Raw genomic sequence first — 72089 nt, 5'->3', positions numbered from 1 at the left:
AGGACAGGAAATTCACGGGGGGAGAAACAGACTGAAAACTCTGATCTCTTAAGAATTTGTTCACAGTTCTTTCCATCTGAGAAACGTTCTATTCTATGAGTACTTCCTGAGGGCCTAACATATGGATGGCTGTGTGCTGAGTTTGATGGAGCATGCAAAGATGAATCTTCACGCAAACTGCTCACATCATGGGAGGAGCAATACCATATGAAGAGATTTGCTAACACCCAATATAAAGTAGTGTGTGCAACATAATTTCAACATAAGTTCTACTACATTCTTTGAGAACTGGCAAAGTTTAAAACGTGGCCAGCAAGTTTAAAAACATGACCTATGACCTGATAATGCTGCTGCTGTTATTGGCGCAGTTAAAACATAAAAAGTCAGTATTCTATGCTTTTATAAAGGCCATTTTTGACTATAGATTATTGAGCCTTTTTTATGTTCTAAAAATGGTTCCTGTTTTACTTTATGTATTGACCTTAAAATACACGAAAGGTCTAATTATGAGTCAATCCATAGAATAATTTTTATATTCCTCTGATATATTTCCATTGAAAAATTATTCTAGCAAAACAATTATAAAAAAACTCTTAAAATGAGGTACTACTGCTTAAATTCAAGCACAGTGCAGTATAGTGTTTCTAACTAACAGTTAAATCAGTAATATGATATACTCTAAAGTCTTTAGGCTACAAAATATTAAATTAAAACAATATTTCATAATTAAATGAGAATCAATAAGAGAAAATATTTAACTACACATTTGCATTTGAAATGAATCAATTCAGGTTGCATTTTGCATATTAGTTCTACTATAATTTGGTTTTCACATTGTTCATGAAAAGTCTCTTCTGGAAAATAAACTAGGGAAGAAAGCTTAAAAATTAACTTTATTAGTGAAAGTGAAGAAAATTAAATGTATGCCAAGAAGTTTAGAAATTATTTGGAGATGTCATTTGTGTTATTGGTCTCCTTTGCTATCTTAAAGAGATATCGATGGGGACAGGAAAGCTCTCTTTTTTTTTTTTTTCCCACAATGTCAGTTCTTACCACAATAAAGCTCAGATTTGATTTTATGGAAATGTCAAAAAAAAAAGGAAAATCATTTCTTCAATTATTTATCTTCTTATTATGATCCTCTCTCTGTGTCTGCCAAGTCATCACAAATTATCACCATCAGTGTTCATGAAAGCTCAGGTCCTAGAAAATTCTCAGAGTTGTTTATTATAAAGCATTTGCCTAAAACATATCCTTTTCGCATGTGAGCCTTATAGATAAAAATGATCCTGAGTGGGCCGGGCGCGGTGGCTCACGCCTGTAATCCCAGCACTTTGGGAGGCCGAGGCGGGCGGATCACGAGATCAGGAGATTGAGACCATCCTGGCTAACAAGGTGAAACCCCGTCTCCACAAAAATACAGAAAATTAGCCGGGCATGGTGGTGTGCGCCTGTAGTCCCAGCTAATCAGGAGGCTGAGGCAGGAGAATGGCGTGAACCCGGGAGACGGAGCTTGCAGTGAGCCGAGATCGAGCTACTGCACTCCAGCCTGGGCAACAGAGCGAGACTCCAACTCAAAAAAACAAAACAAAACAAAACAAAAAAAGATCCTGAATTAAATAGATGGAGGACAACCTGTTTTGTGCCCCATTATATACTAAAATGCTACAAGCCATTCCAAAACCTTTACAGTATGCTACTAAAATCTAAAAACAATACAAGCAACAACAACAAAAAGAGTAAATGTTCTGAAGGAAAGAAAAAATAATACTAGGCAACTTAAAAAATAATACCTATAAAAAACCATTTTTATAAATCGTGTTACCTCATTTCCCTTCCACAATTATAACAGCATGGAAAAAACAACCAATTTCTTTTTTTACGGTAGGGTAGAAAATTGCAGTAAGCTTTCTGGTGACCATCTGTGATTTAATAGCCAAAACGTTTATTTTAAGACTCAGTTCTGTAGTTTCTGTGAAACTATTTAGGATTCTACAATCCAAATTGATGATACTAAAGTGCAAATGTAAAGCAGATGCATCTAAATTATATTAGAAAAAGTTTAAAATGGTACTTGATATTTTCTAGTTTAAGTATGCGAATACTAATATGCGCTAGGAATCAAATGTTGAGCAACAACTTAGATCATCTTTTCTTCTTTGCTTCCTGCTTTAGTCGGCTAGTGCTGCCATAACAAAGTACCACAAACTGGGTGGCTTCAACAACAGGAATTTATGGTCTCACAGTTGTGGTGGCTAGAAGCCTGAGATCAAGGTGTCAGAAGGTTTGGTTCCTTCTGTAGGAAAATTTGTTCCATGCCTTAGCCTCTGGTTGGTGATTTGCTGGCAATCTCTGGCATTTCTTGGCTTGTAAAAGCATCATTCCTCTCTTTGCCTTCATCTTTAGATGATGTTGAGCCTGTGTGAATTTCTAGCCAAATTTCCTTTTTTGAAAAGGACAACAGTCAGGAGCCCATCCTACTTCAGTATGACCTCATTCTCACCATAATTTACATGTGCAAAAACCTCATTTCCAAATAATGTCTCATTCTGAAGTTTTGGGGGTTAGGACGTCAACGTACGAGTTTTGAGGGAAGACAGAACTTAATCCATAACATTTCATAATGGAGGAGAGAAGTGTGAAAACTGATAATGAAATACAAAAATGATAGTTTTCAAATGATTTCAGTTGACATTCCAGTCAAATATTCTTGTTTGCAATGTAGAAGCCAAAATAATGAGATTTAATAATCTACCTAGAGAAAATTAGTATTCAATATTGATCTATGTGATTGGGGTGGAAAGTTAAATTGTTAGTAAAAAAAAAAAATTATTCATTTGTGAATAAAGAAATATTTTTTTCCAAAACATTTCTCATTCAACTGTATTCTTGTTCTCTTTTTCTCTTAGGAAAATTAGATATTATTTAGCTAATTATAGGGTTTTGATGCTAGGGATATTTAGAATATGTTCAGTATACACAGTTAATTCTTGATTGTCATTGTTTTATTAAATTAATAATTGCAGAAAATCCACTATTTGTAACACATATTTTTGCCAAAGTTTAATTATAAAATTAAAAATGAGTACACAGACAATTTTAAAATATGTATATCAACCAAATAGACTTTGGGAAATGTCCCCTAAAGAATCAAAATCACTTGAACACAAGAAGTTTATTACAGTATTGTTTATAATAGCAAAAATCTAGAAAACAAACTGAATTCCATTAAGAATGCACCGCTTGAATAAATTAAGGTTTACTCAGCCTATGTAATATTATACTATGATTAAAAATAAAGATTTATATTTTTTTACCTGAAGTGATGCCCAATATATCTTTTAAAGGTAAAAAAGAAAAAGATAATTTCCAACAGATGTGTATTGTATAGTGCCACTTTTATTAAAAAAAAATGTATATGTATGCCAATGTGTTTTTGCACTGACCCAGTAACATATGTGGAATGATAAATACCAAAGTATAAATAGCAGTTATTTTAGGGGTTTGGAGTTCAAAGAGAGAAGATGAAATTATTAACAATATTTCCTAAGAACATGGACATTCTCTTTATATGATCAGATAAAAATTAACCAAATTGGGAAATGAAACACAGAAACAATAGTATAAAACCTCAGATCATATTTCAAATTTATCAATTGTCTTATAATGCCTTACAGAGCTATTTTCCACAGTTTAGGATCCAATCCAGGATCACACTGCATGTCATGCTCATGTCTCTTCAGACTCCTTTACTCTAAGATAGTTTCACAGATTGTCTTTGCTGTCTTTGTGTTGACAGTTTTCAAAAGTGTAGATCAGCTATTTTAAAGAATATTTCTCATTGTGTTTTTTTTTCCTGATGATTCCTTATGATTTGATTCAGAAAATGACATTGTATTCCTTTCACTGCATCATGTCAGCAAGCACTTGGTATCAGTTTGTCCTGATACAGTGAAGTGAACATTGATCTCTTCATTAAGGTGATGTCACCCACCAGAATCGTCAAACATAAATTATCTACCCCTATATAATTAATAAGCAATTTGTAGGGAGCTATTTTAAGACTGTGTAAATATCCTATCTCTTATTAATCTTTTTAATTTGCATATAATATAAATTCAGATTTTTATTTTATTCAATGGATTACAATTTATTATTTTCCGTTAAGCCAAGATAGTTAGTAGAATTGTGTAGATATCTTATTCCTGCACTGATTTGCTACTGAATTCTTGGTCTAATTTTCTATCATTACTAAAAAGGACTGTAAGATATTCAAATACATGTTTGGATTTTTTAATTCCTCCCTATATCTTAACCATTTTGCTTTTGTATTTTGAAGCTCTGTTGTTAGGTGCATACTCATCTATAATGGATATGTCTTCCTCAAAAATTACCCCATTATCACTGCGAAATTTCTTTCTTGATTTTTCTGATAATAATAGAGCTATTTTAGCTTTCTGATACTTAGTATTCCATGGCATATATTTTTCCGTTCCTTTCTTTTAAGCTACTTGTTTCCTTCTAAACAAAGCTCACCATTTGGTTTTGCTTTATATACAGTCTGACAATCTGGCCTTTTAATTGTAATGTATATTCTATTTGCGTTTAACATAATCATTGGTTTGATTTAGGTTTACTATTTTGCTATTGTGTTCTATTTGTCCTATTTGTTTTTTAGTCCTGTGTTCTTCCTCTTCTGCCACTTTTAGCTAACCAAATATTTTTGTATTCTATTTTAATTCTTCTAATGGCTTTTTAGTAAGAACTCATAGTTGTATTGTTACACTACTTCATAAAAAATGGAAGAACATTGAGGCCAGGCGCGGTGGCTCATGCCTGTAATCCCAGCATTTTGGGAGGCTGAGGCGAGTGGATCACGAGGTCAGGAGATCAAGACCATCCTGGCTAACATGATGAAACCCCATCCCTAATAAAAATACAAAAAAATTAGCCGGGCGTGGTGGCAGGCACCTGTAGTCCCAGCTACTCGGGAGGCTAAGGCAGGAGAATGGCGTGAACCTGGGAGGCGGAGTTTGCAGTGAGCTGAGATCATGTCACTGCACTCCAGCCCTGGCGACAGAGGGAAACTCCACCAAAAAAAAAGAAAAAAAAAAAGTAAGAACATTGAACCAGTGTCTCTGCATTTACAATTCTGCATGCTATTATTGTCATCTTTTTTATTTGTATATGTTACAAACCCATTACACAATATTATGTTTTTATTTTTATACTAAATTGACTTTTTTAAAAGTAAAAGAAGTATAAAAGATATTTGCTAAACATGCATATTTGAGCCAGGTGTGGGGGCTCATGCCTGTAATCCCAACACTTTGGGAGGCCAAAGTGGGAGGACTGCTTGAGCCTAGGAGGTCAAAGCTGCAGTGAGACCTGATGGTGCCACAGCACTCCAGCTTGGGCACCAGAATGAGACCCTACCTCCAAAAAAAAAAAGAAAGAAAGAAAAGAAGGAAAGGAAAAGGAAAGAAAGAAAAAAAAGAAAAGAAAAAAGAAACAATATTCATGTTTTTACGATTAGTAATACTTTTCATTTCTTCCTGTGGATTTGAGTACCCATCTGGAGTCATTTTTTAATTCAGCCTGAAAACCTACCTGTAGCACTCTTTTTTATTGAGATGGCCTTACTTTGTCACGCAGGCTGGAGTGTGGTGGCAGGATCATAACTCGTTATAGCATTCCTTTAATGCTTTCATTTATTTGAAAATAACCACAGTTTGCAGACTCTCTGTTCATATTTTTAGTATTTTTTCTTTCTGTCCTTCATATTAGATAATTTCTACTAATTTATCTTCACATTCCCTGGCCCTCTCTTATGCTCTCTTTAATCTGCAGTTAATCTCATCAAATGAATGTTTTCTTTGTGTGTTGCAATTTTCAGTTCTAGAATATTATTTGATGATTCTTCATAGTTTCTATTTTTCAGATGACATTTCATATCTATTCATTCATTATAATCATAGCATGTTATTTGTTTTGTGCTTCAATATATTTATGATAGCTACATTAAAGTCCTTTTCTGTCAATTACAACCTCTGAGTTTTCTTAATGCTGGATTCTATTTACCGCTTCTCTTAACTGCGGGTCTCATCATTTCTCTGTGTGTTTGTGTGTCTCAAAAAAAAAAAAAATTACCAAAGGCAACAGATAATGAAGTGTGCTGAACAGTTTTTTAAATTATGTTCTTAAAATATGAATAGATTTAGCCTACATCTTTAGTAATTACATGGATATCTTCATCACCCCCAGTGAAGCAAGGCTTAAATCAATCTAAGCATTAAAATTAATCTTACAGAGCTAGAATTCCTTGGGGAACAACAAATCTTCTCTTCATTTTATATAGGAAACACATTTAATATAAATGTTATTCTTTACTGCCAAAACAAAACCCTAAAACAACAGGATATCAAAATATCATCCACTAGGAAACAAATTCTTAGACATTGCTTGTCGTCTTATAAACCGGTGAAGATTTTCTGAAAAGCAGTCTGGTAATATTTAGTCAAATTAAGAATGCGAGTACCCAATGACCTACTCTACCAATTTATAGGTTTTATAACCCATAGAAATTCTCAATGAGATTCATGACCGTTGTGGGTATTGACTATTGTAGTACGAAGGTGGAGCATGTCTGAGAATACATGAGCACTGTTTTTGGTGCTGGTGTTTTGGAGGGCAACAAAGTGCTTATTACTAAATAAATTAAGATTAAAAAGTGGTGGGTATACATTATGAACTCCAGAATGCAGTTAGAACCAATAAACCAGGTGGACATACATAAACATGCATAGATATAAGCACAATTGCTTGAAGAGCAAATGAATGTGAAATATTTCTTAGACATAATTTATATGAAATAAATAGCAGATTAAATGAAATTAATAAATTACCAGCAAGATATAAAATAGAGATTATTTCTAAACACTGCATATGTATTCAAAACATATATCAAACCAGAAGAATTGTTTTCTATGGAGGAGAAAAATGAAATTGAAATCTTGGATGAAGACTACCAAAAGAATAGATTGGCTTCTTCTTAATACTAATGATGATAATGTGCAATGAACTGACGGGTAGATTCACTCAATTCTTTACCATTAGGTACACTCGAAAAAAAAATCTCCCCTTGAGCTAAAAAGAATTTCACATTTTAATCTTTTAAAATTTTCTGGCATATAATTTTAAAATATCTATTTAAAGGCATATACTTCCAGAAAATTATTTTAGGGAAAAGCCATAAATATCCATTACTGGAAACAAATTTAACACTCAATAATAGAAAGCAGTTAAAACTCATAACTATATTTAGCCACTAAAATCATATGATGTAAATGTTTAGAAAAGAGAAAAATAGTTATTAAATTTTAAGATATATACAAAACCAGTATGAGTATTATGATTCCAATTTTGTTGGAAATGTGTATATATAAAAAAAAGAATAAAAAGATACTCCAAAAATATTTACAACAGTGATGTTTTATGTCTGGAATGATTGATCAATCCTGTTAACAAACCTTAAAAAAATCAAAGAGGCAGGAAAGAACTAAAATATTCTCTATTTTGTCCTCCTTTCCTAAGTCTATATATGAATGCCTTTTTATTCTGTTTCTGTTTTTGCCCCTCTTTCACTCTACCATTCAGTAAGAGCTACCACTGAAGATACCATTTGCTTTGGGCTCAATGCTTGTGTCTCCCTAAAATTTTCATGTTGACATCTTAAACCCTCAGGCGATGGAATTAGGAAGCGGGGCCTTTTGGGACTGGTGCTCCTATTTTAATAGGCCCAAGGGAGCTTGTTTGCCCCTTCCACCATGTGGACACAAGGAGATGGTGCCGTCTATGAATCAGAAAGCAGGTGTTCACCAGACACCAAATTTGCTAAAATCTCGATCTTGGAATTCCCAGCCTCCAGAACCGTGACAAAATTTCTATTGTTTATAAGCCATCCAGTTTATGGTATTTTTTTAATGTAGCAGACTAAAAGTACTGAGACTCCATCTAATGAATGGAAATGGATTTATCAATTTTCAATCCAATTTTCCTAGGGTACAGAAAAAAGAAAAAATGTAATTATATATACTTAAATATTTCTCATTGATATCTCACAAAAATATATAGATTTATGCAATTCACTTAGTAAGAGTATTTAAGAAGGAAGATCATGGGCAAAAATGAGGAAGTTTACTCTTAGCTCTATTTGTCTTTGCAAATTCATCAGGATTACTGCTTGATCTTATGCCCTGTGAATGCTATCCTTAGGATTTCTATAACCGTAGTTCAAGTTTTAACTTATTGTATGTATCATAGTATAATTTGTTCTCTATCAGTCTTTATGTCCACCTCATTCACCTACCACCTACAAAATTTTTGAGATAGACTTCTTTGCAAAGTGTTTAGTCTCACATTGTCATTTTATCCTTCCAGCAACATTATTAAACATAAATTCCTTACAGTCATGTTTTCATCTTCCTTTTACAACTTCAGTGGTTACTAAATATTTCTAACAGAGTGAAATAAAATACCCATTATATTATAGCTTTGCCTTGTGAGTTTGAGTCCAATGTAACCAGCTTTTGTTTAAACAGTAGAAGTAAAGTGATAGTGCAATAAAATGAAATCCAGTTAAAAAACATTTCCTACTAAGTGCAACACATTATGCCAGATGCTGCAGGAGAAAAAAAATTACAAACCTGTCCTATCTTCCAAGAGTCAACAGTTTCATTAACAATAGTAATTATATTATATTTTTACTCTTAATGTTCTTCCCTGAGGAAATGGCTTCTTCTGAAGCACTCTCAAGGCATGAGTTTTTTTATCTGTTTCTCTCTTGCAGCCTTCTTACCTTCCAGCCTGTAGTGGGGGTAGGTGTTCCATTTGTCCTCCTTGTGGCTTTCAGATCAGCCCTCCTCCCTCCTCGAACAATCCTCCATTTTTAAACCTCATTTCTCATGATGCTGTCATCCGTGGCAACTCCATCAAAAGCCCAACATCTCAAATGTTTGTTCCTGGCTCCCCAGTCCTGTCTAAATTCTTGGCTATTAATTTATATTTCTTCCAATTTCCTGCATTCTCAGTTCCTAGAGCTCCTCTCCTATGAAGATGTTCTCTTCTGAGAGGCTGAGACAGGAAAATCCCTTGAATCCAAGAGGTTGCAGTGAGCCTAGATCACGCCTCTGCACTCCAGCTTGGATGACAAAATGAGACTCCGTCTCCAAAAAAAGGAAAAAAAAAAAAAAAGATTTTGTCTTCCACCTGTCTCAACTACCCTAATTTGCCATTACTAAAAAACACAGCCCTCTTATTTCAATTTCCTTTACTTCGTTTATGACCATCTCCTTTCCTTCCTGCACATTCCCTTTATGTCTCGGACTTCAGAAATCCTCAAAACCTACTGAAAAGACCATTCCTGTGATTCTACTTGCTTTGCACTCACTTTCATCTTCTTCGTTTCCTTTTTGCTCCTTATCTAGTTTAAATTCCACTGTCATTACAGTCACTCCCATGCAGTCATCCTTAACTCTCTTGCTTTTATCTCACTTGGCAAGTCACAGTGCTAATTAATCCAAGTTTCCACCTATTCCCTGCTGCACCAGAGCAGCTAAATGGGGTTGGTGAAATGCTTGATGCGTGTGAACCTCAAACATCCCATAAAGTGGCCTGGTGGTCCCACTGTGCTTCCCCCAGTCTACTCCTTTTCCCGCTGTCCTCAATGGACGCCTTCCCTTGTCTCGTCTCTGCAAACTTTCAGTGCTTTCCTCCATCGTTGGTCTCAGTGGAGAAACTTCTTCTCCTGTCACTGAAAAACTTGAAGCTATCAGGGTCTGGCTCGGTGGCTCAAGCCTGTAATGCCAGCCCTTTGAGAGGCCAAGGTGGGCGGATCATGAGGTCAGGAGTTCGACACCAGCGTGGCCATGATGATGAAAACCCTCTACTAAAAATACAAAAATTAGCTGGGCATGGTGGCTTGTGCCTGTAATCCCAGCTACTCGGGAGGCTGAGACAGGAGAACTGCTTGAACCCAGGAGGCAGAGGTTACAGTGAGCCGAGATCTCACCACCGCACTTCAGCCTGGGGGGACAGAGCAAGACTCTGTCTCAAAAAAAAAAAAAAAAAAAAAAAAATTGAAGCTATCAGAAAAGTATTTCTCAATTCCCCTCTTCATATCTTTACAGCGTTCGCACCTGTGGACTCTGTCTTTAGTGAGCCATCTGTGTTTTTATCTAAAGCTAATTCCTCCACATGTGCACTAGATCCCATTTGCCAGCAATTCTTCCCTCTGTCTCCTATTTCTCCAATTTTCCTCTCTCTACTAGATTATTTCCAACAGCCTACAGGTATGTAGTTATTTCTCCCATCTTAAAAAAAAAAGAAAATCTTATTTGACCCCATCTTCCCCTTTGTGCCAAAATTTCTCAAAAGATCACTTATATTGGATGACTCTAGTTTCTTTTCCCAATTTTTCCAATTTTTACATATAATTTAAAAATAGCTTTAGTTTTTAAATAGTTTGAAGCAATTTATGGAAAGTTCAAAGGCATATAGGACTAAATGTTGAAAAAAAATTGGAACATTAATAGCCATTCCTAAATTACTAAAATATTGTAATCTTTATAAAGACAGATAAAAAGTTGAATATTATTGCTTTTTGATATCTCAAACTACAATGACAATACATGTTAGACTAAGAAGGACTGATACTGTCGTGGACTAACAGGTAACTATATTTATTTTATTTTATATTTTGGTGTTATACAGAGCCTTACCCGGTCAGGTCTCTCAACAGTTATGCAACACACTTTTACAAATGTACCTGTAAAGATAGGAATAGATTCCAGTGAAAACACTGGTTCTTGTAATGAAGTTTAATTTTTTCCACTTTAAACTGGGTTCTAGACTTTTAGCAGAATAAGCAAAGTCTTTTCCTGGGATCAGTATTACAGAACCAGTTTCTAGCTTCAGGTTTTATGCTTTTAATTCAGAATGTTAAAAGGTCTATTTTTAGGAAGGACGTTTTGTGCAACGTTTGATCTCATTTCAAGGTAAATAGATGTGAAATCTGAATCCATATTCTGAAACTTTTTAGTCTCTTCAGTAATTCCCAGTGATGCCAAACCTGAATGTTTTGAAAGAAGTAAGTGTTCACAGTGCCAACATTAGAGAAATATTTACATTGTTCTCCTTGGGTGTATATTAATCTGAATGCCGTCTTATTTAATCTTCATAAAGCATTAGATTTAAAAAATTAGTATGAGGAAAGATAGCATTTCCAAATAGTTGAACTGTAAACCACCTAGTTTCCAGTCATAATACCTGTCTCAGTTTACTTCTCATAACTCTAAACCTGGAATTGATGATTTCATGGAAAGATAAATTCCTAAAGAAGTAAATTCATACAAACAAGGAATTAAATGCTATATCTAGAACCTCAAAATTATATACTCTTTAGTCCTTATGTTTACCAAGCAAAGGACTTGCAGGAGAAAGGAATGCATCATCTTTACTATTTCTATATTTAAAATATTTAACATATTGCTTTGAATTATTTAGTGTTTAAGAAACTATAGTTCTATTCTTGGGTGGCCAATTCATGATGGAAGAAGAAAGTAATTATGGTAGCATATTTGAATAGCACCATCGGGTTTTTTAAACTTGCCTTGGCCTATGCATGTGCATTTGAAAGCTGATTAGAGCTTTGAGGAAAGAATGTCAGGAAGAATGCTGAGAGACAGTAAAGCAAAGAGATATAAATGATGTTTCTAAAGCAAATTAATAAATTAGATGAAGGCAAGTTGGGGGGAAGGGGAACTGAAATAAGAGTGTCAGTAAAGAAATGGGAGAATTCAAGATGGTAGCATGGTTTCTAGCTTGAGTGACTGGATAAATAGTAAAGCCATTGACATGGATAATAAAGGAAGAGAAATGAGTTTGAGGAAAAAATAGTAAGTTCACATTTGAACTTGTTTCATTTGAAGTACCTAAAACATGCAGATTGACACCAATCTCTTTTAAAAAAGAGGTAAAAATATACATTCTGGTATCATCAGAATATCATGGATAGGTGAAGCCAGGTAGGAATACCTGTACTGAGAGAAAGGAATCTGGCTGAAAGAGGATCCTGGTATCATATGAACCTCAAAGAAGCAGGCAGGGGAACTGGCAGAGAAACAGAGAAAATAAAGACCAGAAAGGCAGCAGGAGCTGTGTCAGAAAATCATGAGTTTTAGAGAGAAGTTATTTCAGAGGAGTTTGGAGGTGAAGCTTGCCCATTTTCACAGCATTGTTCAACTCACCGAATGGCCTTTGCCTTCCCCTCTCACCCTTTACAAAACATTTCCTACCAAGTATAAGCCTCTCTTCTCCCAAGCTCAGAGTAACCTCACCCAGTAGCTTTTTAGACACCTAAAAGCACTTTATCCAAGATTTCTTCTTTTGGCAGCTTAAAGTTCTTAATTATTACTTACAATTTCAATCTTAAACAGTTACCATCTTAACCTCTCCTCTTGCTCCTAACTCTATCTTGTGCTACTCTTTCCAATAACAATTACCATTACTAATAACTGATAATCAACAATCTCACCTTCAAGCTATATTAGTTTGCTCGAGCTACTGTACCAAAGTCCCACAGATCAAGTGGCTGAAACAGCAGAACTTTATTTTCTCACAGTTTTGAAAGCTAGAAATCTGAGGTGAAGATGTCAGCAGGGTTGGCTCTGTCTGAGGGTCATGAGGGAAGATGTGCTCCAGGCCTCTCTCCTTGGCTAATTGTTTGCCATCTTCCTTCTATGTCTTCATATTTTCCTCCCTATCCTCATGCCTGTGTCCAAATCTCCTCTTCTTGTGAGGACAACAGTCATATTGTGTTAGGACCATCCTATTGACCTCATTTCAGTGTATTTACCTTTGTAAAGACCCTGTCTAAAAATATGGTCACATTCTGAGATATTTGGGGTTAGGACTTCAACATATGAATGCTGAGGAGACAGAATTCAGCCCATAACAAAAACTATCCTGACTATCACCCCTGCACTAGAGAGCATCTCACCCTTACCCCTGTTCTCCCCACTGCCTGGCCCCAAATTTACGCCTCACTCCTGCTCTATGTCTTATATAGATTACATCAAAAAGCTGTCTTGCCTTCTGGTTCCATGATGGATTGGGCTAATGGGAATCATTTTAGAAAAATGGAGGGCAGGAGGAGAGTAAAATCAGTCTTGTATTCCCAGAATTCCCACCTGCCCAATAATGTGGGCCATCTTGGGATCCTGGCAGAGGACTTGCTCCTTACAGCTACCTTCTTCAGCTTGCACCCTTCTCCTCTTGCCCCTTCAGGCTTAGGGGTGATAACTCATTGGCGTTCTCAGGGTGCTGCACTACTGTACCATGTGGGCTGCCTAAACTCTGATCTACATTTGTAAATAGTCTGTTTGCCAAACTTCCTCAATTGCCAAGTTTGAATATTCCAACTGTTTTTTGCGAGGGCCCTGACTAATATAACCTCCTATTTTTCATCTTGTTTTCTAGTATTCACCTTCAAAAAACTTTCTATCTGACTGCAACTTTTGGTCTGTTGATTCTACCACCTTTCACTATCCCTCGTTCCCTTTACGTCCTCATTTTCCTCCTTGTTTGGTTTATATTTTGTCATTGATCTTTATAATCATTCCTTTGCTATCATCTTCAACTCTGTCCCACTGTAGCTGAGTTGCACTGCCTTGGCAAAAAGTCAACCCAGTTTAAATCAGCTTTCTCCCTATTCTGTGCCTGCACCATCCCCATAAATATAGCAGAAGGAAAGTATGCAAACATGCTGAACTCATGAACCCCAAACAAAACCAAAACCACAGCCTGAATGCAGCCTGGTGGTCATACTATATGTTGCCAGTTTACTCACTGTCTTGCTCTTCTAGATGTCATACTCCCCTCTCTTTTCAAGCAGTCACAGTCTCTTCTCCAATGCTCATTTTCAGCTCATGGCTTTGTTTCCTTTTTTCACCAAGAAACTTGTAGCAATCAGAAGAGCTCTTATTACTATCCATTTCCTTCTACTTCTCTTTGTGCCTATAATTTTCTAAATTATCTCCTGTTTCTGTGGAGGAATCACTTATCTAAACCCAACCTTTCCGTGTGCCCATTAGATCTGTTTCTCTCTTTCTTATTTTTGTTTTCTATTGACATGATTTGGATCTGTGTCCCCACCGAATCTCATGTTGAAATGTAATCCTCAATGTTGGAGGTGGGGCATGGTGAGAGGTGATTGGATCATAGGGGCAGATTTCTCTCTTGGTATTGTTGCCACAATAGTGAGTGAGTTCTCATGAGATCTGGTTGCTTAAAAGTGTGTGGCACCTCTCCCCAACCCCTCTTCCTCCTGCTCTGGCCATGTGAAACATGTTTCCTCCTTCGCCTTCTGCCATGATTGAAAGTTTCCTGAGGCCTCCACAGAAGCAGAAGTTACCATGTTTCCTGTACAGTCTACAGAACTGTGAGCCAATTAAACCTCTTGTCTTTATAAATTACCCAGTCTCAAGTATTTCTTTATAACAGTGTGAGAATGAACTAATTTATCTATCTTTGATGGCATGACTGTTTACTACTCTACTGAATCATTCCCATGAAGATACAAAGATGCAGTTAGTTCTCCCATCTTAAAACAAACAAAAATCTTGTTCCAAAGTCCTTTCCCCATCCTGCTACCTCCCCATTTCTCACTTTTTCTTTATAGCAAAATTTCTGGATAGAGTTTCTTATAGTTGGTATCCCCAATTCCTCACCTTCTGTTGCCTCCTGAACCCATGCCAGTTAGGTTTGACCCTCTACCAATCCACAAAAAGTATTGTTATCAAGTCACCAGTAATCTCCATGTTCCTAAATTCAGCTCTCAGTCATCATTATCCTTGACCCATCCTAGCATATGGCACAGTGAGTATTTCTCTACCTGGAAATGCTTTCTTCCCTTGACTTCCAGGACATCGTACTCTCTCAGTATTCTACCTACCTCTCTGGCTGTTCCTTCTCCTGCTCCTTTGCCAACTCCTCTTCATTCCTCCAAACTTAGAATTTGGGAGTCCTTCTAAACTCATTCATTGAACCATTTTCATTTCCATTTATTCATCCCCCATACTCACCTACTCACATAGCTTTGAATACCATCTTTATGGTGATTACTGTCAAATGTATATCTCCAAACTTGACCTGAAGTCCAGACCCATTTGTCTGACTTCCTACTCTATCTTTCCCCTAGGGTGTTTAATAAATACCTGAAGCTTCACATTTCCACAGTTGGGTTCTAATATTTCCCCCAAAGCTTCCCTTATCTGCAGTCTTCCTTCTCTCAACTAATTACAATGCAATACTTCTAGTTGTTCAGGTCAGTAACCTCGCAGTCATCCTTCTCTCAACTAATTACAATGCAATACTTCTAGTTGTTCAGGTCAGTAACCTCGCAGTCATCCTTAACTCCTCTCCCTCCACCTCATATGTAATAAGCAAATCCTGTTGGCTCCACAAGAAAAATAATTCCAGAGTTTACTATTTATAACAATTTCTGCTACTACCCTTGTGGTCCAGTACACATTCCACTTTACCTGGATTATTATAAAAGCCTCTTAAATCTCTCTGCTTCCACCCTTGCAGCCCTTTAATCTTTATTCAGCTTATAATTCAGCAGACAGTTATCCTTCCTATATATAAAACAAACCATGCCACTCCTCTGCTCAAAATCTACTAATTTCTTCCCATCTCAGTTATATAAAATCCAAAGCCCTTGTTCTGACCTACTTGCCAGCATGAACTCATCCCACTTTCTTCCCTTCCTACTACTGTGTCTCCCCCCTTCACCCTCTTGAGTCATCTGGCCTCCTGGCTTTACTCAAACATGCCAGTGATGCTCCCACTTCAGGGCCTTTGCACTGTTTGTCTCTGCTTCTATTCCCCCAGATGGCCGAACAACTCATTCCCTCACTTCCTTCACCTATGTAGTAAAACATCACTTTTTCAATGAAGAGTTTCATGGACACTTAACATTTCAGCCCCTTAACATTTATATTCACTATTTCTTGCTTTATCTTTTCCTGTTGCATTTCTACTATATATCCGTATAAATTTGGGATGGCGGAAAGATGAATAGGAAGAAAGGGAAAATGAGAACAAGGAAGGAGGCAAGGGTCAAGGAATAAAGGGATTTGTATGCCTTGTGATATTATCTTGATTATATCCTGAAGCCAAGAAGGAACTATAAAGGATTTTAATCAAAGAAGTGGCCTGAGCTGTGTTTTAGAACAAAATCATGAGCAGCAATGTGGAAGATAGAATGGGAAAAGTGAGGAGCTAGTGGAATGGGGTCAAAACTGAGTGTAGGGAGTACATTAGCAGGAAATGAGTGCCTAAGGAGGATGTCAGTGTGAGCCAGAGACAAGAGGCCTGAGATGAGCTGTGTGCAGTATGCAGAATTGCACAAACACCCAATAAGATAAAATAAAAAAAAAAAATCACCCAGCGTAAGTTAAAAGCATCATAATAGTTAACTTTGGAGCAGTAGCTTATGAAACGTTTAGCAGATTAAAAATCTATTCAAAGAAAAAAATTAAGGCTTATATAAAAAATAAGAAGAATTCTGCTAAAGCATTACAATTACAATTGTAAGATATACCAGGAAATCTGAATTGTAATCATTTTTATAGTACTAAAAAGGGGAGGTAGCAAATCTTATATTTGCCTCTAAGTCATAGCTATAAATGTACAGAGAAAACTGAGAAACTAATTTGGAATCCTTACTGCTCATGCTCAAATGTTGATGTAAATGGATAGATCAGGAACTCTAGAGAACATGGGTAAAATTTCTCATGGAAAATCTTGTACAGCCAGGGGGTGGTATGAGATGAGGCACTTCTGAAAGAATAGAGATTTGAGAAGATTGAAACATGCTTAGAAAGGAATGCTTGATAAAGAATGCAAGGAGAGAGAGGAAAGATAAGCCCTGAGCCTTAAAACTGAAGTTTTCTATCAAGTCATGCCAATAAAAACTATGATGTTTTTGACCACCTACTCAGAAACAGATATTTCATATTTCATCCTCAAACAATGTCCTGAATTAAGTTAAACTGATCCTCTGTTATTCATGAGAACCAAAACTTGAGATCAGAGAGCTAATGAGTGGTAGAGCAGGGATTGAACCCCAGTAGTCAGAACTTCCTTCACCAAGCTGTGCCAGTGAGATTTCTGAATCAATTCAGAAAATATACTCTAATGGAGATAGTGATGTCAAAGAGAAGCAAAGATTTCTAGCTGTCTTTCAGTTTTCTTATGTAAGCAGCAAATACCCACAAATATACATCTGTCCCTAAACTCTTCCTAAAGCTCCAAACTGGTATACCAACTACCGTCTTGAAATCATTACTTGCATGTTCCAAGGTTATCTCAGAATCAACACATGCAAAATGAACGTTTTATGTTCCCCCTTAAATCTGCTCCTGTTTCTGGCCTACAGGAGATTATCATTGAGGATATAAATAAGGCACGTTTGAGTTTATATACTTTCTCATGTCTTCCATCCTTCTCTCCAATCCTGTCCCCTGTTCAGTATTCCCTCTTCAATGAATTCAAACTATGCATGACAGAAACCTGGGAATCATTCTTGGATCTTGCCCAGCTCCTCACCATTCCTATATCCCATTCCCCATCAGTACAGCAGCCAGAATGATCTTTTCAGAATACAAGTGTATCAGATCACAAGCTCTTCAGTGATTTTCTAGTGCTTTCAGTATAAAGAGCCATATTCCTAAAGTGGTCCCATGTACTGGCTGTATCTGGTTCCTCAGCTCATTTCAAACCATGCTCCCACTTGTACTCTGCACTGTTCACACTGGCTGTCTTTCTCTCAAGACAAGTCAAGGTATCTTCCCATACAGAATATTTGCATACATGTGTATTAGTCAGCTTAGACTGCCATAACAAAATACCACAGACTGGGTGGCTTACACAGCAGAATATAATTTCCTAAAAAATCTGCAGGTTAAAAGTCCAAGATGAGGGTGCTAGCATGGTTGGTTTCTGGTGAAGACTCTCTGACTTATAAGTGACTGCATGTCACTGTATGTTCTCACTTAAATGATCTGTTCTTTGTGAGTGCACAGAGAGAGAAAGAGAGAGAGAGAAAGGGAGAGAGAACTGTAAGGTATCTTTCCTTATTTCTTATTAGGGCACGGATCTCTCCATGACAGCTCCTCCTGACCTCATCTAAACTTAAGTATCTCCCAAAGGCTAATCTCCAAATACCATTACATTGGGGGTTAGGGCTTCACAATATGATTTTTAGGGGGAAACAATTCAATTCATAGCAGTGCCTTTGCCTTGAACACCCTCCAAACTCCTTCTCATTGCTGCCTTTTTTTTTTTTTTTTTTTTGAGACGGAGTCTTGCTCTGTCACCCAGGCTGGAGTGCAGTGGCACGATCTCCGCTCACTGCAAGCTCTGCCTCCCGGGTTCATGCCATTCTCCTGCCTCAGCCTCCCGAGTAGCTGGGACCACAGGCACCCGCCACCACACCTGGCTAATTTTTTTGTATTTTTAGTAGAGACGGGGTTTCACCGTGTTAGCCAGGATGGTCTCGATCTCCTGACCTCGTGATCCACCCGCCTTGGCCCCCCAAAGTTCTGGGACTACAGGTGTGAGCCACCGCGCCTGGCCTCATTGCTGCCTTTAAAGAGCCTCTTCCTGGACAGCCTTCTGTGATTCCTCTCTAGGAATGCCTCTAATCCTCCTAAAACACAATTATGTTCCTTTCTTCCTAACACATATTACAGAGGAAATTTTACATTTACTCATATGATGACCTGAATAATGCCCCCACCCCCATATTCTGTTGTAACCTCTGAAGGGACAATATCTTTTTCTACTCACCCTTGTATCTCCAATGTATAAAAATGTGCCTATCATATATTACGTTCTCAATAAATAGATGCCACATGAAATAATAAATGGGAAAATGGTTCCTAATTTCGTATTTTTACTTTCCATCTAAATGACTCAGATGGATCACTTAACTTCTCTAAGCCTTAGTATTCCCATCTCTAACATAAGAACCACCTGTAGTGCACCTACAACAATTTAGGTATAGTGTACCTTTAACAATTACCTTCTGTAGTGCACCTAAGACATAGTGTATTGTGTGGCAGTTAGTAAGTGTTCAAAAATACAAGTTATTTTCAGGGATGGGATGATGAAAGATTGTTATCATCCATCTCAATAACCTCATGAATGTTCAAAAATATTCAAAACAAAATAGGTTCATTGTTTGTATTATCTAGATTCATGTGAGACGTTTAAGTCACTGAGAGACAATAAGAATAGGCGATCTCTTTAAGAGAAGTATTGTAAAATCTAGCAAAAGTCCAGATGTAATGATTCTAGTAAGTTTGAAAGCCACAGATTAAAAACTATCCCTTTTATGTCTACACTTACAAATAAATTACTGGGAGACAAAAGTGTCATATTTGAAAATATAAAAGTAACCAGACTCTAATTCCCATAACCAAAGTGACCTGTCTGAGCTGAACTTTGATGCCCTTCAGACTCTAGGGATACAGAATTCCAAAGGGTTTATCATGAGAGAAGTGCGCCATTTCTCCACATGAGAGGGACTATTATCAGAAAATCATAATTGAAGAGATGGAAGTGATTGCATGCCACTTGAATCTGCACTAGTGGATGGCTGCAGAAGGTGGAGAAGAAACTGTAAGACAGGCCACCTCTCCTTTAAGGGCATAATAATTGTTTTAAAGTGGGAATAGGTAGCAAAAAGCCAAAAGAGCAAGACATAAAACGCTTGCCTATTATCTCAGAAAAGAACAAGAAAATATAAAAAAAAAATTTTTTTTAAGAAAGAAAAGTGCAGAGGCCTTTATTCTGTATAATATCTCAAAAAGCTAGGATCTTAGTCACTAAAATTTAAAAGTTAATTATATATCATGCACATTTCAGGTTAATTATATTGAAAGTCTGTTAATCAAGATTTTGGTAGTTACTTATTAGAAATATATAAACTAGATATAACTTCAATAATAGAAATAATTTTAGGCATGACTGTGCTTGGAAATACTATTTTTCCCCAAGGGAGCACTTTTCTTGAGTTTTCCCATTGTATGTTTAGCATTCTCATACTTGTTTATAGTTTTTTAATATCTCCTTCTCCCTAACTAGACTGTGAATTCTTATCTTATTTTGGTAACCCCCAAAGCACCTGAATATGGCAGAAGCACAGCTTTTGTATACATTGACAGATGAGAAATCTTGACATTTTCAGTAATATCAGTCACCATAAGTAACATTTGGAAAATTTATTAAATTTAACTTAACAAATGTTGATAGAGGGTTACCTATGTGCACATCTCTGAATTTGTCACTACAGAGGATTAAAAAAAAAAAAAGAAACAGATACAGAAAAAGGCATATCTTTTTCTTTTTTTTTTTTTTTTGAGATGGAGTCTCGCTCTGTCACCTAGGCTAGAGTGCAGTGGTGTGATCTAGGTTCACTGCAAACTCCTCCTCCCGAATTCAAGCAATTCTCCTGCCTCAGCCTCCTGAGTAGCTGGGATTATAGACGTGCGCCACCACGGCTGGCTAATTTTTGTATTTTTAGTAGAGATGGGGTTTCACCATGTTGACCAAGATGCTCTTGATCTCTTGACTAATCTCTTGACATTGTGATACACCCGCCTCGGCCATCCAAGGTGCTGGGATTACAGGCATGAGCCACCGCGCCCAGCCAAGGCATACTTTTTCTTTCAGTCAACCCACAGTCTAATAGATGAGAACAAATATGACATACACAATTTTTAAAATAAGGTTAGTGCCATTAGAAAAATATCAACAAATTTGTGGATTCAAAGTAGGAAACTCTTATAAAGTAGTCTGAATAATGGCCACCCAAAGATAGCAGGCACTAATCCCTGGAATCTGTAAATCGTGCCTTATAAGGGAAAAGGCCCTTTGCAGGTGTGATTAAATTAAATTGGGGAGTTTTTTTGGAATAAGTGAGTTCTCAATTCAATCACAAGTGTTATAAGAAAAAAGGTAGAAGGAGATTACACAGGTAGAAGAGAAGGTGATGTGAAGACTAGCAGAGAGAGATTTAAAGATTCTGGTCTTGAAGATGGGGGTAATGCTACCTGCCTAAGACATGGAATGCCAGGAGCCAACAGAAGTTGGAAAAAGCAAGGGAAATTTTTCCACTGCAGCCCCCAGAAGACAGGCAGACCAGCCCATAATTTAACTTCTGGCCTCTAGAAACATGAAAGGATAAATTTCTTTTGTTTAAGCCACCAAATGTGTGTTAACTTATTATAGTAGCCACAGGAAACTAACATAACCTTTTAAGAAGCAAGTGAGGGAAATAGTGAACACTTTGCAGAGAGGCACCTTTGAAATGGTATTTGAAAGGGTGATACAGAATCTTCATATGGAAACGGAGGATGAGCGGGGAGAACCGGGAGTAGAGGAGAGTGCTGAAGGGGAGTCAGTAATGAACACAACTGAGCCAGTGCTGTTGCATATACATTGTTACAATGAATTCTTGCAAACTGGTGCTGACAGAGAAGCGGAAATCTAAGACAAATTCTGAACAGCTCTCAATGAAAGAAAGCCATGAACTATAAGTCTCACATTTAGTGGAACATTTTCTATGTACTGATAGCGTTCAGGGCACTCTACCCTGAAAGATGGCACCTTGGCATACTGAATATTTTAAGCTAAAGGAATTTGAAAAAATGGCAGAAGCAAGAAGGTCTCTCTGACCTTTCCCTGCCCTTCTCCCTTGAAGCAGGTCATGAAATTTAGGAAGGATTTTCTGACCTTTCCCTGAAGCAAGTCAGAAGACCCTCTCGCATGAGGATGCAAGAGGTGCCCTTCTTATACTGGAAGGGAAAAAACATCCTTATCTCCAAAGATGAAGGGATGCAGAGAGGAATCTGAAGAAACCAGCCTTGCTAACTGACCCTCAGTTTGTTACATTTAGTTCATACCCACGTTGTCCTATCATATTTCTCCATGACTTTCCATTTTACATCAAACCTACGGTTAAAAAAAAAGTCTGTTTTAACTGTTTCTTCAGGTCTTTATTTTCTTAGGAAACCTCCCTATAACATAAAATATACATTAAATATATTTATGTGCATTTCTCTTGTGAATCTTTTGTTATAGCAGCCTCAGCCATGAATTTAGAAGGGTAGAGAAGGTAAAAAAATATATTTTAGCAGTTCCCTACAGTGCCAAGCACTAGTCTAAACACATTGCAAGTACTAATTTATAGGAAAATCATGAGTCTTGGCTACTAACAGATAAGAAAACTGAGGCATAGAGATGTTAAAAGAAACTCAGTTAGTTGGGTGCGGTGGCTCACGTCTGTAATTCCAGCACTTTGGGAGGCTGAGGCGGGCAGATCACCTGAGGTTGAGAGTTCGATACCAGCCTGACCAACCAGGAGAAACCCCATCTGTACTAAAAACACACAAAAAAATTAGCCGGGCTTGGTGGTGGATGCCTGTAATCCCAGCTACTCGGGAGGCTGAGGTGGGAGAATCACTTGAACCCTGGAGGCAGAGGTTGCAGTGAGCCGAGATTGCCCTATTGCACTGCAGCCTGGACAACAAGAGTGAAACTCCATCTCAAAGAAAAAAAAAAAAAGAAACTCAGTTAAGGTGATGCAGTTATTACATAAGGGAGCTTTTGGTCTCTTCACCACAATCTATCATTGCCTACCCCTGCCAAGAAGCTTTATTTGGTTTTAATTGTGTGGAGGGAAAATGAGGATTAGGGTTAAAATTATGTCTGTTTAGAGATGATAATTCTAATTATTTATTGTACTTTCAATCTAACATGCTCTCTATCTATTAGGTCGATTGAAATAAAAATAGCCCAGGATGTGTAACTAAATTATTTTTCTTTACTGTTTTCTTTCCAATATCAGAGGTGGAGGGAGGAGTAGGTGCAAATCATTTATAATTTATTTATAATTGGAGAATGTAAAGTATATCCATATCAAACATCCTTAACCTCATTTAAGAAAAATTCTCTTTGATGTCATCTTGAACTTTATTTTCTTTGGAGAGTTTATTTTTCCAGCAAATAAACTTGACAAGCAAGTGTGTAATATTTTCTATGGAATTTGCCAACTTCAGAAATTAAATTATCAGTTTTAAAGGGGGCTTTGTTCCTATAATAACATTTTTAGGTATGTTATCAGCAAAGAACTTCCCACAGTGTCGTGGGAAATTCCAGTTTGGAGAGCAGATGATTAAAATAATTGAATCTAAATAAGGCTTGTAAGTTTTGGTTCTTGCTTTTCTGACTCCAAGTATAATTCTCCGTATTTTTTCTTTCTCACACATCTGTGATTTGATTTTTTGACTAACAACCATGAATGACGGTCTCAGGCTAATTTTCAAAATTATTTGTGCGATGTATTAAGATAAGAAGATAAGTTAAATGTGGCAGTTCGATGCAGGCCAACATTCACAGGTGTTTAAACTTCATAATGATCATGGTGGTTCAGAAGCTGGCTCTTACCTTTTCAGGTATAAAAACATTGTCATGCAACATAGAGGTGATAAGTCAATGGAAAACTGACATACGTTACCCAAATGTATAAAACACTGTTGCATAAAGACAGTCCCAAATTTTACTCATATAGCTGATTTATGTATTCTTCACCTAATAAGAAACATATATAGTGAAAATGAAGTTATCATCTAAAGATTGCTTTGCAAATCTGGAATCAGGGGATACAAAAGGGCAATTGCATCAAGCTGATAAAAATCAATGCATGAGTCTTTAGTGTGGCAGGCACAGGTGACTGCTAAGCAAACTAGAATACTTCTCATAGACAGGGCCGAAGACACAATAACGAATTCTTACCAAGAAATGCTTCTTTTATATAATCCTTGGAAGATGGCATGACATAGGGTCAAGAACACAGACTTTAGAGTCAAATTCTGCTACTACCGTACGATCTTGACTATAATCTCTAAATTTCAACTTCCTCACCTAAAATGGGTACAACAATACCTTCTTCACAGAGTTTTGAGAGTATTAAATTCAACAACAAAACCAGAAATGCTTAGTCTAGTGCCCACATAACAAAGTGGTTTTCTTCCTTTTTTTGCAGAACATTGTTTGTGACAGTGGTATCTGATTCATTCCATTCAGAAGGTAGAGACCCTATTCCCTTATTTTTTCTATTTCCACATCTAAATCAGCCATAGAGTTATAAATCAGAGTTCACTGTGGAATATTCCATTGATTAGCCTCATATAATAAGTATTATTTCTTAGTAGCTTTTCTTGTAGAAAGCAACTGTCTCTTGGAGATCTTAGAATTCCATACAATAACCTTCAACATAACAGTTAAATCGATTAGATAATACTTATCTCTTACTGACTTTTGATTCCCATCTACAATTTCCTTATCTTTGTTCATGTACATAAAGAGCAAACATAAATGACACATATAAACTAAGTATCAAATAATCTATAAAACAACAGGAAAACAAAGAATATAGCTTTAAGCATGCTTACAATTACATCTATTTTTCCTAAGGAACAGTTAATGGAATCATTTAGTGCAGACAAGTGTTAACAAAGCTTTGCCAATGATGCCATAAATTATGAAATTCAAATATACACCATTTGGAAGTGGAAATACATTTTCTTTGCTTAATTAATTACACTCACTCTTACAAGCTTTTTTGAGAAAAAGTTAAGAAGAGTAGTTGAGTGTGTGTTTGAAATCTGGACTTTAGGGTCATCTGTGGATCATCTACTTAATGGTATATGTCCTTGACAAGTTACAATACCTCAGAGTCTTAGCTTCTGCATCAATAAAGTTGAACTATTGGGCTTATTTTGAGGATAAAATTCTATCATATATAATTTACATAGCATAGCAACTGCCACAGAAATGCTCAATAAACACTCAGTTATTTTTATCCATTGTAGTAATTTGTTAATGTTACGATGTTAGCCCCAAAGCATACACACCTACCTACATATGTACAGATATATGTTCATAAATATACTTTTCAACACAAAAAATATTAAGCCACCACAGCACAAATGTGAAAAGACTCTCACATAAATCACTAAGTAAGTACGTAATATTTAGTTTGGCACATAGCTAAAACTACAAAAAATATCCCACCCCACACTCTACCAATGAAGGGGAGGGGGTCAAGAGAATTCATGTCAACATAATTACCAATATGTGTCACCATCTATCAGGATCAACATACAACCCTGTGGCTATTGGCAAGAAAAGCAACACACAAAAGTCAGCTAGTGGCAAAGACATGTCACTTTCTATTATTACTAAGATAACAAAATAGAATATTTCTGTGAGAGTAAAGTACTTTCCCAGTTTAAACTTAGCACCACGTTTCTTATGATTATGAGGTTTTGCACTCTAACAATTTTAAATCAGATACAATGATTTTGCATCATAAGCAGTAGGTTAACTAAGAAAGCCAAGAGGAAAATTTTCAAATATATGTGTGTATTCCCTCTGGTGCTTTGTCCCCTCCTAAGAGCAAAGTGGAGCCAAATAAAACCCATAAGATGTGAAAAGTGAAAATATGTTATCACCATTTCAAGTTCAAGAACTTAGGCTGTTTTCATAAGAAGACAAACCAGCACGTCAGGATGGAATTCACTGCTGTCTTCTGGAAGATCTGTTAAGCAGATAAACGTTAGTCTAGGACAGCTCTTAAAGACTGTAAAGAGAGTAGTAAAATACGCTGGTAACACCATTATATCTTAAATCAAGTTTTACACACTGGAAGTCAATCATTAAGGCAGGCTTTTTTTTTTTTGCCTCTTTGATACTGAATTTCCATACTATGTGCCAAAGCATTATTTCCACACTGCATATAACACAATCTAATGTGACTTACAGGCCAAAATTATTAGCTACATTCACACATGACATTTTAGCAAAGATCTCACTCATCATGACTTACATATTTTGCTACCTTATTCATTCATCTACAAAGCTCTGTGAGCCTCAACCTTGGATTGAAGCAGTCAGATGACTGTTCTGCCAATGGATCCTAACTATCCTGTCAAGGGTAGAAAAAAATCACACAGGAGAGGAGGTAGTTGCCCCTGCAAAGGCTTGGTATCCAACTCCACCTGGGTCCTAGGTGCAACCTAGCAATTCCCTTTAGGTCCTAGTCAGTGTGCTTTCCCACTACTCTCAGGGGATTTCTCCAAACTTTGTCCTTAAGGTCAAAATCCACTACTACGTTGCCTTCCCTCTCATAGCAAATGGTTTCATTTTCTATATAACAGAAAAGATAAACCATCAAAGGGGGGCTTGCTCCATAGTCTGCATAAACTTACAGTTCTTTCTTTCTTCTCTCTCAGCAGAGGAAGAGGCAGCACTACTTGCCCAAGTTTAATCTATTCACCTTTCTTCTCCCATGAGTTTAGGGATTCACTCCATCATGTGTCATCTCTCCCTCCAAATCTTTAAAATTTTCTCTTATTTTTATAGTATTATCATGATAATGGGTTCTCAATCGAAAGCCAAAAAAAAAAAAAAAGTCCATCATCTTTCTTGATGCAAAGTTCCTCTGTAGTTATTGCCCAATTATTAGCTGCTTAAAAGGGGTATCTGTACTTTTGGTTTCCATTTCCACCCATTCATTGCTCAATACATTGCAATCAGGCTTTGTCACCAGCATTTCTTTCCAATTGCCCTTTATAAAGTCAACAATAACCTCCTTGATGTATTATCTAATGCATTATTCTTAGTCCTTATCTTAATTTCGCTGTGGAATTTTGGATCTTGAACTTCTCTCTTCAGCTTTGGTGATCACTACCATGCTATTTTGCTCTCCTTCTAACCTCCTTGTTCACTTCTTCTCACTCTCTGATGTTATCTCTTTTTATTCTGTTTATCTTTAAATTTTTATTTCCTGTCACCAGTCTGAGGACCTGTACCATCTCATCACCTAGTTTTTATTGCTTCATACAGAAATGACAGTGCAAAATTGTCAACATCCCAGACCTCCTGCCTGAACTCCAAATAGAATGATCTTTTAGACATATCCTCCTTGGTTCCTCAGTGATTTACAGCCAAATCAAAGTCAACATGCTTAACATAGAACATTTTTACTGTTTCTCCTAACAATGCCTTTTCTCTAAATTGCCTACACTGTATCTAACCAATTACTGAAACCAGAGGCTTGTAAGTCATTCTAGATTTCTTCTTATTCATCCACCACACCCAATCAATCACCAGATCTTACAGATTTACCTACTAAAGGTCTTGGGTTTGTGAATTTCCCACTTATCCCAATTGTCATTGCCTTTTTACTTGGCATATATACATAACCTTACCTTGGAATTAAAAAGAAGTCCAGGAAAAAAATTAGGAAAGAAAGAAGGGAAGGAAGGAAGCAAGGAAGGAAGGAAGGAAGGAAGGAAAGAAAGAAGGAAAGGCAGGCTAGATATAACTCTCTAATCATCTTCCTTGGTCCGAGTCCTCACCATCTGAAATATGGATTATCTACAGTAGCCTCCTAAATGACTCCTTCCATCCTTATCCTTCCTGTCAAAGATATAGCTCCCAAATATAAATCGGATTATAATGCAACCCAGATTACAATCCTTCAATTTATTCCCAATTTAGGATTGTTCAAACTGCTTTAACAATTAGACCCAGCTGTCATGACCCAAGCACTGGTAATGTCATCTTTTACATCTAGTGTTACACTGGCAGCAGTCAGGCTGATCGAGGCTCTGGCATCTTCAACACATGACAGCCAAGCTTATCCAGAATATCGTCATCCAAATGAGAGAGAAGATGACCCCCATAGGAGAGGCACCTATCACTGCCACTTTTCATTCCTGGAACTCAGTCATATGGATACATCCTGTTCTGAGTGAGGCTGAAATACAGTCAAGCTATGACCCAAGAAGAAAAAAGATTCGGGTTGTGTACTATCAACTTCTGCCTTATTTCCCCACAGATGCAACATAAATTCAAATTTCTTTTGTTAACACACTACATCTGTCTACTCTCTGTCATCTAGCCTCAACTCCTCCACACTAGCCCATGCAACCTGTGTTTTAGGTATAACTGGCTTGCTTTCCTTAGCCTTGTCATGTTCCATCGTACCTTCATGGCATCACCTGGGATGTTTCCCTCTGCTTGAGTCACGATTTTCTCTACTCCCCCTTTCTTTCTTTAGCTAAATCCTTCACTTTCATAATCTACTTCAGGCCACACTCTACAACAACCAGTTGGATATAGGTGGCCTTCACTTGTGTTCTCACAGCACCCTGCACTAGCACTGAACAAAATGATATAAAGACATAGACTTATATGTCCATTTTCTCCATTAACTGTATATCAGTCAATTGTATTCCAATGAATACAATGGAATGTATTTATCAGGGTGATTATGTAAGATAATATTTCTATCAGTACATTCAAAATTATCCCCATGTTTATTCTAAAACTAATTAAATTAGGGCCATTTTTATAGCAAAAAAAGAATTCAATATTAAAGACAAATTTTCCCTTACTAAACATTTTAGATACTTGTATTTATCAATTAGGTATTTTGGAAATTATTCGCTGACAGTCTCTGTGAAAATGCAGATTCTTGAACTTTACTTTTTACCAGTTTTATAGAAATTAATGACTGAGAGCTCATGTGCTATTGACTGATCGAGTGTATCATAGGCAGCACAAATATATACACATATATACATGCAAGTGTATAGACACTTGTGATCATGAGTATTTTATTTTTATGTCTGCATAAACAAATGAGACAAATCACAAGTTATTTTGGGGAAATGCAATTTGATAGTCCTCATGTATGTACAAAGAAAGCTTGGATTAGAATTTAAATAAAATTTGCTATGTAGACGTTCTTTAGTTTAATTAGATCCCATTTGTCAATTTTAGTTTTTGTTGCAATTACTTTTGGCATTTTTGTCATGAAGCCTTTACTCATGCCTATGTCCTGAATGGTATTACCTAGGTTTTCTTCTAGGGTTTTTATGGTTTTGGGTTTTACATTAAAATCTTTAGTCCATCTCGAGTTAATTTTTGTATAAGTTGTAAGGAGGGGTACAGTTTTAGTTTTCTGCATATGACTAGCTAGTTTTCCCAGCACCATTTATTGAATAGGAGATCCTTTCCCCATTGCTTGTTTTTGTCATGTTTCTCAAAGATCAGATGGTTGTACATGTGTGGTGTTATTTTGGAGGTCTCTGTTCTGCTCCATTGGTCTATATATTTGTTTTGGTACCAGTACCATGCTGCTTTGGTTATTGTTGCCTTGTAGTATAGTTTGAAGTCAGGTAGTGTAATGCTACGGCTTTGTTCTTTCTGCTTAGGATTGTCTTGGCTATACAGGGCCTTCTTTGATTCCATATGAAATTTAAAATCGTTTTTTCTATTTCTGTGAAGAATATCAATGGTAGTTTGATAGGAATAGTATTGAATCTATAAATTACTTTGGGCAGTATGGCCATTTTCACAATATTTATTCTTCTATGCATAAGGATGGGTCAATAGCTGCAGCAAACCACTATGGCACACATATACCTACGTAACAAGCCTGCACGTTCTGCACATGTATCCCATTTTTTTAGAGGAAAATTTTAAAAAAGAATTTAAATAAAATTAATTTAAACATAGTTTTTTTCTTGATTCAATATAAGTCAAAGAAATCTAGGTGAATTTTAAACATCTACCTTTATTAATTTAAGAGTTAATAAGATTTAAATAAAAAGAAATCATTTACTGAGTTTGGGAAAACAAAACACTTTGTTGAAATAATCATATTTTATTAGAAGCATAGTAAAGTATTAAATTCAGATGACCTGAATTCAATTTCCTTCCTTATCATTTACTAAATGCGTGACACTGGGAAAATTAGTTTGCATCCATGATCCTGCACGATTTCAAATACTAAATGGAGATTTAGCTCATGGTTAAGATATCAATGGTATAAAGAGACTTTCTTTAAAAAAAATCATTTTAAAAAAGTTAGCTTTTCAATGACATAACAAGCTTTTGTGGCAAGCTAGTGTTGAGTCCTGGACCAGGTTATACTTGAACTTTAGAGGGTCATTCTAGCATTTTATGTGTGAATAAGCTCCCTCTTAACAAAATGAGATCTCTATGTGGGCTATTATATGTGAGTGTGCCTGCAGATTTTCATATATAGAAATATGCACACACCCACACACACAAACACGTACACACATCCCCTGGCATGAGGAAGTCAGTGGAGGGAGGGGTTCAGTCTGGCCAGGAAGAGTATTTTATTACTGTTAATGTTTATGATTATCAGCACGTAGTGGTAATATAAGTCACCCTGGCTTTTATTTGTTTTATTATTGTTTTTAATTCTCTAATGACAGCATATTCTGAAATGGCCTGCAACCAGGGTGTACAGATCTCACTCCCCCAACCATTGATTACTCCACTGTAAATATGTATTTATTCACCAATAAGCAGCATTATCGAAACACATTTAGAACACTTTTTTCTTTATTTTCTCACACCAAAGCACCACTATAAAAAAAGGTCTCAGTGAGGCAAGGCAGCTATTTACATCAAGCTATCCAAAACTCGACACTATACATCTTATATACCTTCTTTTTTTTTTTTTTTTTTTTTAAGACTAGAGTCTTGCTCTGTCACCCAGGCTGGAGTGCAGTGTTGTGATCTTGGCTCACTACAACCTCCGCCTCCTGGATTCAAGCGATTCTCCTGCCTCAGCCTCCCGAGTAACTGGGATTACAGGTGCGTGCCACCATACCTGGATAATTTTTTGTATTTTTAGTAGAGACGGGGTTTCACTGTGTTAGCCGGGATGGTCTCGATCTCCTGACCTCGTGATCCACCTGCCTTGTCTGACCAAAGTGCTGGGATTACAGGCGTGAGCCACCGTGCCCAGTCTTATGTACCTTCTAATACTTATCAAAGAAAGTTGTCTGCTGATTAAGGGCTCAGTTTAAAAAATTTAAAAAGAAAAATACACTTGGCAAATAATACATTCCTGTTAGCTCCCTCCAGCAACACAGGTAGACCCCTGGTATTCTTAATATCATTCTCCCTCTCCATAAAAACTGTGGAAGGCTCTACATGACAAATGTCTGTTTTTCATTTCTTTTCAGAATTTTGTTTAATGTTTGGATGACAACAAATACTAGTTCTGTTTTCATTGGTCAGTTTTGTGTTCCAGGCCGGAAGTGTTGCATGCTTCTCATCATCATAGGCAGTATTTCCTGAGGACCTACTAAGTCTGCTTTCAATGGAAGCAATCAAGAGAGGGCTGAGCTTTCCTGTCTGTTTTGCACATATGCTTCTCTCTCTCTCCTGGGGAGAGATTAAGGCCCTTGATCTCTATCTTCCTCAGCAGGATCACCTTTTATCTACTCTGCTTCCCCAGGAGGACAGGGCACTAGAGTGGCTGCCTCCTCTGTTACTGATAAATTAATTAACAACCTGGGAGACTTAAATGATTTGGAAGGATCCTAAAATCCTCTCACTTGATGCTTTCACAAAATAGAATATGTTTATTCATTTTACAAGACCTATATTTTTAGATCAATGACCTTTGGATGTATGATTCATCCTGATTTCATTTTTTCCCAGCGGGTGCAGTTTCACATAAGCCTATTTAAAAACAATAAAGCAAGCAATGTTTTAAATGGAATATAATCTATTCTACACCTGTTTCCTTAGACTATTTTGATAGAAGTGAGTGGTTTCTATGATAAATTGTACTTTTACTATGCAATATACAACTAAAATATTTATATATTTCCCATGATTTTTTAATGTCATTTTCAGGGAAATAGCCATACATAAAAACCAAGATATTTTTAGTTGAAATGACAGGATATTTTCTAAGCATAATTTAGCTGAGCAAGAATTTATTTTTTAGAGTTTTTCTCGGTTTTCTTGTCTTCTTATGTAATGAAAAATGCATCTGGATAGAAATAACTCCTGTGGATAAAAATTGTGTAACACAATCTGCTTACATGTTTTTGTCCATTTTGGTCACCAGAATCTTGATTGTAATGATCAGGAGTTTCCAATAGATCTTGATATCTCTATGTAACCATAGAAAATAATATTTACCTAGAGATAAGATCAAGACATAAAGATTATCTCTTGAGGAGGACTGCATTTGCAATCTAGAAAGATAATTATAAAGTTTACTATAAATATTTTCTAATGATACACTATGACCATATTTCCCCCTTTGTTCTCACTCAGTGTCCTCTTACATTACTTTATGTATAAAAAGGAAACAATCCTTTCCTACCATCTCCACTTTGTAACTGGAATATTCACTTGTTTCTCCCATCAGTGGATGAAATTTCCAATCAGGTACCATAAATTTCAGAATCGCTCTGGGATTGAGTGACCGTATAAATTATTGTCCAAATCGTCTCATTGTTGAAAGTGAAAGGATGGCTATTTATTATCTACACAAGGGCATCAGGTGAAATCTAAGTTGGCCTATGCAAATCAGGGTATATAGTCACATTATTTTTAGATTATCTAAAAGTCCAATCTAGTTTTATCCACCACAATAACAAGCCTTCAGCTCTTGTCTAATTACTCTTCTCTCCAGCACCAATTCAAACCTGCTGCAAGACTGAAAGCCTACACAAAAAAAGGGGGCAAAGTGGGCTTTTTTTTCCTTGCCTTACTTCCTTCCCTACTTATGTGACAGTGCTTTGGTATATTCCAACATGGTATGTAGAAGATAAGAAAGATAAGAGAGAAACATGTCTCATCTGATGGATACAGTTGTCAAGTGGTATTGGCCATTAGACATGTTGTCCAAAGCAGACTCTCAGATTCCACACCGAGGACATAAGAATGCACTTCTAGTGTGGCAGGCCATGCCTCTCCTCTATAAGGGCATTTATGGTTCTCCATCCAACACTTGAACTTCTGGGGATTCTTTCCTCTGTGATATTTATCACATCTCCAGATAGTCCTCTCAGGTAGAGTCCCTGTCCAAACATCCCCAGGCTACCTCTCTTCCACAAAGCCCACAACTGGTCCATGGCAAAGACCCATGCCATGAATAGAAGTGTGGCTTGCTCTCCGTACCACATCCCCTTGATCTTTCTGCTACAGACAGCCTCCTACCTTAGATTTCTCCTAGCAAGAATAGCCTCAGCCTGGATCTCCCCAGACTTACGTAACACATGCTAAACCCTCTAAGGAATGTTCCTGAAGCCTCTCTTTGTCACTTGGTACAAGTGAGAGTGAAGCTCTCCATCATCTTCCTCTATGGGGAGGGGTGGTGGTGAGTCAGGGAATGTCAAAGGCACATCAGCACCTCACTCCGAAATGACCCCCACCAAAATCACTGGCCTTTTTAGCTCTCTTATAAAGGTTGGAGGTGAGTGATTGGCTAATGAAGATTTGCTTTTACTATTTTGTAGTCTGTCTTGTATCAGTGAACCAGAACCTTGCTTTGTGCTGTGGAAGTGCTTGCCATTGATTGTTTACTTATTCTTGGCTTTTAGGGTCTCTGGAAAAACACCCAAGAATCAGGAACAAGCTTATTAAACATTGTGTTACACATGAAAATGAAACGTGTAAATTAATGTACATATAGTGTCCAGTTCAATTACTGGCATATGGTAGGTGCCCAACAAATGATAGCTTAAAACACAAAAATGGCCAGGTATGGTCACTCACACCTGTAATCCCAGCACTTTGGGAGGCTGAGGTGGGTGGATCACCTGAGGTCAGGAGTTCAAGACCAGCCTTCCCAACATGGTGAAACCCCGTTACTACTAAAAATACAAAAATTAGTCAGGCATGTTGGTGGGTGCCTTTAATCCCAGCTACTCGGGAGGCTGAGGCGGGAGAATCACTTGACCCCAGGAGGAGGAGGTTGCAGTGAGCCGAGATCAAGCCATTGCACTCCAGCCAGGGCGACTGAGCGAAATTCTGTCTCAAAAAAGAAAAAAAAAAAAAAAAAACACAACACCACAAAAATGAAGAGCCACTAAGGGACTCAGTGATCTGGCAACTTTAAATCTAATTTTCTAGGCTCCAAATTGCTCGTCTCATGACCACTGCTCTAAGGTAACTACTTCCAGCTTCAGAACTCTTAGTATGGAGTTTAAGGAGTTGTTTATGTTTTGTGCAAAGGGCAGTCTCTAAGTAATTCCTCTTTATCCAGTGATTTCTGTGGAAATTATATTCTGAAAATATCAGGTTAGGTAATATTGTACTACTCCTGATCCCTACTGAATCCTTTTTATCTGTGTGTTCTCTGAAAGCAATGTTTTATCAATAGCAGTAGTTTTGAACTTTGAGACTCAGAGTGTTTTGTGAGAAGTTAATGAAAGTTATAAGCCTTTTCAGTGGAAAATGCACATTCACACACACATATTTTGACTATAATTTCAAGAGGTCCTGTGTTTCTTGAAGCCCAATATTTGGAGAGCCCGGGTTGCAGGCTTCCCAGGTTCCCAAGAACAGAGTCTCTGCATTGAGATGGTGTGAGAGGAGAGGATGGAGGTGTTCAGGATTATTCCACAGCCTTTTGGAGGGAAGATAATTTTTTTGCCTGGAATCCAAACCTAACAATAATTCCCCCTTGAGTAAGCATATGCTCTCTTTGAAACTGTTGCTTGTCTTGTTAAAACCATTGTCTGATCTTTCCTTCTTCCCTTCTTCCTGGCCACTACTACTGCCACTATTATCACCCTGCTTCATTTTATGCAAAGTCTAGAAGCATAAAGGGAGTCCTGGTGTTTATTCACTTCTTGCCTAATGATTTCACTTCAGCAAGACATCAACATATATGTACACATGATTGATTTCCCCTCAGTAACTTACCATTTTCTTCAATATCATCAACGTCCATCCAAGCAGAGATATTGCAATGTCCATAGATATTTATCCTACTGGCTCATAAAGAGCTGTAAACACCAACATGTGGAGCTGCAAAGCAGCTCATTTTACCTAAACGATTGCATTAAGGAAGATTGATAGCCACAAAGAAGAGGTGGACATGGGCGGGGCTAGAGAGGGAAGAAACACATGCCATGGTTTTTTAGGCTCAATACTGCGAGTGGTATTCATATGTGTCTCTGCTGTAGCAATGGTGATACTTAAGTCGTTGTTCCTCCTCCTTTTGGGATCTGTTTGGGACTGCTATAATAGCTTTCAAACAGTGAATAAAAATATTACAGACCATCAAACTTTCCTTAGAGGACTTCTTTTTTATGTCAAAGACCTTCAGTGAATGTGTTGTCTTGCTTTTCTGAAGAAAATAGTTTTACAGATGGAATGATATCCTCTTACAATTGTGTCCTGAGTAGAGTACAGCTCTATACATGTATATGTATATATTTCTATCCTCTGGCTTTTAATATCTTCTGACCAACTTTAGGGCAAAGACAGTAGTGAGAATATTGGTAGGGCTAGACCTTGGTAAATTATAAAATAAATGCACTGAATTCAGTCTTGTTTACTTTTCCTGCTCCAAGATACCTCTTCTAACTAAGCCTTGATATAGGCAAAGTATTAAGATAATTCCCCAAAACACGAACTAAAAAGCTAACCAAGCAGTCTGACAAGCTTGATTCCTAGCCATGGGGGCCTCTGAATTTTATTAGACTGTCAGCTCCTTGAGAGCAGAGACCATGTCTTTAAAAAAAAAATCTATATTTGATCTGTAGTGCCTATGACAGTAATTATCCCAAAGTAAGTAGACAATAAGTACTTGAATGAATGAAAAAGGATAAAAATTTTATAATTCATTTTAATGTTGTATTTATCTTCAAGTTTATTGACGTGTTTAAGAGTTCTGAAGACCCTAAACAATAATTTCACTGATTGAAATAGCATAGTCTTGGATACAACCACCCAATAGGCTGGATGCATTATTTTCTGGTCCTTGTAGAAATTACACACCTTCAGGCTGGGTGTGGTGGCTCACACCTGTAATCCCAGCACTTTGGGAGGCCGAGGCAGGTGGATCGCTTGAGCTCAGGAGTTCGAGCCCAGCCTGGGCAACATGGTGAAACCCCATCTCTACCAAAAATACAAAAAATTAGCCAGGCATGGTGCCGTGTGCCTGTAGTCCCAGCTACTCAGGAGGCTGAGGTAGGAGGATCACTTGAGCCTGGGAGGTGGAGGTTGTACGGGGTTGAGCCACTACTGCACTCCAGCCTGGGTGACAAAGTAAGACTTTTTCTCCAAAAAAAAGGGAAATGAAACTATACACCTTCATTAATATTAAATATAGACATACATAATTATTGATGAAGAAAGACAGAAAGAGAAGCATAAATAACTGGTACTCAAAGCATCTCTGTAACTCTAACTTTAGTGAAAACTCTGAGGGAGACTGCCTTATAAAACGGTACATTTGTCATCTGGATAACTGATCCTTCTACAATGGGGTCCAGATGCAATAGCCTTATACTGAACTCCACTAATGGGAAAAATTGTTACTGCCCCATTTCAATGTATGAGAAACCCACCAGAGATATCAGAGCTCTGAAGATAGAATTTCTGTAGAGAACAGAGTGAGCCTCTTGATCACTAAAAATAACCAAGGATATTTATCAAAAAAAATTTTTTGGCCATATAAGTAGTATAAATAATCTCAGAGAAAATGTGTTGGTCTTCATCCTAAGATAATATTGAGTTTCTATGGGTATTTATGTGTTGGCAAAGGAAGGTAGGAGGAGTGCCAGTTTTTTTTTATATACTTGTGCCCACAATAGCACCAAGTGATATATCAGATGCAGTATAATAATAAGATCACTTGACTACCTGAAGGTGCAGGGATGCTTTTTTTCAACTATTCAAAATAACTGGTTTTTGAGAACATATGGTGAAACACTGGCAATTTTCCAGTATACACACTGCACACTCACACATGCACACACATGCCCACAAGACATTGGGATTTTTTTTAATTTTCAAAGTAAACTTATCTTCTGAGTTAAATTATTTGATAGTCAATACCAATAAAACCAAAAGTTTGATTGTCAAATGTGCACGTCATTTAGTGTTGCATCCTCAACATTTGTCTAATGGTTACACTCAGTCACATGTGTACAGAGCTTTTACTATGGTCATATAAACACTGGGAGATATATTTCTGAGTTTGTTTCTAGTTATAGCATTAGATGCATTCTAATTTTTCTCACTTTTCGAATTTACTTTATGATCAATTACATGACTGTGAGAATTTGCTCCAGGTTAGAAATCCAATTTGTGACCATAAGACAACAAAATTGGTTTGTATAGAAAGAAATCTTCAGCTGAAGTGATTATCCCTATTTTAACTAAATGAGTTTATTTTCAACATACTATTCTCAATGATAAAAATTGCATAATTTTTCAAGAATAATGCATATGTTTTATGTGATATAGCTTCTGCAGAGGATTTGTATTTTAGTCTTTATTGTGTCATGGAAGAAAAATAAGAAAGGAAATGGAAAAGTTAAGAGTCAAGGTATCCCAGCACTTTGGGAGGCCAAGGCGGGAAGCTCACAAGGTCAGGAGATCGAGACCATCCTGGCTGACACAGTGAAACCCCTTCTCTACTAAAAATACAAAAAATTAGCCAGGTGTGGTGGCACGTGCCTGTACTCCCCCAGCTACTCGGGAGTCTGAAGCAGGAGAATCGCTTGAACTCAGGAGGCGGAGGTTGCAGTGAGCCAAGATTGCACCACTGCATTCCGGCCTGGGTGACAAAGCGAGACTCTGTCTCAAGAAAAAAAAAAAAAAAAAGAGTCAAGGTAAAAGTTGTATAAGTTAATCAAACATGTGAACTCACAGTGACCCCCACAGCTTGCACAGTTTGCAGGCCTGAACATACATAGATACACATGAATATGTTGAGCAACTTTACCCTCTTCACAATCTGGGGTACCTCTTCTGTTTCCATATTTGATCAGCAAAGGTCATCCTGTACTTACTCATCATTTCTAGTTAACAGTAGCTCTGGAATTTATGCTGTACTGCAGTAATTGTGTGTAATTCTACCCACAAGGAATCATGTGAAAGAAGAAGTCATTTAATTGCAATGAGATTAAGGTCAACACCATTATAAAGTCGGAAAGCAATAATGAAATTTTAAAACAAAAGCTATTTCAAGACATATGGTACCAAAGGAAGAGGCAGTGGGTCAGTGAAACTGGGTTCCCATTGAGATGTGCCAACTTCGTCATGTGACTTTACAGGAAGCACATAGCCTTTCTGGATTGCAGTTCCTATATTTACAAAACAAATGAGGTGGGGTGGGTATCTGCTGAGTCTCTTTCCAGTTCTAGCTTTTCTGTTCTCATTCTGGAAGCTACAAGAAGGACAGGCAAATCGGGTATTTATCACAGATCATTGGCCTTCCTGAGGTTTAGTTCAAGGGAAAAGGGCTTCCTCCCACAGCCATTTTATGCTTCAGCAGAAAATGCAGAAAAAAATGCTTCAGATAAGTATGAACATATTCATTAATAAAATCTACTTCTCTCATATTCTTAGTCATGATGCTTGAGAGACCTACCAAATCCTCTGCTTTGGTTCAAAAAAAGGAAAGAAGGCTGTAAAATACAAGCATTACCTGGGACAATAGACATACTTGATCAATGTCTTCTACAAGTTTTGATTAATTTTTGACAATTTTACACTCTTAAAAATTACTATGTATCTACACAAAAACCTGCACATGGATGTTTTTAGTAGCTTCATTTATAATTTTTGCGAAAACATCAAAGCAACCAAGATGTCTTTTAGTAGGTAAACAGATAAACAAACTGGCCTTTTCATTAGCTCTTAGTAGGATTACACATGCAAGCATCCCCACCCCAGTGAAAATGACCTCTGGATCACCGGCTCAAAAGGAGCAGGTATCAAGCATGCACGAATGCAGCTCAAAACACTTTGCTCAACCATACCCCCAAGGGAAACAGCAGTGATAAATCCTTAGTAATAAACGAAAGTTTGACCAAGCCATACTAATATTTAGGGTTGGTTAATTTTGTGCCAGCCACTGCGGCCGTAAGATTAACTCGAGCTAATAGAACTTGGTGTAAAGAGTGTTTAAGGTCTACCTTCAATAAAGCTAAGCTCCATCTAAGCTGTAAAAAACTCCAGCTGACATAAAATATACTATGAAAGTGACTTTAATATCCTGAAGACACAATAGCTAAAATCCAAACTTGGATTAGATACACCACTATGCTTAGCCCTAAACTCTAATAGTTATATTAACAAAACCATTCACCAGAGTACCACAAGCAACAGCTTAAAATTCAAAGGACTTGGCGGTGCTTTATATCCCTCTAAAGGAGCCTGTTCTATAATCGATAAACCCTGGTGCTCCTCACCACCTCTTGCCCCCAGCCTATATACCGCCATCTTCAGCAAACCCTAAAAAGGTCACAAAGTAAGTACAAGTACACACATAAAAACATTAGGTCAAGGTGTAGCCCATGAGGTGGCACAAAATTGGCTACATTTTCTATGTCCAGAAAATCTCACAACAACCTTTAGGAAATCTAAGGGCTCAAGGAGGATTTAGCAGTAAACCAAGAGCAGAGTGCTTGGTTGAATAAGGCCATGAAGCATGCACACACCGCCCGTCACCCTCCTCAAATATTACTCTAGAAATCACTATTACTAATAGTTTTCTATGCACATATACAGGAGATAAGTTGCAACATGGTAAGCATACTGGGAAGTGCGCTTGGACAAACCAAAGTGTAGCTTAAACCAAAGCATCCAGCTTACACCTGGAAGATTTCATTGTGACCTGATCACTTTGAGCCAACTCTAGCCCCAAACCTCGCTAAAAATACTATTAAACTATCTTAATCAAACGATTTACCTTAGAAAAAAGTTTAGGCAACAGCAATTTTTACCCTGGTGCAATAGACATAGTATCATAAGGGAAAGATGAAAGAACTATATCAAGCACTAAAAAGCAAGGACAAGCCCTTATACTTTCTGCATAATGTATTAACTAGAAATACTTTACACAGAAAACTATAGCCAAGTCTCCCAAAACCAGATGAGCTACCCAAGAATAGCTGAAAGAGCACACTCACCTACATGGCAAAATAGTGGGAAGATTCATGAGTAGTGGTGACAAGTCTACCAAGCCTGGTGATAGCTGGTTGTCCAAGATAGAATCTTAGTTCAACTTTAAACTTACCCACAGAATTACTTAATTTCCCAGTAAGTTTAACTGTCAGTCTAAAGAGGGACAGCTCTTTAGACCCTAGGAAGCAACCTTCCTACAGAGAGTAAAAAATATTACCACCATAGTTGGCCCAAAAGCAACCACCAGTTAAGAAAGCATTTAAGCTCAACATCTAACTATCTTAAATTCTAATCACTCTACTGTACTCCTAACATCACATTGGACTAATCTATTACTTAATAGAAGCAATAATGTTAATATAAGTAACATGAAGACATTCTCCATTGCATAAGCTTACATCAGACCAGAATAACCCACTGGCAGTTAACAGCCTAATATTAATAAACGATATAATAAGTACCCTATTATTTACACTGTTAACTCAACAAAGGCATGCTCTAAGGAAAGTTTACAACAAGTAAAAGGAACTCAGCAAATCTTACCCTGCCTGTTTACCAAAAACATCACCTCTAGCATTACCAGTATTAGAGGCACTGCCTGCCCAGTGACATATGTTCAACTGCCACGGTATCCTGACCATGCAAAGGTAGCATAATCACTTGTTCCCTAAATAGGGACTTGTACGAATTGCTACACGAGGGTTCAGCTGTCTCTTACTTTTAATCAGTGAAATTGACCTATCAGTGAAGAGGTGGATATAAAAAAAATAAGACGAGAAGACCCTATGGAGCTTTAATTCATTAATACAAATAAAAACTCAAACAAGCCAACAGGCCCTAGCCTACTATCCCTGCATTAAAAATGTTGTTTGGGGTGACCCCGGAGCATAATTCAACCTCTGAACGACATAAACTAAGACCGCACTAGTCTAAGCGAGTTAACATACGTTGACTCAATTAATTTGATGAACGGAATAAGTTATCCTAGGGATAACAGCACAATCCTATTCTACAGTCCATGTCAACAATAGTGTTTATGACCTCAATGTTGGATCAGGACATCCTAATGGTGTAGCTGCTATTAAGGGTTTGTTTCTTCAGTGATTAAAGTCCTACCTGATCTGAGGTCAGACTGGAGTAATCCAGGTTGGTTTCTATCTATTTAACATTTCTCCTAGTACAAAAGGACAAAATAGTGCCCACTTCATAAAGCACCCTCGCCTCATAAATGATGCTATCTCAGTCTAACAAACCATCACACACCCTACCCAGGAACAGGGTTTGTTAAGATGGCAGAGCCTGGTAATTGCATAAAACTTAAAATTTTATAATCAGAGGTTCAACTCCTTTTCTTAACAATATGCCTATAATTAACCTTCTCCTACTTATTATCCCCACTCTTATTGCTATAGCATTCCTTACACTCATCGAATGAAAAATCTTAGGCTATACACAACTATGCAAAGACCCAAAATTGTAGGTCCCTATGGGCTGCTTCAGCCATTTGCTGATGGAATAAAACTTTTCACCAAAGAACCCTTACGGCCCTCAACATCCACTATTACCCTTTATATTATTGCTTCAACACTAGCCCTTTCCATTGCTCTCCTTTTATGAACTCCCCTCCCTATACCAGATCGTCTAATTAATTTTAATATAGGCCTCCTATTTATACTAGCAACATCAAGCCAGGCTGTCTACTCTATGATCAGAATGAGCATCAAATTCAAAATATGCACTGATCAGTGCATTACGAGCTGTGGCCCAGACAATTTCATATAAGGTCACCCTAGCCATTATCCTGCTATCAGTTCTACTGATAAGCGGCTCATTTAACTTATACACACTCATCACAATGCAAGAATTCCTCTGACTGCTCCTACCATCGTGGCCTCTAGCCATAATATGATTCATCTCCACTCTAGCAGAAACTAACCAAGCACCTTTTGATCTAGCAGAAGGAGAGTCAGAGTTAGTCTCAGGCTTCAACATTGAATACGCCACAAGGTCATTTGCCCTCTTCTTTATAGCAGAATATATGAATATTATCATAATAAATGCCCTAACTACTACTATTTTCCTAGGAGCACTACACACTATATATTTACCAGAACTGTACACCACAAATTTCATTACCAAGACCCTTCTTTTAACCACTCTATTTTTATGAATTCGAATGGCATACACTCGATTCCACTATGACCAACTCATACATCTTTTATGAAAAAACTTCCTACCACTTATGCTAGCATTTTGCATATGATATATCTCAATGCTTGTCCTAATTTCCAGCATCCCACCCCAAACATAGGAAATATGTCAGACAAAAGAATTACTTTGATAGAGTAAACAATAGAGGTTAAAATCCTCTAATTTCTAGTACTATAGGAATTTAACCTACCTCTGAGAATCCAAAATTATCTGTGCTACCTATCACACCACGTCCTAGATTAAGGTCAGCTAAATAAGCTATTGGGCCCATATACCAAAAATGTTGGTTATATCCTTCCCATACTAATTAATCCCTTACCTCAACTTATTATTGCCCTCACCGTTTTCACAGGAACTTTTATCACAATGCTAGGCTCACACTGATTTCTCATCTGAACAGGGCTAGAAACAAACATACTAGCCCTTACCCCAATCTTAATTAAAAAAATAAATCCCTGCTCTACAGAAGCAGCCACCAAATATTTCCTTACACAAGCAACCACATCTATAATTCTCATAACAGATATCCTTTCCAATAACCTGTTCTCCGGACAATGAACTATAATACACTATCAATCAATTCTTATCCTTAATAATAATAGTGGCCCTAGTAATAAAACTAGGAATAGCCCCCTTTCACTTCTGAGTCTCAGAGGTAATTCAGGGAATCTCTTTGATGTCTGGTATACTTCTCCTCACATGACAAAAACTAGCTCCTATCTCAATTGTGTTTCAAACTTTTCATCAACAAACACGAACATCCTCCTGTCACAATCCTATCCATTATAGTGGGTGGTTGAGGGGGACTTAATCAAACAACTGTGTAAAATCCTAGCCTACTCCTCAGTCACTCACATAGGTTGAACAACAGCAGTACTAATTTATAATCCAAACATTACTACCCTAAACCTGATTATTTACTTTATCCTAACAACAACCGCATTTCTAGCACTCAACCAGAGTATAAGCACCAGAACCCTATCACTATCTCACACCTGAAACAAATGAGCATGGTTGACACCTGTAATTCCACTAATTCTACTATCCTTAGGAGGTTTATCCCCATTAACAGGGTTACTTTCTAAATGAATCATCATTCAAGAATTTACAAAAAACAATAGCCTTACTACCCCAATCATTATAGTTAACATAACCTACTCAACCTGTACTTTTATATATGCCTAGTCTATTCCTTATCAGTAACACTATTCCCCATATCTAACAATATGAAAATAAAATGACAATTTGAAAACACAGAACCCACACTACTCTTCCCCCCACTTGTCATCTCTTCTACCCTCCTCTTACCCATCTCTCCATTAATACTAACTATAACTTAGAAATTTAGGTTAAATAAGACCAAGAACCTTCAAAGCCCTTAGTAAGTAAGTTACTCTTAATTTCTGTAACAGATCTAAACACTGCAAGACTCTATACTGCATCAACTGAACGCAAATCAACCGCTGTAATTAAGCTAAGCCCTTATGAGATTGGTGGAATTCAAACCACGAATAAAATTTAGTTAACAGCTAAACACCCTAATCAACTGGCTTCAATTTACTCCCACCGTCATTGGGGGAGAAAGGCAGAGAAGCCCCAGCAGGATTGAAGCTGCTCCTTTGAATTTTCAGTTCAACATGAGAAATCACCTCAGAGCTGCTAAAAAGAGGCCTTGACCTCTGTCTTTAGATTTACAGTCTAATGCTTACTCAGCCACTTTACCTTTCCCCCACTTATGTTCATCAATCGTTGATTGTTTTCAACTAACCACAAAGATATCGGAACACTATACCTGCTATGGCGCCTGAACCGGGGTAGTAGGCACCGCCTTAAGCCTTCTAATTCGAGCAGAACTAGGCCAACCAGGAACTCTGTTAGGAGATGATCGGATCTACAATGTTATTGTTACCGCCCACGCATTTCGTTATAATTTTCTTTATGGTAACACTGATCATGATAGGGGTTTTTGGCAACTGGCTAGTCCCTCTGACTATTGGTTGACTCGACATGGCATTCCCCTGAATAAATAATATCAGCTTCTGGCTTTTCCCCCTATCTTTTCTACTCCTCCTTGCGTCTTCAATAGTACAAGCCAGTGCTGGAACCAGCTGGACAGTTTGTCCCCCTTTAGCAGGAAACCTAGCACATGCAGAAGCCTCTGTGGCTCTGACCATCTTCTCGTTCCACTTAGCAGGTGTTTTTTTTCTATTTTAGGGGCCATTAATTTTATTATTAATTATTAACATAAAACCCCCAACCATATCCCAGTATCCAACACCGCTTTTCGTCTGCTCAGTCCTCATTATGGCAGTCCTCTACTCCTTTCCCTCCCAGTCCTAGCCGCCGGCATTGCTATGCTATTAACTGACCATAACCTCAACAGTACTTCTTTTGACCCTGCTTGTGGGGTGACCCCATCTTGTTCCAACATTTATTCTGATTCTTTGGTCGCCCTGAAGTCTACATCCTTATCCTACCGGGCTTCGGGATAATCTCCCACATCGCAACATATTATTCTGGAAAAAAGGAACCATTTGTGTACATGGGCATAGTATGAGCCATGATATCAGTTGGCATCTTTGGATTTATCGTATGGGCTCACCATATATTTACAGTAGGAATAGACATAGACACACTAGCATACTTCACCTCCACTACCATAATAATTGCCATCCCTACTGGCATCAAGGTCTTTAGCTGATTAGCTACCCTGCACCGCGGTAACATCAGATGATCTCCCGCAATATTCTGAGCCCTAGGATTCATTTTCCTTTACAGAGTAGGAGGTTTAACCGACATCGTACTAGCTAATTCATCACTAGATATTGTCTTACACGACACATACTATGTTGTAGCCCATTTCCACTACGTTCTATCAATAGGAGCAATATTTGCCATTACAGGAGGCTTTGTCCACTGATTCCCCCTATTTTCAGGTTATACATTTAATCAGACCTATGCTAAAATCCACTTCACCATTATATTCATAGGTGTTAACTTAACCTTTTTTCCACAGCACTTCCTCAGCCTATCGGGTATGCCTCGACGTTACTCCAATTACTCTGATGTGTACACCATATGAAATATTGTCTCATCCATAGGCTCATTTATCCCACTAACAGCTGTTATACTAATAATCGTTATGATCTGAGAGGCCTTTGCTTCAAAATGAAAAGTACAATTGCACAATCATCTACTAATTTAGAGTGACTTTACAGCTGTCCACCACCTTACCACACATTTGAAGAGCCAACCTGTGTGAAAACCTAAGTGAGAAAGGAAGGAATCAAAACTCCAGAAACTGGTTTCAAGCCAGTCCAATAACCCCATGACTCTCTCGATAAGATATTAGTAAAATTATTCCATAACTTTGTCAAAGTTAGTTTATAGGTTAAATCCTATATGTCTTAATGGCTCATGCAGTTCAATTAGGACTTCAAGATGCTACATCCCTTATTATAGAAGAACTACTCACTTTCCATGACCACACTCTTACAATTATTTTCCTAATTAGTTCCCTAGTCCTATACATTATTTCCCTAATATTCACAACAAAATTAACTCATACTAGCACCATAGATGCCTAAGAAATCGAGACTGTGTGAACTATTTTGCTTGCCATTATCTTAATTTTAATTGCCCTCCCATCCCTACATATTCTGTAAATAACAGATGAAATTAACAACCCTGCTCTTACAGTCAAAGCAATTGGCCACCAATAATATTGAAACTATGAATGTACAGACTATGAAGAATTAGGCTTCGATTCTTATATAATTCCAACAGCAGACTTAAAGCCAGGAGAACTTCAACTCCTCAAAGTTGATAACCAAACAATTCTCCCAATAGATATCCCCATCCGTACATTAATCTCATCTGAAGATGTCCTGCACTCATGAACTATCCCCTCATTGGGCCTGAAAACGGATGCAATCCCTGGATGCCTAAATCAAACCACCCTAACTGCTACATGACCAGGCCTTTACTATGGACAGTGCTCAGAAATTTGTGGGTCCAACCACAGTGTTATACCTATTGTCCTAGAATTAACCCCCTTAAAATGCTTCGAAACCTGATCCATGTCCACACTATAATATCACTGTAAAGCTATCTAGCATTAAACTTTTAAGTTAAAGACTGAGCGGATCTACACCTCTCTGCAGTGAATGCCTCAACTAGATACTTCCACATAATCCATTGTCATTCTGTCAATAACCATAACTTTATTCTCCATTATTCAGTTAAAATTATTAAATTTCATTATACATCCCCTATACCAAAAATAATCAAAATGCAAAAACATAAAGCTCTCTGAGAATTAAAATGAAAGAAAATCTATTTACCCCTTTTAGTACCCTGACAATTCTAGGCCTACCCGCAGTAGTATTAATCATTTTATTTCCCACCAAACTATTTCCAACCTCCAGTCATCTAATTAGTAACCAACTGATTTCCATTCAACAGTGACTAATTCAACTTGTACTAAAACAAATAATATTACCCATAACATTAAAGGACAAACCTGATCCCTTATACTGATCTTCCTAATTCTCTTCATTGCCTCAACCAATCTCCTCGGGCCTCTACCCCATTAATTTACACCAACTACCCAATTATCAATAAATCTAGGTATAGCAATCCCCTTATGAGCAGGTGCAGTAATTATAGGCTTCTGCTTTAAGACGAAAACCTCTTTAGCCACAAGGCACACCTATACCACTTATCTCTATGCTAGTGATCATTGAAACTATTAGCCTATTCATTCAACCAATGGCATTAGCTGTGCGATTAACAGCCAACCTTACAGCCAGACACCTACTAATGCATTTATATCGGAGGAGGAGCCACACTAGTACTATCAACTATCAGTCTTCCCAGAGCTTCAATGGCCTTCTTTATTCTAATCTTACTGAGCATCCTTGAATTCACCGTAGCCCTTATTCAGGCCTATGTCTTTGCACTACTTGTAAGCCTTTACCTATATGAAAACACATAATGTCCCACCAAACACATGCCTACCATATAGTCAAACCCAGCCCCTGACCACTAACAGGAGCTCTCTCAGCTCTCCTAATAACATCTGGCCTGGCCATGTGATTTCACTTTAACTCTATCACCCTTTTAACCCTAGGCTTACTAACCAACACACTAACTATATATACCAGTGATGACATGACATTATCCAAGAAAGTACATTTCAAGGCCCCCACACATCAATTGTCCAAAAAGGCCTCCGATATGGAGTAATTCTATTCGTTATCTCAGAAGTATTCTTTTTTGCTGGTTTCTTCTGGGCATTCTACCACTCTAGCCTAGCCCCAACTCCAGAGCTAGGAGGACATTGACACCCAACAGGCATTTTCCCCCTCAACCCCTTAGAAGTCCCTCTCCTGAATACATCTGTATTACTTGCATCAGGAGTTTCAACTACCTGGGCTCACCACAGCCTGATAGAAAGTAGTAGAAAGCAGATACTTCAAGCACTATCCATCACAATTACCTTAGGAATTTGCTTGACCCTTCTACAAGTCTTAGAATATTTCGAGGCCCCGTTTACTATCTCTGATGGAATCTACAGCTCAACATCCTTCATAGCCACAGGCTTTCACGGACTTCACGTTATTATTGGATCAACATTTCTCACTATCTGCCTCCTCCACCAATTAAAATTCCACTTTACATCCAACCACCACTTTGGCTTTGAAGCTGCCGCCTGATATGGACACTTCATAGATGTAGTATAACTATTCTTATACGTCTCTATCTACTGATGAGGATCCTACTCTTTTAGTATAAGCAGTACCATTGACTTCTAATCAATTAGTTTCGATATTATCCAAAAGTGAGTAATCAACTTGACATTAGCTCTAGTAACCAACACCTTACTGGCCCTATTACTACTAATAAAAGCATTTTGGCTCCCACAACTTAATATTTATATAGAAAAATCCAACTCCTATGAATGTGGATTTCACCCAATAACCTCTGCCCACCTCCCCTTTTCCATAATATTCTTCCTAGGAGCCGTCACATTCCTCCTCTTTGACTTAGAGATTGCTGTACTACTACCTCTGCCATGAGCCCTTCAAACAACCAACCTGACACTAATAATCAGCACAGCCCTTGTATTAGTTACCATGTCAATCCTAGGCTTGACTTATGAATGAGCCCCAAAAGTGTTAGACTGAGTTGAATTGGTAAATAGTTTAAGTCAAAATAAATGATTTTGACTCATTAGATTATGATAGACCATATTTACCAAATGACCACTATTAATATTATTATTATATTAGCATACACCATATCACTGCTAGGAGTATTAGTCTATCAATCCCACCTAATATCATCCCTATTATGCCTAGAAGGCATCAATCAATATATATCATAAATACTCTTATAACTTTAAATATACATTTCACCCTAGCATCCATAATACCCATTATCCTCTTAGTATTTGCTGCCTGAGAAGCCGCAGTGGGCCTTGCCTCACTAGTTTCAATCTCCAGGACATATGGCCTAGATTACATACAAAATCTAAGTTTACTTCAATGCTAAAAATTATTACTCCAACAATTATACTGTTACCAATGATATGATTCTCTAAAAATTATATAATCTGAATCAACGTGGTTATCCACAGCCTGCTCATCAGCTTTATCAGCCTACTATTTTTTAACCAATTGAACGATAACTCATCCAACTTCTCATTAATCTTTTCTGACCTGCTGACATCACCCCTTCTAATCTTAACAGCCTGACTACTGCCTCTTATAATTCTAGCAAGCCAATACCACCTGTCCAATGAATCACCCCCGTGAAAAAATTCTATATTTTGATATTGATTTCTCTACAGACTTTTTTAATCCTAGCATTCACTGCCACAGACTAATCATATTTTATATCCTCTTTGAAGCCACACTAGTTCCCACCCTAATTATCATCACCCACTGAGGCAACCAACCAGAACGCCTCAATGCAAGATCACACTTCTTATTTTACACACTAGTAGGATTCCTTCCTTTACTTGTAACATTTGTTTATACTCCAAATACCTCAGGTTCACTAAATATGCTAGTAATAATATTAACTATCCTAGAGCTATTAACCTCCTGATCCAATAATCTTATATCACTAGCATGTATCATGGCCTTCATAGTAAAAATACCTCTATATGGACTTCACCTATGACTCCCTAGAGCCCATGTAGAATCCCCTATTGCCAACTCAATAGTACTTGCAGCAGTACTCCTAAAGCTAGGTGGTTACCATAAAATATGGCTTACTCTTAACCTCAACCCCCAACAGAACTTATGGCCTACCCTTTCCTCATGTTGTCCCTATGAGGAATAGTTATGACAAACTCTATTTGTCTACGACAAACCGATCTAAAATCACTTATTGCCTATTCCTCCATAAGCCACATAACACTTGTTATTATGGCTATCCTCATTCAGACCCCTTGAGGCTTTATAGATGCGATCATCCTTATAATTGCTCATGGACTCACTTCATCCTTACTCTTCTGCCTAGCAAATTCAAACTACGAGCAAGTCCATAGCCAAACCATATTGCTTACCTGAGGCCTTCAAACACTGCTCCCACTAATAGCCTCTTGATGACTTCTAGCAAATCTTACTAGCCTTGCCTTACCCCCTACCATTAATCTAGTAGAAGAACTCTTTGTGACTATGGCCTTATTCTCCTGATCAAATATCACTATTATGCTTATACGAATTAATATACTAATTACAGCCCTTTACTCCCTGTATATGCTAATCACAACACGAGGGACACTTGCATATTATATTAACAGTATTAAACCTTCCTTTACGTGAGAAAACACATTAATACTTATACATCTTGCACCTATCTTCCTATTATACTTAAACCCTAAAATTATTATGTGGTTTGCATGCTGTAGCTATAGTTTAACCAAAACATTAGATCGTGGATCTAACAATAGAAGCCTGCAACTTCTTACCTACCAAGAAAGTATGCAAGAACTGCTAACTCATGCCCCCATGTTTAACAAAATGGCTTTCTCAACTTTTAAAGGATTGGAGTTATCCATCGGTCTTAGGAACTAAAAACATTGATGTAACTCCAAATAAAAGTAACAAACATGTATCTTCCATGGGTATAACAGCCCTAATCCCCTTAATTCCTACTGATTACTATTATCTTAGCCAACTCCTGCAAAATAGGCTCATACCCAAATTATGTAAAAACATCTATCACATATGCCTTCATCATTAGCCTCATCCCAACAACAATGTTTATATGCACAGACCAAGAAGCCATTATCTCAAACTGACATTGAATGATGATCCAGACTCTCAAACTCTCACTAAGCTTCAAACTAGACTACTTCTCCACAAAATTTATCCCAGTAGCGCTATTCATTACCTGAACTATTGTAGAATTATCAATATGATATATAAATTCAGACTCTAACATTAATCAATTTTTCAAGTACTTATTTTCTTCATCATGATATTAATTCTGGTTACTGCCAACAACCTCTTTCAGCTCTTTATCGGATGGGAAGGTGTAGGAATCATGTCTTTCTTACTAATCAGCTGATGGTATGGCAGAGCAGATGCTAATACAGCAGCCCTCCAAGCAGTCCTGTACAATTGCATCAGCGATATTGGCTTTATTTTAGCTATAGCATGGTTCCTGTCCTCCAACACATGAGAATTTTAACAAACATTCATTCTAGACGATACCCCCATCTCCTTCCATTAATTAGCCTTCTCTTAGCAGCAGCAGAAAAGTCAGCTCAATTTGGCCTCCATCTCTGACTTCCATCTGCAATAGGAGGCCCAGCCCCAGTCTCAGCCCTACTCCACTCCAGCACTATAGTTGCAGCAGGAGTTTTCTTGCTTATCCGCTTCTACCCTTTAATAGAAAATAACCTATCAATCCAAACCTTTACATTATGTCTGGGGGCTATTACTACCTTATTCACAGTAATTTGTGCCCTAACACAAAATGATATCCAAAAAATCATAGCGTTCTTCACCTCAAGACAGCTAGGCCTTATAATAGTCACAATTGGCATTAATCAGTCACACCTAGCATTCCTTCACATCTATCTGCACCCATGCCTTTGTTAAAGCTATATTATTTATATGTTCAGGGTTCATCATCCATAGCCTCAATGATGAACAAGAGACATCTGAAAAATAGGAGGGCTATTCAAGACTTTGCCCCTCACTTCCTCATCCTTTATTACTGGCAGTCTTGCACTTACAGGCATGCCTTTCCTTACAAGCTTTTACTCTAAGGCCTCATCATTGAAACTGCAAACTCATTCATACACCAACGCCTGAGCCCTTTCTGTTACTCTTATTGCCACTTCCTTGACAGCTGTCCATGATACCTATATTATTTTCTTCGCTCTTATAGGACAACCTTGCTTCACGACTCTGGCTGCTATTAATGAAAATAACCCCTTTCTAATTAACTCAATTAAGCGCCTAACAGTTGGCAGCATATTCACTGGATTCCTCATCACCAACCGTATTATTCCTGCTTCATCCCCAAAAACAACCATACCACTCCACCTGAAGCTCACAGCCCTAGGTGTCACCATCTTAGGCTTCTCACTAGCAATGGAGCTTAATCTTGAAACTAATAACCTTAAACCAAAATACCCATTACAGACATTCAACTTCTCCAACATACTAGGATTTTATTCATCCACAATTCACCATACAACCCTCCACTCAGGCCTATACACAAGCCAAAATCTGGCTTCACTTCTACTAGACCTAATATGACTAGAAAAGTCTATACCAAAGACCATTACACAACCCAAATTTCAGCCTCCATTGCCATATCTACTCAGAACGGCCTAATTAAACTCTACTTTCTTTTTTTATCCCATCCCTTCTAACTCTGCTCCTAATTATCTAATCTATTATCCTGAGTAATTTCAATCACAACATAAATACCAATAAATAATCATCAACCAGCAACTACCACTAATCAGCATCCATAACTGTACAAGGCAGCCACACACACAGAATCTTCACGCAACAACCCTGCCCCCTCACCCTCAAAAATCGTCCAGCTCTTTATGCTATTAAAATTAATCATGATCCTCACTGCATCATGCTCAACTATTCACAGAACCAGCATCAACTCCATTATTAGTCCTAATAATAAGGCTCCTCAGATATCAATACTTGACCCTTATGTTTCAGGATACTCCTCAGCAGCCATCACCGTGGTATAGCCATAAACAATCATCATACCACACAAATGGGGAATTAAAAAAACATCAACCCCATGAAAGCACCACCAAAATTCAACAAATTCAACCCACAGCACCACTAATAATTAGCCCTAGACCTCTGTAAATAGGAGAAGGTTTCAAAGAGAAACCTACAAATCCTATAACCAAAGTGACACTTAATAAAAATATAGTATATGCCATTATTCCCACATGGACTATAATCATGACTAATGACATGAAAAATCATTGTAGTATTTCAACTATAAGAAGGCTAATGGCCAATATCTGTAAAACACACCCGCTAATAAAAACTATTAATTATTCATTGATCTTCCCATATCATCTAACCTTTCTATATCATGAAACCTTGGCTCACTTTTTGGTGCCTGCCTAACCCTCCAAATCCTTACAGGACAGGACTGCTTTTGGCCATGCACTACACATCAGACACCTCAACTGCCTTCTCTTCAGTCGCTCATATCAGCCAACATGTAAACTTCGGCTGAATGGTTCGCTATTTTCATGCTAATGGCAGTTCAATATTTTTTATCTGCCTCTTCTTACACATTGGCTGAGGTTTATACTATGGATCATTTACATTCCTAGAAACCTGAAATATTGGCATCATCCTCCTACTCAAAACAATGGCAACAGCACTCATAGGCTACATGCTCCCATGAGGCCAGATATCATACTGAGGTGCTACAGTAATTACAAATCTACTATCAGCCATCCCATATATTGGAACTGACCTTGTGCAATAAATCTGAGGTGGGTTCTCAGTCGACAAAGCCACCCTTACATGATTCTTCACTTTCCATTTCATCTTACCTTCATCATTACAGCCCTAGCAGCTGTTCACCTTTTATTCCTACATGAAACAGGATCTAATAACCCTTCAGGGTTTTCATCAGACCCTGACAACATTACCTTCCACCCCTACCATACTACCAAAGATATTTTAGGTTTAATTTTTCTCCTCCTCCTCCTAATAATTCTAGTACTATTTTCACCTGACTTCCTGGGCGACCCAGATAACTATGCATTAGCCAGCCCCCTCAACACCCCATCCCACATTAAGCCAGAGTGGTACTTTTTGTTTGCCTATGCAAGCAAAAGTGTTTATCCAGACAACAGAATATTACTCAGAGCTAAAAGAAATAAGCTACAAAAGGCTATTAAAAGACATGGAGGAATCTAAAATGCATACTACTAAGTGAAAGAAACCAATCTGAAAAGGCTACCTACTGTGTGATTTCAACTATATGACATTCTGGAAAAGATAAAATTATGGTGACAGTAAAAAGATCAGAGGTTGCCAGGGATTAGGGAGGAGAGAGGGATGAGGAGACAGAGCACAAAGGATTTTTAGGACAATGAAACTGTTCTGGATGATACTGTAATGGTGAATAGATGTAATTATAAACCCATAGAATGTACAACACCAACGGTGAACCCCAATGTAAACTGACTTTGGGTGATAATGATGTGTCCATGTAAGTTCATCAGTTGAACAAATGTATCACTCTGATGGCGGATGTTGATAATGGGGAGGCTATGCATGTCTGAGGACAGGGAATATATGGAATATTTCTGTATCTTCCACTCAATTTTGCTGTGAACCTAAAATTGCACTAAAAAATAAAGTATATGTAAAAATATTGTTGCGGACCTCAAAGACTTTTGTTTATGTAGGATATATCCATAATGTCAAATATAAAACTACATGAAGTTAGAAAAATGGTAAAAGTTTATTGTGCATACAAAGGAACAATTCACAAACTAGGAGAACTCAGCCCAAGGTGGTAAGAATCCCCACTCAGAGCAGTTACAACATAGTTTTTAAAACATAAAGGAGGAAATATGTGACCTTTTCTGTGACTGGCTGTTACACATCATCATTTTGTTAAGGCAGCCGGAGCTGTTTAAGCTAATTGTCTATAGCTGATTGTCTAATTTCACTGATGCATGTTGACAAGGATATAAAGCTTATGTTTATGATTTTGTGTTTTGTTGATGCTTACAGCTAGTGTTGGTGGGGAATCAAAATGACCGAAGTTTTGGCTATGTGGTAACAGGTGGTTGGCTTTGGGCTATATATACACTGTGACCTCCACTTTTATTTTTTATTAATGACACATAGAGTGTTAGAAATTAAAACTGAGAATTTTTGAATATTTATTAATTTGTTTTAAAACAATAATAACAAACCTAATTGATTAATATAAACACCATATTTTATGGTATTTATATTACATGTTTCCAAGCAAATAATATCTGAGAAGAGTAGCACTGTTTTATATTTCATAACTGTCCTGCTTAATAGATAATGGCTGGATTCTCATATCTACTTCTGCATTCAATCTGTTTTGATGTATTATTTTTGTTGAAGTACATAATGAAAATTTGGCCCCTCACGAATATAGTTGAAAAGGGGAGGAGTATTTTAATGGTCCTTTCAGACAACTGTGGATATTATTTTTGATACTACACCAAAAATCAATAAATTATATTTCATTAAAAGTTAACTACTATATGGAACCTGAAACCTTATCAATAACTTTTTGTATTCTGATACATGAAAATTCATTGTCATACCTTGAACTTTCAAAAAATCTTTTCCCATGCTTTGTTTTGTAATACCATACACTGATTATTTGAAAAATATTGGCTTGCTAAATTATAAAGATCTTCCAAATTCAATACACAATATCAGAAAATCACAGTCACTAATAACATCATTAATCAGAAAAATTAGCTACGGATTTCCCATAACCTTCAGCAGCCTTCTCCTCACATCTGAGTAATCAGAATTGGGGAACAAGGTCACCCCTTACTGCACAAAAGTAAGGTGAAGATAGGCAAGGGATGATGGAACTGGATCTACCACAATATGTTATATATATTCATACAATGTTGTTGTTGTGTCATTCATATATATGTGAATGGCCATAGTATATTTAAGAAACAAAGCAAAGATATTTGCATTTGGAAAGTGACTGGAGAAGGAAGCATGCCAAAGTTCAGTGCTGTTTTTCTTAACTTATTAGGGCTATGGATAATTTCTTTCATTTCATTTTAGTTTTTTTTTCTATATTCTCGATTTGATCTTCTTGAGGACCCCTCTGAATAGCAAAGCTGAAAAGGTGCATGTCCTACATTTGATGATAAACGTTCCACTTGATGCTATCAAGTAAAATTGAAAACTGTATGAACTCTATGTACACACGAGTCATTGTTCTTATGTGTAGTTTTGGTAAATTAAACATATGTTTAGCCTGTTTTTATCAAAGTATCATATGACATTTTGCACACTTTTGTGCCCACTACAAGTATTATGTAATGATCTAATAGATGTTGCTAATAAAGGCAAGGAGAAAACCAACTGGATCTGTTTTTCAAGTATAAATTATATCTGTGTAAATTATATAAATATAATATAAATTATATTTGAAATACACTGTGCAACTGAAATATCAGAAGTCTCTGACATATTTCCTCATCTCTTCCTTTAATTCATACATTATTAGGCCAACATTAACAATCTTGGAATACATATTCTAACATTAGATCAAGACTATCATGTTAAAATAAAATCTGTTTTTCAGTTTGTGGCATGAATATAAGTATATCCTGTTGGTTAAAAATATGTTTATGGTAAAATCATCCTAATAATCCATTTTCTGTTTCTGTTCCTGCCACTAGAAATGCTAGGGACTAGAGCTAAATATGATGTGTGTGTTGTAATCACTGTTCCCATTTCACTGGTCTTTGAGCTCTACATAGCAGGAAATCTCATCGTGGGGGAGGATTGAGCTCTTTTTGGTAAAAGACAGTGATACCTTGGGATGTGGCAGCTCTACAAATCTACATTGCTAACACCAGTCAACTGTTCTTATGAAATACTATGATTAATGAAATAAGTATTTAAATACTTATAATGAGCTTATTTTCCTAAGATGGAAGGGACTAAGGGCTGATAATTTAATTTTGGTCTCCTATTTGGTCCTCCTCCAGGTTCTAACTTCTAATCAATACCTATAATGATACTTTTTGAAAAATAGAAAAAACACCCAATTAGCTCCATTTTTAATTAAAATTTTAATTTTTAGATAATTGTAGATTCACATGCAATTGGAAGAAATAATACAGATATATCTCATGGGCTATTCACCCAATATCCACCAGTGGAAAAACTATAACAATGCCAAAAAAATCAAACACTACAAAATCACAAGTAACATGCTGATATTGATATAAACAAGATACCGAATAGTTTCACTACCACAAGGATCCCTCATGTTGCACTTTTATAGCTGCACACATTATTCTCTTATCTTCACCTTCTCCTTAACACCTGGCAGCCACTAATTTGTTCTACATTTCTGCAGTTTTGTCATTTCAGGAAAAACACATAAATTGAATTACAAGATACAACCTTTTGGGATTGCTTTTTTCACTCAGCACAAATCTCTGAATAGTCATCTAGGTTGTTGCATTAACAATTTTTTTTAAATTACTGAGTAATTTCCCAAGAAATGGAAGTACCACAGTTTACTTAACCATTCACTTTTTGAAGGTCATCTGGATTGTTTCCAGTTACTGACTACTATAATTAAAACTACTACACATATTTTTGGGTAACCTTTTGGGTGGGTATAAGTTTCGTTTCTGTTGGATAAATGCCCAGGTCTCCAGGTTCCTTATTTGGCCTCTGTTGACTCTCAAGTTGTAGCAGGGAGTCTGTCTCCAACTGCTAGGCAGGGTTGGGAGTTCCAACTCCACACTAGGTGTCTGCTGGTAACTCACTGACTGCGATGGATATGAGTGCCTTGTCATGGCTCCCTAAATGGCCTCTACTAATAATACCACCACAACTACCAACACTGCTAAAGTCATGTGGACTCCAGAGTCCTTACCACCCAGTGAGAATGAAACTACCAACTCCTTACTCAGCTTTCCCAGACGTTACCCTGGAAGGAAGGGTGAGTGCCTTGTCACAGTCAGGCATGAGTGGAAAGCTTGGCTTCCCCACTTGGCTTTTGCCATGGGTGGGGTAGAACCACAGTTTTTTTGTTATTGTTGTTGTGGCTGGCTGGAGTAGAGCTGTTATTGTCTAAAAGTTTTCTGTCTTACTAGTCTTCTCAAGACTGTCTTGGATTTTTGGCTAGAGAGAACAGGCTTTTGCTGGAGATTTGTTTATTGATTTGTCAGTGTCCATTGGTACTTCTAGGTTGACAGCTTCTTTAGCTCCAAGTCTGGGGGATATATGAGGAGACAAAGACAAAAAAACAATGGAACTCATTACCATGCTGTTCCTTGGGTCTTCAGGTCCCTAGCTTGTCTGCCTCCTTCTCTCTACCTTTTAAGGTCTTATGTTTGACCTATATATAAATGTTTCAGGTTTTTAGTTTTACTTAATGGGCGGAATCAGGAAAAATATGTCTACTCCATTTTTCTGGAAGCAGAAGTCCAACTCCACATTTCTTTAAGGGGTAAAGCTTACCCTGCTCTGTCTGGCATTCAAGTGTGTCCCAATTTACATATTATATCTTCTCATTGGTATACAGAAGAGGAGTCTTTTACTTATCTTAAAAATAATTAATAATTCTGACATTTAGATCTTTTGTTCTTTTTTTGAGCATTACACATGAAACGGTTTTGCTGCTCCTCTTCTCTGTACTGAAACAAGCTATATTGGTGTGTCAAAGCCAGTACAAACACTTGCTCCAAGCAGCCTCCCCCAGCTAAAGAAGCCCACATTGATTTCTGACTATTCTTATAGCACTTGCTCTCTGAACTACTCATTTTGTCCTTTATTACATACACTGCTTTCTAGAGACTTTGTGTTATTTGGTGACATTTGTTATTTAATGACTTTCCCATTACTTCCTTGACCTCTAAGATGGTCTTTATACAAAACATAAAGAATTTTATTTCATAATATTTTGTGTCACTCATTTTTGTACCAAAAATATTTTCTTCAATCCCTGTTCATATTCATATAAAAAGTTGCAGTAGTTTCTGAACTACATTCCAAATAGACTTTTAAATATATAGAAGCTTCCTAAAAAATAATCTGGAATTATCAGGATAGTGTTAGTCTAGTTCACAAAATGTCCTAGCATCTGAAGGCTTAAAAAATTGCTAGTTAATATTTGCATTTTATAGATGAGAATTTGAAGCTTTAGATAAAGTCAGTTTGAAAGGAAAAGGGTCAGGTATTGACACTCAGCTGTAAGCTATACTGACCATGTAATATTACCTTAACCAGATCAATAGCTAATGTTTGAAACATATGATCAAAATTTCTTTTTATAGCATTGTGTTAGCTTCTGTATAAATACAATTATTAGTAACAGTTTTGAAATTAATAAGATGCTTCTTAGAACACATTTACTGCTTTGGGTATCTGATTATTTATTATTTATTATTTAAAATATCATATTCTTGCCCATCTTTTATAATTTTGAGCATTCTTCCAGGTTGTGGTAATAAAAACACTTCAAGATTACTTACTTTTATCTAGTAGAAAATGCATACAAGTTAAAATGGAAACCAGGATAATGTACAAAGCAGAATCTGTTAATGAGAGTTTTTAAAAAGGAAAGAATAATCAACTTGAGGTAAAAAATGTGTGTGTGTTTTTTTTTTACTTCAATTGTGAATATGGCTCTCAAGCTTAATTTATGCTATTCTTAAACATCAGCGACTTTCCTGGAAAGTGAGGTATAAAGCAAACACACATCAAATCATATTTACTATTAAAAATTTAAATTTTCAGAGGTTTATCTCAGAAAAAAGCTCCCAAGTTATAAAAAGTGTTTGCAAATAAATACATTTTTGGACATCTATAATATACTGTTAGGGTTTGCAGGAGATCAAAAAGAAAAATTTAGAATATACTTAAAATGGCAATAAGGATTATTTATATTTCTGTAGTACTTTACAATTAACAAAGTTCATCTATGTACATTATTTGAATTAATTTGATTCTCAAAGAGTCTGCAAATTAAGCTTTACAGTTTTCATTTTAAGAATTTTAGCATTCACTTTGAAAATGACTTTCTTTGCTACTCAGTAAATTTTCCGTGCATTCTAATTCCCCACGTAATTTGAGATGACTTCATCATCATATGTTCCATCAAGCCTTATATTTGCACATTCATTTTAAGCAAACATATTAAAAGATATTACACAATTAATTTCCATTTCACAGAGTGTTTTTCCTTGGTTCAATAGTACGTAGATGATTAAGTACCCACAGTGCTGCTGTTGTTCCAGGTATTCACCTGACCTCAATTACTGAAAGAGGGTAAGATGCCCTGAATCTTCCTGTTTTGTGGTGCTACACTGTGAATAATCTCTTTAGATTCTAAAGTCTAGAATGCATAATTTCTGTTTAGTCAATTATTAGTCCGCATTGTTTATGTGAGTTCATTGAATTCATTTATGCTAGATAAATACAGTGGTAGATTAAGATTTTAAATCTTATTCTATATATATTTTTCAGAAGTTTTTTTCATGCTTTAGCAAAATATTTATATTCCCAAAAAAGGCACATCTGTACAAACTATATGCCTTGACCACAAAAATCTTTAACTGAATTTAGTTGTTGCAGAGCCTGTGCAGAGTCTCACCCCAAATCCATCTTCACCTCTCCTTCCTGAGCACCCTGCTAGGTAACATTTCCCTTCTTCACTTGCATTTGGTTACAGCCATATGACTGACTCAGTGGAATGTGAACAGAAGTCAAGCGCATCTGTCCTCAGCTGGCCCATAAAATCCTCCCCTGAATGCATTTCTTCTTCTGATTGCCCAGAATGCTGATGACCCACACTTACCTTGGAAGCCTTATTAAGAATGACAGAATGTTCATTATCCTGAGTCTTGAATGACTGTGTGAAGAAGGGCTGCCCCACCAGCCCGTTCACTGATACTACTGCATTACGTGAGCAAGAAAACATTTTCATTGTGTTTACACTCTCCCACATTTTTGCATTTACTTGTTGCAGTCAGAGGAGAACCCAGATTTTGTCAATCTTAAGCTTATACAGTTTGGGAGATCCTCTTTATGAAAAATAATATAAATTACAAACACAAAATTCACAAAAGTGAATTTACTTTATAATAAGATTTTTTAAATCTCAATAAATTATAGAAACCTTAGGAATTTAAGTTCTTTTCTTCTGATATCTCTATTGGCAATTAGCATGATTTCTTAGGCAAAAATGCTTGTTGGTTTCTTGACTTACTCTTCCCACCTAAAACTCCTTAAAACTTCCAGCATCTCCCAGCTCTCACAGAGGCCTTGGCAAGGAAAGGACCCTGGAGCTTAACCTTCAATAGCTTCACAGTGAATCTGTTTTTGGTTGCATCAATTAGTTTATCCTAATATGAAAATACAAGTCAGGTCTCATAGGTAGGCAGAATGAGAATGGTACGAGCAATGAGCGGAGAGCACAAAACTTAGTGGTTGCACAACTAGCAATACCCTCTTAAGGTAAAGGGAGAAAATAGTTGTATTTATTTAAGCTTTACCTTCCATTGACAAAGCAATTTTGCAAATCTTTCTCAAGTTTTTAGTAATTGGTGTTGCTCATATATGTGGCTTACTCAGAGGGCAATGCCTCTACTCCATAATCTATAGGACTTGCCCTTTCAATACTTTTAACTTCAAGGCAGTCAAATTTTAAACCTTTTCCTCGAAATGGAGGAAATTAAGTTGATCTGTTTTCAAACTTCTACCAGAACACATTGTAGGGTCTCTGAAAATGATACTCCAAAATGATGGCCTTAGAAGCAGCTCTCTCTGACCTTCTGCTACCCTCATGGCTCTGGCCTTTCCATTCTCCCCCAGGCCCACCATAAAACCTAGAATCCTTCTTTCCAAGGTGGGTCATAGAAACCAGAGCTCCTTTTCCCCTGGAGCCAGCCATTAAAACCTGAAAATATTATTCTAACCACCACCCACCATTCCGTATAAAAATGGGCCATAAAGAAATTAACTGACCTACCTTTTTTAATTGTAGGTCATTACACCCTCTTTCCATAGAGGGTTCTGCCACACACCAAGGAGGAACGAATGCTGCACAGTGAGGCCAAGAGGAGTCTAGACAGACAGGCCTTGCTGGGTTTCCCAACTCTATTGGCAGTAGATCATTCTCTTTTTGCCCAATCGTATTTGTACATGGCTGTCCATATTTTGTTGACCCTAAGCATTAAAATGTACAATTCCTCTGTATCTTTGGATCTTCATTCTGAAGGCTCCTGTGTTATGTAAAACTATGATCAATTAAATTTGTATGCCTTTTCTGTTATTGACTCTTGTCAGTGACTTTTACCACATCTTCAGAAGCTGAAGGTAAAGCTTTCCTTCAGCTCCTACAACAACATAGAAGGCACTTAAAAATATGTATATAGGGTAAAAATGTCCATTGCCTGCAAGCCCTTTCACATTTCCTAGTCTTACATATTTTTAAAAAATATTAGTAAATGCCAACCTAACCTTTAGTGAGATTAACTGATGGTATAAAAATCTTTGTATTATAAGGAGTCATTTTCCTCTTAAATTTTTCATGTGCTATATCTATACATTTTTAAAAGCAATTTTAGGAGTCTAAAATAACACAGCATCAACCCAAATTATGTGATCTAAAATATCCGTATTATGACAATAGTCCAATAATGCCCCATATTGTTTGAATATCCATGGGGTATATCACAAGGAGTTAGATCTTTCTGTGCTGGACGAGCCTCGTCTACCGCAGTTCACGATCCTGGTCTCCTCTGGCTGGGCTCCTTTTCCTCAGGGTCTGCAGATGCCCTCACAGCAAATACTCATACACTTAAGAACCTTTAAGAGCTCTGAAAAACTCTACACTCACTCTAAAATCTAAGAGGAGAAAGTCAACCATCCTCTCAACAAATGTCAGGAATCCATATCTTTTTTCTTCTTGCCTCCCCAGTGAGACCTGACAGCAAGGACACAAATCTCCCAATTAAGGCATTTCCTCTGAATCCAGTACTCTCTGCTTTCAGTCCTAAACGCTGTGTCCTCAGGGCCGTCTTTCTATTTACCATATGCCAGAAAAAGAGCACAAAGAGAGAATGATAAAATGACAAACTGTGTTTTCCTTTAGAGACCTTTTCCCTAGAAATGGTTCATTAACCAAACAGAGAAACCAATCCACAAAAACCATCCTGAGGTTTTGAATGTTTAACATCCTCGGAGCAGCATTGGGCCACACTGCCCCCTGGAGGTGGTTTGTGGGCATTGTGCAGACTCTGTGTCACTGAAATAAAAGGCACAATGTGTTTCGGATACGCGGAAACTTTTCCTGAGTCACATCCTTTGATTTGGAAGATTTGTTTTCTTGTTCTCAAGTTTTTTGTTTGTTTGTTTGTTTGTTTTTGGAGTGACAGAAGGAGAAAACATAGGAATTCCTGATATTAATTGAGGGAATGAGAGGCTTTCCCCTAGAATTCAGAGTAAGCATAGAGCTCTGGCTGACACAGATATCTTAGGGAATAGAACGGGAACACTGTTAAAACTGGAACGTAGATATGTTTTGATTAGGGGTCACTTGTTGTAATAAGGTGTCTGAAAGGTTTTTCATAATGCTGGCACATAAATGCCTAGAATATATTAAAAGGAGGAAGGGAGAGAGGGAAGGAGGGAGGAAGAGAAAATCACAGTACAAAGGGCCAGTCTGAGATGCAAGGTATGGATATTGTGGGCGTTATTTGTTTCAGATTTAAAGTTAGACAACACCTACCCATCCTAACCAACACCCTATCCAGCCTGCTCCCTCATTTTTATTGATACGTGTCCCACCTCAGCATCTTTTATCCCGGTTTCCCAGATCTGGATGGTACGGGAAGGAGATAAATGATAAAGGAAAGAACTGTGTCCTACAGCTCCAAGGTGGAAAAAGAATCTGAGAGCTGGTGGGAGAAAAGCAGAAAAAGTTATTCTGTAAGAGAGAAAATTCCTGGAAGGACTCAATCTAAAGAAGGCAGCAAATGGGTGGGGAGCAAATAGGTGGTGAGGATCAGCCCTGTAGAGGTGTCAGCCCAGAACCGTGGCAAAAGCCATGGCTGCCACAGCAGAGGAAAGGCAAAGCTGCCGACAGTGTCTCACATGTATAGATTATGTGTTAGGTAGCCCTTTTCCAAGGGACAACAGAAAGAATTAGCACTGAGCTCAGGAGAGGATACCAGAAAGAGAAGGACTAATTTTTCTGCGTACCACATACTGGCTCAGACTATCTAGATATGGGGTTCTACTGTAAATAGAATCTGTTTACTCTCAATAGCAAGTGACAAAAGAGAAATTTAAGTTTACAAATAATGCTTTTGTGAAAGTTATTTTCCTTCCTTCTTCCTTGCTTTCTTTCTCTTTCCTTTCTTCTTTCTTTTCTTTCTCCTTTCTTTTTTCTTGCTCTTTCTTTCTCCTTTTCTTTCTTTCCTTCTCTTTTTTGAGGCAGGGTCTCACCCTGTCACACAGGCTGAAGTACAGTGGCATGATCACGGCATACTGCAGCCTTGACCTCCCTGGCTCAGTTGCTCCTCCCACCTCAGCCTCTCAAGTAGCTAGGACTACAAGGATGCACCACCACACCTGGCTAATTTTTGTAGAGATGGGGTCTCACCATGTTGCCCAAGCTGGATAAATTATTTTCTTTCAAATTGTTGGCAAAACATTTTAGTATAACAAAAACACTCTTGCTCTTCTTTAATGTTATTTAAAATTTCAGAAAAATCTAAACACAAAGCAACGATAATTATAAAAGAAAACATTATTTTAATATTTAAAAATATTTCATTTTCACTCCAATTAGGAAACAGTTGAGGGGACGGGTGCAGTGGCTCATGCCTGTAATCACAGCACTTTGGGAGGCTGAAGCAGGCAGATCACCTGAAGCCAGGAGTTTGAGACCAGCCTGTCTAACATTGTGAAACCTTGTCTCTACTAAAAATACAAAAATTAGCCAGACGTGGTGGCACGGGCCTTATTCCTGGCTACCCGGGAGGCTGAGGCAGGAGAATTACTTGGACCCGGGAGGCAGAGGTTGCAGTGAGCCAAGATCCCGCCCCTGCACTCCAGCCTCCGTCACAGAGCAAGAGAGGCCTCAAAAAAAAAAAAAAAAAAGAAACAATTGAGGAATAAATGTGAGGTAGTCGCTTATTGTAATATTAATATATTCAATCTAGGTATATTTGAAGACATAGCACACTTTTGCCATTAAACTTATTACACTGTTATATTTTCATAGCCCAAAGTGTGCCCAGAATTGGTTCCTTCTGGTGGGCTTGCGGTGAGTATTACAGTTCTTAAAGATTGTGTGTCGGGAGTTTGTTCCTTCAGCTGTTCAGATGTATCTGGAATTTATTCCCTCCGGTGGGTTCGTGGTCCCACTGACTTCACGAGTGAAGCTGCAGACCTTCATAGTGAGTGTTACAGCTCTTGAAGGTCACATGTCCAGAGTTGTTTGTTCCTCCTGGTGGGTTCATGGTCTCACTGACTTCACGAGTGAAGCCGGAGACCTTCACAGTGAGTGTTACAGTTCATAAAGGTAGGGGAGACCCTGAGTGAACAAGCAGCAAGATTTATTATGAAGAGCAAAAGAAGGAAGCTCCCACAGCGCCGAATGGGACCCCAGCGGGTTGCCGCTGCTGGCTCTGGTGGCCAGCTTTTATTCCCTTATTTGTCCCTTCCCACATCCTGCTGATTGGTCCATTTTACAGAGTGCTGACTGGTCTGTTTTTACAGAGTGCTGATTGGTGCATTTACAAACCTTTAGCTAGATGCAGAGCACTGACTGGTGCATTTTTACAGAGTGCTGATTGGTGCATTTATAAAGCTTTAGCTAGACAGAGAGCGCTGATTGGTGTGTTTACAATCCTTTAGGAGACAGAAAATTTCTCCAAGTCCCCACCCCACCCAGAAGCCCAGCCGGCTCCACCTCTCAAAAGCACAGATGGACAAGCCTTACAACTGAATATTGATAAAAATGGAAGAATTTGGGTAAAATATAAATATATTCACATATTTGGGAATAAACTGAGATAGGTTTTACCTTTAATTTTTCCAAACTGATTTTCTAAAAATTACTTTGGTTACCAAAATTTATATTAAATTAGAAAAACTCCTCTTAGAGTAATTTTCACCAAAACAAAACAAGCAACAGGTTTTTTTAAAAAAGAGGTTCACAAGCTGAGGGTTCTAGATTAAACATTTCAAGATATCCAAACACACACACGTAAAACAAATAATTAACCTTGGAAAAAGTCTAGCCTTAAAAATTATCTCTCTCTCTCTCTCTCTCTCTCTCTCTCTATAGAGAGAGAGAGAGAGAGATAGATAGATGCTCCTTTTTAACTAAAATACTATTCAAATATGAGGGATACATTATGGTGTTGCTCAGCAGTTTTGACGTGAATCACACCGGTTAAACTGAATGTCATCCTTGGCAATACGTATAAGCTTGGACTTATCATAAGCCTCATAAAATATTCAGAGGATTTGTTTTTTGATTTGTTTTGTTTCAACTGCCATATTCAGATATCCAAAGAAAAGTTTTAAAAAATAAAGTGAAAGGAAAAAAGAAAAGGGATAGAGTGAGACAATCTGAATGCTGAATGATAGAATTGCAGTGTCCATTTCAAAGCATCCCTTAATACCAGCTGTCTCCCCATTTACTCATTTCATTCATTCATCAATTATCAAGTGTCTGTCATGGACCAGGACCTATTCTAAGCTCTGGTGATACATTCAACAAAACAATGACCCTGTTCTTACTATTTTTGTTGAAAGACACAGAAAATTTTAAACAAAACAAATAAACTACTAAATATATAATATCCTACTGTAATAAGTGCTTAAAGAAAAATGATGTAGGGTAATGGAATAGAGAGGGGTGGGAAGGGTTGGGATAGAGTCTGGCAACATGGGCATCTCTGATGTGGTGACTTCAGAGGCGAGATCTGAATGCAGTTCTTAGCATCTATCTATGGGGATTCCAGGAGAAGAACATATTAGGTGGGGGGCTGCAGATATAAAGGCAGCAAGCTAGAACAGAGTCAAAAATGGGAAGAGTAGTAGTAGAAGTAGCCCAAGACCAGAGTGTGTAGGGCATTGTAAACACTTATGAGGATTTGGGATTATATTCTGACAGATGTTTGTGACACACAATTGAGCTAGCTATAAAAATGATGCTTTAAATGCCCACAAAGAAAATGGTAAGTAATAAACATGGGCTATCAATCTTATTAACTACATAGCTGGTACCAAATGATTTACATTCTGCATATTTCCACTACCTCAACTGTAATCAAGCTAGTTTTTCTTTTTTACAGCTCATACTATTAAAAAACATTTTTTTTTTCACTTAACATGTAAGACTATAATGTTGTCTGGGCACGGTGGCTCACGCCTGTAATCCCAGCACTTTGGGAGGCCGAGGTGGGTGGATCACAAGGTCAGGAATCCGAGACCAGCCTGGCCAACACAGTGAAACCTTGTCTCTACTAAAAATACAAAAATTAGCCGGATGTGGTGCCACGCGCCTGCAGTCACATTTACTTGGCAGGCTGAGGCAGGAGAATCGCCTGAACCCGAGAGGCAGAGGGTACAGTGAGCTGAGACTGCACCACTGCACTCCAGCCTGGGCGACAGCAAGACTCCGTCTCAAAAAAAAAAACAAAGACTCTTATGTTGAATATAATTTTTTTTTTTTAGACAATTTCACTGAAGCAATGTGTTTCATCTCTCATTGACGACTTCCACAATTCTGATTAGAACCCATGGTATGCCTCCTGGGAGATAATCTCTACTGTAGCGATTAAACATAGTAGGTACCAACAGTAGAAATTGTAAAATAATATATCACATGTTAAATTATAAAAAACATATGACTCTATTGATCTAAATATAATATAAGATAATTGTTTCTCACCCTCCCCACTTGTAATTCTTGGTCAGTCTAGTAAACTATATACTAAAAATCCATTATCAATCAGGTATAATTTATGATACATCCACATTATTCAAGTGCTTATACAATAATGCTGCTATTTATAAATCTTTGCCAAAATCAGGAAAAATGCTCTTCTCTTTTTACGAGGCCCTACTCAATTAACTAAATCTTTTCATGAGTGGTCAAATAAATATTTAGAGTTCCAGAAGATAGAAATCAGTGGAAATGTGATTATTCCTATATTTCTACTCAAATTCATAAAACATATCATGCAATAATTACATATTACTTACACACATTTCTCAGTCTTTTTCTACTAGACCTCAGTTTAATTTTAAAATTCTGACCAGCTAAATTACTCTTATCTTTAGGGAGGTAAAAAAAAAAGAGAGAGATTTGTTCAAGGAAAGGGAATACCATTGGTAACACTTGGTAACACTCCCAAAGTGAGATGGAAACTCGACTTCCTGAGCCTTTTTAATAACCTAGATAAGATGATATCAGCTATAACTTATCTTACTTTCTTGGGGCATTTTGTGGCAATCGTCTTTTGTTTTAAAAAAAGTAGTAAGTAATTATTATGAATAATTATTTTTATAAAGAGGAAAAAAGTAATTCCCAGATTATTTTGAGCTTCCATTTTCTTACTTTGTAAATTGCATATATTTTCTCAGTGGAACATAACCTTCAATGCCTTGCACACCATGCCTAAGAGGCAACAGTAAGAGTTTGCCAAATCCATCTTTCCCAGATGAAGCAAAGATTATCACATGGCAAACATTCAAGACTTTTGGTCTACACTGAAGGTTTATTCAAAGATGTTCTGGATCAGTGGGCTAAATCTCTCCCAGATCCACCCACAATCATACTTTTAATATTTCACAATTTCTACCAAATGGTTATTCTCTCCTTCTTTCAAACTTATGCTTATTTGGAAAACCTTAAAGAATGGTTTTGCTTCCCACATAGAAACATTCCGGGCCGAGCACGGTGGCTCATGCTTGTAATCCCAGCACTTTGGGAGGCCGAGGCAGGCGGATAATCTGAGGTCAAGAGTTCGAGACCAGCCTGGCCAACATGGTGAAACCCCATCTCTATTAAAAACACAAAAATTAGCTGGGAGTGGTTGTGCATGCCTGTAATCCTAGCTACTCTGGAGGCTGAGGCAGGAGAATTGCTTGAACCCGGGAGGTGGAAGTTGAGATCATGCCACTGCACTCTGGCCTGGGAGAGAGTGAGACTCTGACAAAAATAAAAAATAAAAAAATAAAAAGATGAAAGAAATATTCCTATGTCTAATATACACTTGATTTTCAAATAATTTTATTATTTATTTATTTTGTATTTATTATTTGTTTTTGCAAACAAGATCTCACTCTGTCACTCAGGCAGGAGTGCTATGGTGCAATCACAGTTCACTGCAGCCTCGAGCTCCTGGACTCAAGCCATCCACCTGCCTCAGCCTCCCGAGTTCTTGGGACTGCAGGCACACCACCACCCAGCTAATTGGTTTTTTTTTTTGAGGGGGGCAGGGGGGTTGTTTTGTTTTTGTTTTATAGAGACAGGGTCTCACTTTGTTGTCCAGACTCCAATCATTTTTATATGCAGCAAAAGAAAAATGAGATTCAATAGAACCATAATTCACATAAAATAGAATCTTGATAAATAAGGAAAACTTCACTCTCTTTATAACGTGATTCTTCCTGAATTCATCATACATTCAATTAGTCAAAACTACATTCTGCTCTTTCTTTTGCCTGCTTTAAGACTTGGTCATTAGTTATTAATTAATATTCACTGGCTGTAATGTTCAGAACATATTAGATTTGCAAACTTCATCAGACCACCAAGGGCAATGTTGTATCTGAGTGGAAGGAACAGGTTTGATTATAAGCCATACATAGGATCACATTAACCATGTGAAAAGAGGGTGTTGAAGGAGGAATCCCAAAATTGAGAGAGTGATAACAAATCTGAATGTGATCACTACATTAGCAACCAGTTACCAGTACCCTTGTAGAACTTTTAAAACTTTAGCACATAATTTATTCCCAAGATAGAACTAAACAATGTAATCTCTCAACCACAATGAGATAATAAAAAAGGAACCAGCTTACATGTCCAAAAACTAAAATAACCTCTTCATATCTTTTTCAATAAAGAAGATATCCATTTTTCTTCCATACATTCTGTACATAATTTCTCAGCTTTTATGGTATCCCTGGTAGTGGTCTCTGCCTTTGTGATATATTTAGGGAAAAAATAAGAGAAAGATCGCATTTTTGCTGGGGGAGACAGATGATTAACAATAAATCTAATAAATAAATTATGTAGCATGTAAGAAGATGAAACTTCTATAAAAAAACTAAAGACTATCATAAGAAGAATGAAAGTGGCTATGGGGAGGGGCCTATTGCAATTTGCAATAAGTGAATCAGGGTAGACTTTATTGAGAAAATGTCATTAACTAACGAGACATAAAAGAAATGAAGAAGCAGCTCATGTAGCTATGTGAAGGAAGGGTATTTCCAAGAGGAAAAAGGGAGTGTAAAGAGCCTAAGGAAGCAACATACTTGGCCTAAACAGGGAATGCAAGGAGGCCAGCATGGCTGGACCAGGGTGAAAGAGAAAAATCAGCTAGGAAGGTGATGCAATAATCAGGCCAGGGATGACTGTGACTGGGACTAGAGTGGAGGCAGTGAAAAAAAAAGATGAAAAATGGTCAGATTTGAATAGTACATTGAAAGCAGAACCAATAGAATTTTTCACAAAAACAAATTCAACATTTGTCATCCACATGTCAATATTCATTATCCATAGGTCATCATTAAGAGAAGAAAAGAAACAGAGAATTACTATTTATTGAATTGAACTCTGATCCAGACAACAGTAGCAAGTTGACGGTAAAGGGATGGAAAAACCAACACAGGTCTCTGTGGATTAATAATGAGTTTCCAAATCTCTTGAAGATTCTGCTAGCTTAAATTTTTTAAAATAACTAAAATGTAAAGAACTTTAAATGTATGAATGACAAAGAGTCAAAGTAAACTTATTTTGTTGTCATGTTTTTCAATAGGCTTCTGAAAACACAGCTGTTAGAGAGAACTGAGTGAAATATTCTATACAATAAGAGCCCCTTGTCTGAAAAAAACATTCCCAAAAGATACTCAGAGTGGACAAGAGCCCAGGAAGGAAACTTCTGGGAAAGTGAAGATTCAAACAAAATGCTTACTTGTAACAATAGAGAGAAAGTAATGAAATGTCTTTTATAATTGCCAGAGTTATGCAGAAAGCCCTCCAATCCCTATTCACATAACCCCCATTAACCCAGACCTTGAGTCCTTTTTGTGTCCTCTACTGAACTCAGAAACTTGGATGTCCTAGAATATTTACTATCACTTTCCTCAAGGGTAGAAAAGTTTTTTAAAACAAATATTACATTGATAATAGATAACACGTGTGTGCTACATGCCAGGCACAGATTATCCTGTATGACAACACCCCTATGTAGTAATTATCTCATTATCCCCATTTTATAATGATGAGTCTTAAGTCAAAGAAGTTAGTTGTGTCCAGTGTTGCATAGCTAGTAAGTGGCGGAATCTAGTTTCTAATACAGAACAATGAAAGAGGGTTTTGGTCACCTGTATGAAAAATCACAGTTTCTGAGTAATAGGAAGGTCATTGTCTGCAAAGCAAACTGAATAAACAGAGTTGTGTAATGAAATCATATTTTGAGCAAAAAATCCATCCTTCAATGTTTTTCCTCATTTGTGGTAAGGTCCACAGTTTAGTTCCATACCTTGCCTGTGCAGCTTAATTCAGACCTAGGACACCATTTCCTCACTTCTATGCCTATTTAAAACTCACCACTCAACGCCTTACAACCTCCTTTATGCCTTTCCTACTCATTCTGACTCATCTTTCCCTTTCCCTAAAGGGCTTATTTCTCCACTGATGATTCTGGGGCTTAATCATACTATTTGCCTTGTTGTTGAACTGTTCCTTGTAAGTGTATCTAGGGTGATAACTACATGTGAAAATTGATGTCTACAGATGCACTGGATAGGTCATTTTCTATCACTGAACTTTGCACTATTTATGGTTTTCCATTTTCAGTCAGCAGCAAACAGAACAAACAAACTGATATGGTTTGGCTTTGTGTCCCCACTCAAATCTTATCCTGAACTGTAATCTCCAGGTGTTGAGGAAGGAACCAGTGGGAGGTGACTGGATCATGGGAATGGTTTCCCCCATGCTGTTCTTGTGATAGTGAGGGAGTTCTCACGAGTCTGATTGCTTCGTAAGCGTCTAACATTTCCCCTGCTTGCACTTCTCTCTCCTGCCACCATGTGAAGAAGGTCCTTGCTTAACCTTCACGTTCCACCATGACTATAAGTTTCCTGAGGACTCCCAAGCCATGTGGAACTGTGAGTCAATTAAACCTCTTTCCTTTATAAATTACCCAGTCTCGGGTATTTCTTTATGGCAGTGTGAAAACGGACTAATATACAAACAAACAT

The 72089-nt window shown here is 37.4% G+C and overlaps 2 pseudogenes; both read left to right on the top strand.

Moving 5' to 3' along the window:
• Nucleotides 1-33405: 33405 nt before the first annotated feature.
• LOC112209009 (NADH-ubiquinone oxidoreductase chain 5-like) lies at nucleotides 33406-52263 on the top strand (annotated as a pseudogene).
• Nucleotides 39885-41421, top strand: LOC100499456 (MTRNR2L pseudogene; annotated as a pseudogene).
• Nucleotides 52264-72089: the final 19826 nt, after the last annotated feature.

Source organism: Pan troglodytes, chromosome 3, assembly GCF_028858775.2.
Source record: "Pan troglodytes isolate AG18354 chromosome 3, NHGRI_mPanTro3-v2.0_pri, whole genome shotgun sequence".
Classification (NCBI taxonomy): domain Eukaryota; kingdom Metazoa; phylum Chordata; class Mammalia; order Primates; family Hominidae; genus Pan; species Pan troglodytes.
Note: the sequence above shows the minus strand (reverse complement) of the source record. Positions and strands in the feature narration are given on the sequence as shown.